Genomic DNA, 72,089 nt, shown 5'->3' with positions numbered 1-72,089 from the left:
AAAAAAAAGTGTGTTAAAGAAGAAAACACATCAAAAGAATCAATCATATAATACATCCAAGTACAAATATAACTTGAAAAATAATTAATTATTGCATGTCAATTAATTCTAAATCAATTTTATAAAAAATTTGGATCCATTTATATATTATTATAAAAATAGTTTTTTTTTAATTCATGATAATGTGATGGAAGATAATAAAAAATTAATAATAATATTATTATAAAATTAAAAGTTTTGAAACAAATATTGATCTTAGGTTATAGGTACAGAGGGTAGACAAATCATTTGACTAATACCAACTACATGTGGAGCATGCTATTGGCCAATGACATATATATCTTTTTTTTGTGTAGGATGGGACCAATGAACCTATCAAAGGTTGTGACTAGTGACCTGCAACTAAAATAATTGGACATTTTGAAATCTGAAATTCAATGTTTGAATATTAAGAGGCTATGCAAGTCTAGAAATGGTACATGAGAATTTTGACATATATTTGGTTTATGGTTCAAATCATGCATCTAGAAAAGCCACTAGTTTTTGTTATCCCAATGTGTATCTTTCTATTAAACAACTCCATGATAGTTTATGCTATTTCTAAAAGAGTTAGGCAAATTTCATTTTCGAGTCTAGGGTTCCAACATCACTAGCCCAATGAGAATAAAAGCTATTATTATGCAAAAGATTAAAAAAAAAATTAAAGTTGCTTGATTTGAATGCCAATAATTAAACTTCTTTACTTTTTCCTAACCAACTTAACATATGTGCAAGAATATTAAGGATATAAAAGCAAATAAATTATTTTATTAAGATATAAATTTGTATTTTTTGCAATTCGAACGAACTAACACAAAACCAATATGATAAAAATGGGTTGATTGAGTTTAGACTAATTAATATAAATTTGTAAAAAAAATTCAAAAATATATTTTTGAGTATTTTCAATATAATTCACAAATTTAGAAATTTTAAATTAAATTTTTATTAAAAAGTATTATATGAAGTGTTTAAAATATTTTTTATTTTTATATAAGTATTCTGTTGTTTAGAAATAATATGATTTTTACTTCTATCTTTTTATTTCCAACTCATCCATAAATACGTGTAATTCTCCTTCAATTTCCTATTATTTCTTGATTAATTTGGTCCAAAATAGAGACATAACAAGTTGACTGATAAGATAAAGACGAATAAAAAAAAATTAATGTGAATAAACAAAAATAGAAGTTACATCATCTCAATGACAAAAAATTAAATAATAAAATATTTATATAATATAAAAGAATATTTAAATATTCAATAACAATAAAAATTTAATTAAAAATTCCATACGGAACTTTATTGAGTGTGAGGAGAGTACAAAACCCCCAAAAGTTTTTGCATACATGAATTAATATATATATTTTTTAATTTGAACATATTGTATAATATTTAGTACTCCCAAAAAAATTATAATCTATTTTGATATTTTCAAAATATTTCGTGAACATCGGTGACTGTTACAAAAATATAACTTAATTGAGCATTAAATAAAAAATATTAATCTATGATGGAATTTATTCTTGATATTATTGGTGCAAATAAAGAAATGAGTGACGTAGAAGAAAGTAATAATGGAAATAGATGTGAGAATATTGTAGTAGCAGGGTGTTCCCTGGGAAGAAGCCACGTAGAGTCCGTGTTTCGATAAGTGCACAACACGAAGTTGAACCTTATTGGGCCTTACTTTTGCCGCGTAACCAATCAAAAAAACCCTCCCAGTGATTGTGGGACCCACCTCCTTCCAATTATTCAATTCAAATATTCCCCAATCATCGTTCACCACACACGTGCTGCCTTTCTATTTTTCTATACATTTTTTAAATTCAAACCATCTCGTCCCAACGGAACAAAAATATGTGAATCAATATGCTATTAAAAAACTATATATTAAAATTTGTTAAAAAAATCAATATAATAATTGATAATTAATTAAATATCAATTTAAAAAATTAATTTAATTTTTTTTATTAATAATAGAAACTATTTTAAATATTAATATTTTTGTAATGTTTAAATAGTATTTAATTTCGATAATATAATAATTAATTCTCTTTTTTCTTTAAAATCAGTTTTATTTATTTAATGGATGCAAAGTTTTTAAAATTATTGTACTTATACCTCTAGTTGTTATAGTTAGATGCTAAACTTTATTATAAATAAATTAAAAATGAATAAAAATAAATTATTTTTTATTTATTTAGGAATTTTATTTCTCTAAAACTATATTTTTTATTTATAGTTTTTAAGTTTTTACTTATTATAGGTAACAATAGATGGATTGTACTTTGAGATACTTAACCTGGTTTTTTTAGATATATTTGTAATTACATTATATGTGAACAATTTATAATGTTAAATTTGGATTATAGTGTTTAAGTACTTAGTAATCAACCATAATTTAAGAGTCAAAAACTTATAAATACATATTGACATTTTAGGGAGTACTCACTTATTTTTTTTTATTTAATACTCATACTCTTAAATTTCTCTAGTTTTTACTGACTTGGACGTTAAAGAATCTTTTGCAGATGAATCTCCACTTGGTATTTTTCAACAACTTAGTGACCATGCTTTCTCGAAGTCCCACTTGTTCCACCTAGGACAATTCACACTACTCCTTAGTAAGAACATTTGGTGTCCATCGTGAAGCATGGGTAAAACTATTCACAGGCCACAAGTCTTATGGTACTTACCAAATGTAAAACTATTGCATCAAAATCATCATATTCTCATATGGATGCATCAACCCTCGGTGCCCTCAAAGCCTACATGGAGACTCTCCTTTAGAAAAATCAAGAGAATCAACAAAATGTAATAGCTGGCATGCCAGACAGATCCACAAGGATTTGAAGCTCTTGCGGAATCAACATTGTGTCGACTTACAGGCCCTCCACGGGAAACTCACCATACTACACCATGACTAAACGATACACTAATTTGAGCAAAATTTGCAATTATATACTCACATACTAGGTAGGTCACTAAATCTCATCCAACCCTAACCGTAAAGCATGATGAAGATGGTGGTCGATCAATGCATGATACTTGGTCTCAATGGGTGATTGCTGACTCATGCACACAATAGATCAAAGTTGCCAGTAAGTCTTAGGTTACTAATCAAACAAAAACATAACACAAACTCTAGGTTGGACCTAAGGATCCTCAACATAAAAAGAATCATATGTTTCTGATCATGAGATGTTTTTTTAAAGTTGTATCAAAGCCCCTATTGAATGTGGCTATGCGAGCCAATCTCATTGGTTTTCATCCCTTCACGATAGATGTCATGAAAGTCCGACTTCCCAATAAGTGAAAAAGGTTATGTATTGAAAAATACAATCGGTAGTTTGATTCTGAAGCAAATGTCAAAGCCTATCCGGCCCAGGTCAATCTCTTTCCTAAAGACTTTGAAGTACATTACAAATTGTTCCCCACTACCCTTAAGGGGACCAACCCTGTAATGGTACTACTTTCTTCCTCCAAATTCTATAAACTCTTTTGACACCTTCTATGCAAGATTCTTAACTCAATTTGTCGATTGCAAGCCCATGGTCAAAACCTCGACTTCAATACACAACGTCAAACAAGGGCATCCCGAGCCTTTGCAACAATACATGACTTAATTTGCTAAAGTGTCTATCAACATTCCTGATTTGCATTTGGTGAGACTATGCACTCTTTCTTAGTGGGACTTCATCCAGGATAATTCATGCATACATTGTATGTTGAACTGCTCACCAATATGTTCTTTCTACAACCTTTGCCCCCAATCCACAAACTTTTAAGAAGAGGTGTGTGAGTAAATACAATAACTATACGCCCCCCCTTTGAATGTTAGTTGAGATGTCATCATCTAGGCGGTATTTAATATCAAACTAGTTCGGTTACTGATAGGGTGGATTTAAAATCTTTTTCTCGGCAAACAAACTGAGTCAACTGTAGTACAACCGAAGGTTATCGTATCCACTGAGATTAAAGATTATCAGAGTACTAATAAATTTCAAAATGAAGTGAGAAAATGATAAAATTTGATTGCATAGATGTTGTGAAATAACTATAATAATCCTAATAAACTATTTAGAGATATTGGAACTTTGACAAAAATAAAGTGGAATAATAATAATACAAAATAGGTGTTGGAATTGAAATAACTTTGTAAATCTTTTATTATTGTTACTTATAAATTCTATTTATTTAAGTTCACTGTTCTTTATGGCCAAACCAGGTCAATTCCTTGATCAAGGTTATTTAGAACCACAAACTATCACAATCAGTTTCTTGCACCACGATAGTTTGTTTCTGCAATAAGATGGAACAATTAAAGCCAAGTACTCAAATCTATTCCTGAAAATTGACATAATTGGTTGATTTTAAAGGGTTTATATACATGAACATGCCTTCCGACATGATCCATGATCCATGCTCCATGGGCATCAATGGTCGTTCCTCACCATTAAGTATTAAGTATATCAAACCAATAGAACTTGAATTTCAAAGAAAACATGCAATCATAAATAACAAAAACTCAAGAGATATTACATTACTTTACAATCCCAACCAGAAAAATTTAGCAACTCATGATACATCTTACAGTAAAACTAAAGGATAAAAAGCTAAGAACAACAAACAAGGATCCTTGAATGTTGTTGGCCAACTTAGACTTTGATCTTCTACCTTAGTGTTTGTCTCTATTTGAACCTCTAAATGAGGTGTCAGGACCTCTCTATTTATAGATTTTAGTGAGGATCTCCAAAGATCTAGTATCCGCTTAGTGCAGTGGATTGATTTTCTTCATTATGAAGAAACCTTTTGGCTTCAAACCCATTTTTGGCTTCAACAAATTTAAACGCTTTTTTAGTTCTGTAGGGATTCACTCCAAGCCAAGCTTAGCAATCCTTTTCTTAATCATGAAGACTTTTGAGGCTTGGGCTTTGTTCGAAGCCAAGCCTAGCGAATCTAAAACTTCTTTTCTTTGGTTCAGGTTAGCTCAAAGCCCTTTCCAAGCGAATTTGAGCTTTCTTCATCATGAAAGACTTTTTCGCTCATCCCTTTTGGAATCTGCTCAACCTTTTAAACTTTGTAAATCTTGATCCTTCTCTGGCCTCAATCCGCTCAACACATGCTTTTGGCGCTCAATATTTTGGAAGTTTTTAAATTCTTGTTCTCTAGAGTCAATCCGCTTAGCCTTTTTCCTTGTGCTAGATGGGTTGGTCATTTCTTATCCTTTTGCTTGTTTGCTATTTTTATTTCTTTTTTTTTTGTAAGATTAATCAATTTCTTCTTTTTCTTCTCTTCTTCTTTTGAGTCAAGCTTTACTTTGTGGGAAATTGCATGTTTTTCAAGTTGTTTTCCATGTATTCTACTCATTATACATGCCTAGTTTGCTATGAATTTTACAACAATTTGGCCTTTATTAGTTTCCTCAACATACACCTTCTCCCTCTTGCTAATCCAACCAAAAAGCGTAACTATCATTAAAACCAAGGTCACATTACATAAGAATGCTACAAAGTATGTGATTTCATTGAAGAGCTCGTCAGGTCTCGGGCCTTATGACGTTTTGTGTAGAATGGTCAAGTTAGACTAGGCCGAGGATGCGGGGGTTGGAAAGGAGGTGGTCGAGGCAGAGGAAATCACCAAGAAGACTAGGCTGTGACACCCTAGCCCGAGCATGAGTAGAGGGAGCAACCTAGCAAAATCCTAATGATGTTACATGAACCATCAACACCATTGCCATAAGATTTCTTGGAAGAGGCAGTTCGAAAGCTACAAAGAAAAGACATCTCTAAAGTATAAACTGGGTGAGTTTACTATCACCTCACTCTCTCCCATCCATCACATTCATCAACAACATTAAAGAAAATGATTCAGCCATTATCACTGCCACCATAGTCAATTGGCGGGTCAGGAAAATTCTCATCGATCAAGTAAGCATTGTCGACATACTTTATTAGTCAACATTCCAAAAGATCTCATCTAGTCTACCCGAATCCATTTTTAGGGTTCGTTGAAAAAAAATACAAACTAGAGGGTATGTTGATCTATACTACACACTCATTGGTCTTAGAACCCTTAATCAACTCAAAGCCATAATTTATACACCATATATGGCGATGCAATTCCCTATCGAAGATGGCACAATTATTATGGTGAAAACTAACTCTAAAGTAGCCAGGAAATATTATGCACAAAGTTGACAGGTCACTCATTTTTTAGAAAAAGCTCTTTCCACCAACGACACAATTCAACAATGTCATGTTAAGATACTAGATAGTTTAGTCACTTCTAAATAGTCCAATATCCCACTAAACAGTCTTAAGGGGATAAGTAAATTGATGAGATTTTGATATTTATTATTTTTATCTAACAATTTTTTATATATCAACTATGTCAAATAATTTTTGTATTTTTAATTAAGATATTTGACCGTAGTAAAAATCATATTTTAATCAGAACGAATTTTATGCCCAAATAAGTAATTTACATTTAATTCTTATACATTTATGAATTAAATTCATTACGCACTTTAATCTATTAAAATTTACTACATTTTTAAATTTACGCAGACATCTTTTACAATTATGAATATTAAAATTTTATTTTTAATTGAAACAAAAAAAATTTAATAATTTTTTATTTTTCGACAATTTTACATAATTTGTATTTTTTTTAAGTCAATCTCACACAATACTAAAAATAATATTTTAATTACAAACAATTAAAATCCAAAATAAATAAGTAAATCATATTTATTTTTCAATTATTTTTAAACATAAGGATAATTTATAATCTTACTTTTTATTAATAAAAAAATTAAAATTTTAATCACAGTCATAAACTTTTATAATTTTATTTTTTTTACTATATTATATCAATCCAAATAATATCACTTTATTCTCAAATCAATCATTTTCATTTTTTTAAATTCACTTATCAATCCAAAAAAAAAAATTGAGAGTAATCATGCTTTAAAATATCTCGAAGTTGGGTGATACAATTAAGTTGAATTGATACTAATAAGTACAAAAATAAAATTTTAACTTTTTTGAAGAATAAAAGAAGAAAGGGCAAATATAATTTTTTTAAAAATGAGGATATATAATTGTAATTAAAAACAAAAGAGGGAAGGTGTTGTCTTTTTGTCATTCCAGAAGGATCTATTCCTTTCCCTTCAGTATCCATCATGAATAGTAAGTTCACGTTAGGTTCGACAATAACAATACACGTGTTTAATAACTTTTCGCAGAGCCTCACACTATCTCGCTGGACCCACCCTTTCTTCCCTCAAACTTCTTCCACAAATTATTTCTGATGCTCGGAATCTTACACCATTATTATAATTCAAGATATTCAAAGTTTAACAAAAGATTTGCCAAAAGGGGTAATATTATTGAAAGTTGTTGATGATGATGATATATATATATATATATATATATATATATATATATATATATGACAGTAGTATCATATTCATTTTTCTCTTGTAAATTAGATTTTCTTTAATTTATAAAATAAATTATCATAGTTAATTATAATAATAAATAAAGTTATAACAATATATATTACCGTAAGATTAATAAATAAATAATAAATTTTGATTTTATGACTATCATACTTCTTTTATTATTAAGATTTTAATAATAAAGAAATTTATAACTATATATATAATTAATAAATGAAATAATAAGTTTTGATTTTATGATTATCATAATTCTTTTATTACTAATGTAGAGATAGAAAATTCTTCAAAATACAAAAAAAAAAAGTTTTTTTTCAATATATTTCTATCATAATTGTTCTGATACACTCATATCGTTTAGAAGTTGAGATCAAGGATAATTTAAATACATATTTTTTTTTAGTTCTTTGAAGTGCGGTTTAAGGATGAAACTGTGAAAGAGATCTAAGCTCCAAAGCGAACAATACCTCGGATACGGAGATTCACCTAGTGATGTCATCTCAACGGACTTGAGGTCAGAACATTGGCAATGCTTGTGAGGATCGGAATGAAGGTTCCACTCGACTAGGGTGAATCAGTTCCCCTTAGACCTCTACCAGGGGCTTGTTCCGGTAAGTCCAATAGTACCACATCACTTAGGAGTCGAGGTCAATGGCACTTTAAATACACCTTTCTCTCTTAATCCACTAAGACATCTTTTAAGGACACAACCGCGACAGAGCTTTGAGCTCCAAAGCGAACAATACCTCAGATGTGGTGATTGACCCTAGTTATGCTATCTCAACAAACTTGAGGTCGAAAAATTGGCGTCGCCTGTGAGAATTGAAACGAGGTTCCAAAGAATACCTTTTGTTCCCTTAACCCTCTACTAGGGGGAACTTGTTCCCCTTAGACCTCGACTAGGGGGCTTGTTCCAATACGCCTAATAGTCTCACATCGCTTATGAGTCAAGGTCAAAGACAATTTAAATACACCTTCCTTCCTTAACCCTTCGAAACGCCTTTTAAGGACAAAATCGTGACGGAGCTCTGAGTTCCAAAGCGGAAAATACCTCAAATATAGTGATTGACCCTAGTGATGTTATCTCAATAGACTTTAGGTCGAAACATTGACGTCGTTTGTGAGTTTCAAAATGTGGTTCCAAAGATGAACCTCCATTCCCTTAGCCCTCGATTGGGGGGCTTGTTCTAGCATCCAATAATCCAACATCGCTTAGAAGTCGAGGTCAAGGACACTTTAAATACGCCTTCCTCTCTTAATCCACTGAGGCTCCTTTTAAGGACAAAATTACGACGGAGCTCCAAGCTCCAAAGCGGACAATACCTCGAATGCGGTGATTGACCCTAGTGATGTCATCTCAACAAACTTAAGGTTTGAACAATAGATATTGCATATTTACCACTTATGGAGTACCTTACAATGAGTTTCCATTAAAATCATTAAAAAAAAGTGGAGAATGCTTATAGCACGATAAGAACTCATAAAAACATTGAGAGCACAAATGTACAAAGGACTTTATAAATCAACCCTAAAAAATAAACAAATTTGACCACATCAGGAAAGCACGTTGTATTGTCTTCATCTTTTACACAGGGACAAAATATATGTCTCATAATTGTCAAGATGCTATGAGTATATTTAGATGAATTGACTATGTAGATTTATTTATAACTTTCACATGTAATCATAAGTGATATGAAATAACGAGACCGATGACAAGTTAAGGTCAAAGAATAGGATATATATCATTTTTCGAATGTTCAATATGAAGCTAACACAATTTATGAAAGATATGAAGAAAACATAAATTTTTGCAAAGTAAAAGCAGGTAAATGAGATTATTATTAACTTTCATTTTATGTTTATTTGAATAAATTGAAATTCTTGTTGTAATCATATATATTATTGAATTTAAAAAGCGTACCTCCTGTTTATATTATGATATTCTTACATCTTGAGCATAAATATCCAATTTCAAATGATATTGATAAAATAATTTGGGTTGAAAATCCTGATGAAAATGTTGATCCATTGTTGTTCAAGATAGTCAAATCTTTAATGATACATGGACCATGTAGATTTCAATATAGAATATCTCCATGTATGAACAATGGAACTGCCCAAAATACTTTTCTAATAAGTTTTTGGATAAAACAACTATCGATCAAGATAATTATCCAATATATAAAAGAGGCGATGACAAAGTAGTTTGAAAAAAGAAAATTCTTTATTGACATTTGTAGTGACAAATAACAATCAATTTCTTAAGAGATATAGAAAATCAATTGAGGTCAATAAAGTATTTGTTCAAGTATGTGAACAAAGGCCATGAAAAACTGAAAACAATATTTTATGAATCTAGAAAGAAAAATTAGGAAGTTGATGAAATTAAGATGTACTACGATTGTAATATTTTCCTTCTAGTGAAGTGACTTAGAGAGAATCTTTTCCTTTGACATTCATTATAGGCAACCTTGGGTAGAGAATATTTTCCTTTAACATACATTATAGGAAACTTTTGGTGGAAAGATTATCCTTTCACTTGCCAAATGAGTATTTTGTTGTATTCAATGATAATATTTGCACCAATTCTTTATTTAAAAAATTGCTGGTTCATCAATCAAAAATATTTTAATGAATGAAAGCCGATATAATGTACTCTAAAGAAAAGAATCTTACTTATGTTGAATTTCCTACAAAATTTGTTTGGATTCCTAAAGAGTCATGTTAGGGTAAAAAAAACCAAGATTAAAAAAACCAAGATTCTCTATTTGAAGGTTGTATTTTGTTCACTATAGCTAAAAATCCATCATCATATTTGGAGATAAGGATTGTAAATAATGTGATATATCTTACCTTCAAATATACTTGTTATGGTATGAACCTTTTACATTATGATAAATAATATATTGATGCAGTTAAAGAAGCGAGTTGTTGAGGCTTTGCAAGATATTTGAGAAGGCTATTCACCATATTGTTGTTATCAAACAAGACTTAGAAATTTCTAAATGGTAACATTTTTCATAAATAACAATCACTTTTGCAGGGAGATGGTATGTTAGCCTTAGCTAACTCATTATTTACCTTTTAATTTATAAAATTATTTATTATAGTTGTTCCATTTTAGCTAATATTTGTAAGTGCATTAAAGATTTAGCCATTTATGAGGATGATCTAAAAAAATTGATACTTGGAGAGTTAGACAAAATTTTGTAGAATAATGATAATCCAAAATTTTGTAGAATAATGATAAGAGATTATCTTATTTTACAACAATATTATAACTAAATTTCAGTTTTTTTAATCAATCAATTAATATATTGATTTTTGACGAGTTTAACTATGTTGGACAAACATGAAATTCTAAGCATGAGAAAACATGCCATTTGTATCTCAAAACAAAGGAGGATCTTTATGGCTATAAAAGGATTGGAAAAACCTTCATTTGGAGAATTATTTCAGTAGCTATGGGATGCAAGGGAGAAACCGTGTTTAATGTTGCATCACAAAGCAAATACTTTACTAATTCCAATAGGTAGAATCGTTCATTCAAGATTTTGTATTTTGATCAATATGAATGAGAAATCTACATGCAATATAAAATAAAAAATTTAATCGGCAAAGTTCATTATTAAAGAAAAAATAATTTTTTGGGGTGATGTATAAATGACACATAAACATTATTTTGACGCTATATGTGGAAAATTTCGAGATATAATGCATTTTTTCGGCAATTATAAATTAAAAAACCTTTTAGAGGGAAAGTGAAAACATTTGGGAGAGATTTTAATTCCTAAAGGATAAAAGCAAGATGTTATTAATGCTAACACTAACGCATCATACCTTTCGAGGCATTGTCAAGTCTTGACATTAATAAAAAAATAGAATATGAGGGTTGCTTTAATTTGGATGCAAAAGAAAGTAAAAAAAGTAATAATCTCAAAATGGGTTAGTATTGAAGATAGAACCATATGGGAACCAAATGATGGAGAGCTTAGTATTAAAAAGCTAAATGATTTACTGATATTACTATTGATCCAATTGCTACAATTATGGATAGTAATTGATGCAAGCCAAGTCAACAAGAAGATGACCAAGGATGCAAATGACCATTCACATTATGAGAAGTCATCTCAACATGCAAGTGAAGATCTCACTAGAGGGAGAAATGGACAAAGACCAGAGCATTTAATGTTCTTCCTACTGGTCTTTTTAATAATTAGCATATGTTGTAAATAATTTGGGCTCACTTTGGGGGTTCAAATAACAAATATAGTCTAGAATAAGGTACCTTTAGCATAATAGGGGTGTGGGTAACATTTTAGCTTGTTCGTAGTCCTTTTGGAAGACATTTTGACCTAGTTTCTAGAAGGACAAGTCTAGGATGCGGGTTTGACTTAGTCAAACCCTAAGGCTGCCCATTTTTTCCCTTTTCCCATCCTACCTCTTTAGATTGTTCTCCAAGGCTCCTTCACCTATAAATAGGAGGCCTACCTAGTGTATTTTTCAAGTTGAAATTAATAGAAGAAGTGTTACTTTTTGTGTGAGGTGTTAGTGAGGTTTGAATTCCTCTTAGCATTTAGGTCTTATCTTGTGAGTATTGAGAGCTCTCAAGTGGCGGCTAACATCACTTATCTTGGAGGCCAAGCACACTCCAAGTGGCATGTTCCACTTCTCAAATTCATCACATAAGCTTTCTCCTTCCTTCATCTATTCTTCCATTGTCATTCCATTTTTACTCTTTGTATCATGTTCTTGTTTGATTTTCCTTGTTTTCAATCGACAATTCTATTTGGTTTCTTTTCCTTGTTCTTTAATTATGCACCTTCTAGCATCATGTTCACCATATAATTGTCTTTTCCTTTTGCTCTTGTGATGTGAACCTTCACACTTACTTAACCACTTGGTTAAGTTCGTGTCCAGTGGGGATCTTCTTAGAGTTCTCACCATATTATTTCTTAAAATCTCAATTTAAGTAAAGTGTCACACCATAAAATGAACAATCCTAAAATCAACTCACATCATGTGGTTATCAGAGCTTAGGTTCTTGAGATTATTTTGCTTTGAGTTGATTGACACTTTACATTCTTTACATTCAAGCATCTTTAATTTATTGTCTTTAAATTCAAGTACCTTTAATTTCTTGTCTTTAAATTCAAGTACCTTTAAATTCTTGTCTTTACATTCTTGCAATTTAATTTTCAGCCCTTTATTTTCCTTGCAATTTTCTTTCGGCCATTTTATTTTCCATAGCTTTGTTTTGCTTTTGGATTGTTATTTTTGGAGTCTTATTGTGTTCTTGCCTTTTTTTCTTTGAGTCATATGTTCATCAGTGTTCTAGGAGTCCTTACTTTGATTCTATTTACTTTGCTTTTAATTTTGAAAGTTTAAGAAGTAATTAGAAACTTGTTTTAGTAGAAGTAGATTTAAAGTTCTAAATAAAAGATTTCAAGTGTTCAATTATATTGAATCCTAAAACTTTTGTGAAAATTGGAGTTATTGAAAATTATATATGATTAAAACTATGGACATTATATTAACCAAGTTAGATATTATTTTATAAACTAAAAAACTATTAATATCTAAAGTAATATCTATTATTAATAAAAATTTCCAAAGTAGTTTTAAATTGGTATCTAACATTAGCTACAAAGGTTTTAATTACTAACTACTTTAGATTAGCTAGTGTTTGATATTAATTTAAAAATTACTTTATAAATTTTTATTAATAATAAAAACTACTTTATATATCAATAATTTTTTAATTTATAAAATAATATCTAACTTAGTTAATATAATGATTAATTATTTTTTATTTCTAAATTATTTATTATTTAATGATTTTCTTTAATATTATTTTATTATTTTTATTCATCAAATCATTTTCTATCTATTTCAATTTGATTAACAAATATCATATACTATTATTCTTTATGTGTGGATATCTTTTTAATATACTTATTATTAAAATGTTTCCACAATGAATTTTATTATAATAATAATAATTTAAATATTTTTATATTTTTTTATTTAATATTTATTATTATAATAACTTATACATGTTTCTTTCCTCAAATCTTTTAAGGTAGATATTATTTTTTATACCATTACAAGAAAATATGCATTTAATATGGTTTATTTTTACATTTCTACGATTTACAATTTGTTTAGATGCTAGAATTTTCATTGTCAAAACTATCAGACGGTCTAATACATGATTATTGATTACATGGTTTGATAGTTGCATTTATTTTTTATAATTCTTGAATTCATCTGTGTTTTACTTACTGTTTTAATTTTAGATTGTAGTTTTAATTCCCTCAATATTAATTATTTAGGGATAATATGAAGCAATGGATATATGTATGAGATGTGTCTTTGGGGATTCAAACTAGGATAGAGAGTTTAACCTTGTAACGTCGAAAGATGCAACCTTCTCTAGTGAGCAAACCTTGTGATTTTTTTATCACAAAGATAATTTTATTTGTCTTGAGCAATGAATGACTTGTCGAAAGAATGTTTGTGTTGAAACAAGAATGACTTGTTGGAAGAATACTCGAGTTAAACCAAGAGTGGTTTATTGAAAGAACAATTGAGTTAAGCCAAGAGTGACTTGTTGAGAGAGTATTTGGGTTGAGCCAAGAGTGGCTTATTGAAATATTACTTGAAATGTTTGTACTTCGTAGTTGTAGTTTGCTTAGCAGAACTTGACAAGTTGCTCAAGAATTGGACATAGTCTGCGCTATCAGATGAACTAGTATAAAAATACCGAGTAATTCTTCTTTCTTTAACATTTTACATTGCACGTTATTTACTCCATGCTAATTGAAAAGGGTGAAGTTTTTCAAACTAAGTTTGTAAAAATATTTTTAAGATCATCTAACCATTCTTAAACATATTGTTTGACTGCGAAGTATCAAACAATAGTTGTGAAAAACAACAATTTTTTCAAAACACAATTCACTCATTCCTTCTTGTGTTTTTCTTGTTTTTCACAAGTTACATAAGAAAATAATAAAGTTTTTCTTTGATTGTTGACCACAAAGGTGACCTTAAAGAGAAAAAATAAAACAAACCATAATTGTCCCTACCTTAGAAGATAAAAGAACTTTGAAATTATTTTGGGAATAGGTTCTTGAATAAGTGTGGGGTTTACTTCATTTTCCTTAGCTTACCTCCTCATGTTATTGAATCATTATTGAAAAGGATGGAAAAAAGAAAGAAAGAAAGGAATAAGACATAAAAAAGGAAAGAAAAAAAAACACAAGGGTAGGTCATCTAAAATAAAGGTTAGCCCGTCTAGTGCATGATAAAGCAATAAAAAATGTTGTCTTGAAAAGAGGAGTTAAATTGTAATGCTATTTACACTTATTTTTGGAGTTATTCACATTGTTTCTCTATTTTCTATGGTATTTCCCTCATTTTACCTACCTTAACCTTAGTCTCATTACATTCCATTTGAAAGTTCTTTTGATCTATGATTGCATGTTATTCAATTATTGTAGATATTAGAGTTTTACTAAGCCTATGGCCATGTTTGTTTGCATGAGTGTGTTGAGTAAAAATACTTAAGAGTTGGAGAGCGTCTACTGAAAGTTTTATCATTCTTGATTCATTCTTTGATTTAAGTTAACTACCTGTATGTTAAGATACAGTGAATTTCATGTATATTTGTCTTGATTCTTTGATTTCTTGGAGATTGTACCATGTATGATATTTGCGTTTCTAGGATCAATTGTAACTTTGTCATCTGTATTTTCACTGTATTCCTTGATGAGCTATAAGTTTATAAAGTGTTTTGCTTGAGAGTGCAAAAAATATAAGTGTGGAGATATTTGATGAGCATAATTTTATTCACACTTATAAGCTGTAATCATTGCTTTCTAAGATTGAATTTTTGAATAAATTCATTGTTTAAAATAGGATTTATCTAATTAGATTTATTTGGGTCTTAGCTATTTTTACTAATAGTCTTGTATTTTTAGTCATAACAAATAGTCTATTATTTCTCATAGTAGACAATCTGACTAAATGGTATAATGATTACATGGAGTAGATGGACCAATAACTCATGAAGAAAGCACCTTAACAACATCAAGTGTAGTGAAGACAAATGTGTACAAAGAGTCTAATGTGAATATCTTAGACTAAACAGTCTGATAGACGGTCTGAAGGAAGCGTCACTACACTGATGTGCAAATCTGATAAAGTGTTTGCGACTACGAGTGGGCTTGATGAATCAAAATTCAAGTTCCTTCTCTGAATCAAAACAAAAAATGATATTTGAGTAGAAGAATTAGAGAATAAAATATAATCTTATAAATAAAATAAGAAGCAAATCAGCTAAAAAATTAAGAATGAAAAGAATCGCGCAAAATTGGAAACAAAATCCAAAAATTCTGAAAAGTTGAAAATTGAATTTTTTTTAAAATTATCTAAACAAAAATATAATTATGAGATCTTAGGAGCAAAGAAACTTATAAAAAGATGCAAGCTTAAGGAGAAATGATTGAATCCAATGGTTTTCCACTCTGGGACATGTTCGTAAAATAGAGCATTAGCATTTTCTTAATTTTTTTATTCTTCTTTTGTAATTCTTTCGTTTTGATTTTGTATGGAAGACTAAATTCCCTTGGATTGATTGATTTCAGAATGAATTTTGATATTTTTATTCAATAAAATTTTGTTCTTAAATTTTTTTTTGCAACCGTATGAGTTTTTGAATTGTGATTTCTATTAAGAGATTTTTTTTAACGCATATCTAAAAATATATCCATGATTATCGTGTCTATTATGTCATCTAAGTCTCTCTTTACACATTATTTAATTTTAATAATAATTGATATTGATTATATTTTTTTTTTGAAGTTGGATTGAATTAGATTTAACATAGAAAAAAAATATAGAAACCCATCCACCCTCATATTTTTTTTAATGAGTTGGATAATGGGTTTTCTAAATTGTATCTAACCAAATCGAATGAATGCCCCTGATCGGAGGTTACTGATTCCTCCTTCCTCAGTAAAATAAAAATAGAAGACGGGTTATTTAAGTAAATAAAAATAAAAGCAGTATATTTAAAAAAAATCGAGAAGAATAGTGCTCTATGTATTTATTGGAAAAAGGTAATCTTAATTCCTAAGAAATAAAGTAGCAGTGCAGTAAAATATGGAGACAAAATTAATTTACTTTTGCAATTAATGCGGCTTTCCCAAATATTTCAATCTTGAAATATTTTTAAGGTCTCTATCTATTCGCAATTTTAATGTCTGTATTTTATCTTTTAGTTTTAGTCTCCTACTTTAGAAAAATGTAATTGTGATATAATCATTAATTTTGTTAATATTTTAATTCATCTATTTATTTTCAATTTAACTTTTTGACTTAAAATACCAAGGTACCATAAAAATTGTTTAATTAATTAAAATTTAAAAAATGATAAATAAACATGAGTAAAATTAAAATTTGAGTCAAAATTAAATATTTTTAAAAGGATAAGGAGTGACAAAATGAGTCAATTTGACCACTTTGATCTGATCTATTAGTGGTCCGCCAAACGTTGAGTGGACTAGGTTGACTCATCAAGGTTATTACTGGTCCGCCAAACGTTGAGTTCAAATTTGTAACATACTTCATCATAGAGGAGTAAATTCTCCCTCCACCTCCATATTAATTATGAAAAAATTGGTTTTAATCTTTTTAAAAATTTTAAGTAACACTAAATGAAACATATCCTTAGATCTTTAATATTTAAATAACCTCAACTGCACCCTTATATCTCTTTTTTAGCTCCATACCTCTCTTTTAGCTGCAACACTTTCATTAATCTCCAGTCATGGAGATTGAGAGAGCAATTCCATCATTTAAGCGTGTATGAGAGGGTTGACGAGATTCGTTGTATTCAATATTCCTCAATGCGATTTTTTTTTTTAGTTTTGTACTTCGTTTTTGCATCTCGCTAGTTTTTTTGTCTAGGTTCTGAGCTTCCAAAAAATGAAAAAAAAAATGAAAACACAACCACCACTAATAAAAACACTACAAAACTTACATCAACACCACCCCCCACCACAAGTAATCACCACTACTTGAAAATGAAAAAGAAGACACCACTCTCTCCACCATACTTAAAAAAATATTGTTGATATTAAAAAAAGAATATCAAGGTACATAAAGAATTTTGCCTTATAAAGTGGGTTGGTGATCCATCTTGTCTGTAATTCTTCGGATTGACAGGTTAGACAAACTAAATCAATATGATCAATATGGGTTGGGTTGACGGATTCAAAAGATTTACTTGTTTCACCTAAATGGTAGCGGATTGGCGGATTTACCCACAAGACCAAGTCCACTTTCCCATCCTAAAATCAAGAATCAATAATTAAAAGAATATCAAAATTTGAATTTAGTTAAAAGAAAACTACAAATAGACCTATTGTAGGGCAGTGATTAAAAATAGAAACAGGATGTTAGCAAATGTGGGAACGTTTGAGGATTGGAAAGAGAACAGAACATGTCCCTGTCGAGTGCAGTGACGCAGCAAACATATCTTAGCACAAGATACACTTAGTTGCAAACATGCAATGCATAAGACACTACGATTCGCCGTTTGGTACAACGTTAAGATTTTACAAGATTTGTGTCGCACGCGTTGTGCTCTGACTCCGAAAAGTTTATGACACTCTTTCTGTTCTTATTGGGGCGTGGAAATGACGCGCTATTACTTGAGAGTATTATAAGTAAGCTGGGGCAAGCACTTTTATGAATTGACACGTGGTTCGCCAATACAACGGAATCACGTGTCCACATTCTCCAACCTCCTCTCATCCATCACATACCTTTACTTCACATAATTTTACAATGGTAACCCCACCCAATCATGAATTTTCCATTTTGGTATTATTATTGTACAAATAAAAGAAATTATTTAATTTTATATTTTAGGATTAAATATATTTTAGATATTTAAAATGTGAGTTTCTATTTTTTCAATACACGTAATTCATCCATGTTCTAAGGTTTTGTTTTATACTAATGTGACTCTATTAAAGATAACTAAAATGTAATCAATTATTGTTTTAATTTTAGTTCCTTTGAAATTTTTATTTGTTTTTAGTGCTTTTAAATGGGAAAATCACTATTTTTTATTTAATATTATACAATATTAGTTCATTGTTAATGTATTAAATAGAAATTCCGTTGATTTTTTAAGTGATTCGTAGTCTTGTGATATATAATATAAGGTGACACTTTAAAAATCTTTAAAATCTATAACTAAATGCTGTGTATTTACCTTAAAATAAACATTGGGGGTAAAAAAATTATTTGAAACTTTTAAGATGAAAATCAAAGAAAAATATTTAATAAAAGTTAAAACTAAAATTCAAATTTTTTATATAAACTAGAAACAGTCATTTGAAATTTTGTACGGATAGAAAATGAAGAAAAAAAATATTTCATATAGATCAACATCAAAATTCACTAAAATTTATTTTAATTTATATTTTATATTCAATTATTATTATTATTTAAAAAATTCTATTTTATCATTATGTTCTTACACTTTTACAGAGTTAGATATGTGATGACATACTAAGGTGTTAAAAAATAAAAAAATAATTGAAACATTGTGGCTATATTTGTATATTTTACAAAGCAATGCCATTTTGGATAAAAAAAATTGCATGGCATTGCACTACATTTAAACGTTTTAAGGGACTAGTAACATGTTTGGAAAAAAACATCAATAGTAAAATATATAAAATTAGTAACACACTAAGTGATAAACATATTTTGGGTTAACCTATATCTTATTACTAAAATTTAATTGGGCTACTTATTTTATTTGTAGAATTTGGTTAGATAGTTTGTTTTTTAGAAATATATTTTGATTCTTTAATTTTATTTTATTTTTACTTTGAGTTAGTCTCTTCCTTTCATAAAATTTAGACTATGATATTGATAGTGATTCATACTACAATATAATTAATTTCAATGTATTCGTGGTTAAAAGTTATTACTTTTATTAATTAATTAAAATTATCCCGAGTGTAAAATGTGTCTATTTAGATTTTTTTTAACATGTAAGTGGAAGTTACTATGGAAACGGGCATTATAAAATTTTGCAAATAAATTATACTTCTTAATAATATTTCTTGGTCAAAAGTATTTACAATAATAACTATAGAGATGATAAATTTCGGTGATGATTTCTTAAGAACCGTCATAGTAGATGTCATATAACTCCAACATAAGGTCTTCTTCACATTTATGAAAGCATCCACTGCATTTTCTATTTATGCCTCTGTGTTTGTGTTTTATTGTTCACACTGTGGACCTATTGGTGGTTTCATCGTCGTTATGCTCTATTCACACCACCTCCCTACCCCCTTCCTTATTCTTGCCTCCTTCTCTATTCTTGCTTCCAAGCTTTTACAAACACACAACCAAATCAATGCAAGTAAACAACTTAAGAAACAAATCTTGAACCTTTGAATACCCACCTAGTAACACCTTGTTAATATACTAAGCATGGAAACCCTATCAAGAAAACAATCTAAAGACAAAAAAATGAATTGAGATATACAAACAATATCACTATGAACAAGATCAACACAATGAAAAGAAAAATTTGGGTCAACCTTTATGTTTTCTTCAAATCAAGATATTGATCACAAAATTTCACAAAAAAAGCTTCAACAATAGTTTTCAACTCCCTTTGGACTCTCTCATAGTAAGTAAAAAGATTTCAAGAAGAATGGTTTTCATTTTGTGTCAATTGGTATTGAAATGACATAGTTATATATATAATCCAGTCTAATAATTTTAATAGATTAAAACCGATTTAATTGATTAAAACAAATAATTCAAAGAAAGACTTTTAATGGGTTAAAACTACATTTAAATATGTTAATTTCGCTTATTAGTGATATTAATCGATTAACTCGTTGTTTTGACAAATTAAAACATAAGGGTTCAATACATTGATTAAGTTTTTTTTTTAATATATTAAAAACTTGTTTTAATATATTAAAATGGTAAGTATAAAACTATTCATGCTTTTAAATTATTATAATTGATTAAAATGTTTCATGCGATCATTATAGGCTAACAAAGAACATTTACCTATCACCAAGAAAAGCTTTAATTATGTTCATGAATTTGTGAAGGTGATAAAGGTCTCAACATATCATAGTTCCTCTGATGTGATTATGAAGATTCTACTAGGCAACAAATTCTTTTATTATGAGAATCCAATCCAGTTGATTGGTGATTAAGCCTATAGTGGGCTTGGTGGCAAGTAGTGATTCTTGCTTAAAAGATTAACCAAGGTGGAGATTTGTGAAAACTGTCTCAGTAAAATCTTGTTAAGGTTTATAGATTGTCTGATAGTTTGTTATCCTCCAATAGTTGAAGATCGTCTTGTGGTTCAAGATCATCTATTTCGACCAACTCTTTTGTCTTCATCAATGTGTTTATCTTTAGAGCATTTAATGGTATAAGATCCTCTTCCTTGTATTAGACCTTAATGGTATCATATCCTCTTCCTTGTATTAGACCTTAACTTCCTCTGACTATCATCATAGTATGCTTACATGACGTTTTGAGTTCAATAGTGGAAGCATTGTTTATGTGTTTTCTCCACTAGTTTAGGTGTGGTTTACAAAATTTGTTATGATAGTTATTCTATATAAATATAACATTGTATTTAACAATTTCGATTTAACTGAGAGTTTTAGGTTTAACTTATAATAGAAGATTGTTAGTTGAGCGAGAGTTTACTAGGAGAGGAACTTCGAGTTGTAATATTTGTTTTATACTGAATTTCTGACTGTGGATGTAGATTGAAGTTCATTAACACTTTACTTGAATCACATTAATTCTCTATGTACGTTTCTTCCTTATTATCCCTTATTATCCTTCTACTTGTTATTTGTAGGTTTACTTTGTTAGCTATTCTTCGTTTGTGTGGTAGACGGTTTGAGTGAGTTTGTTTAATATATTTCCATTACACTTATAATTAATTTATGTTATCTATTTATTGTTTTTGGTTTTATTTTAATTATTATTATTATTTTAATATTTTCTTTGTTTTTATTTATTTTTTCAAGAAAGAAGAATTATTCTCGCTCAAGTAAAGTTGTATCAGTTAAGTGAGAGAAGTTAGAGAGAGTCATGGATCACACAAGAAATCTTGCTCAAGAAAATTGTTTACTCGCATGAGCTTAAGTGAACCATGAAGACATTTAAGCGAGAGACATGTGGCTTGTACACTTCAAGTCAACTATTATTCCTACGTTTACTCTCTGTTGTTACTGAGAAAATTATCTGGAAGACACTCTCAAAATGAGTTGTGAAGAAAAATACTAACTCAAAATCTTAAAAATTTATAACTAAACTTCACACTAATGTACCTTAACAACCTTGTACATAAGGTAGTACTACTCGGACAAAAACATGTTATACTCTTCATATTTCAGTATTATTGTAATTTAAGTCATAAACAACTAAACACTTTGTTGTTAAAGATTTATCCTCTCTTATCATCATTAACCAAATCAATTTCATAATTTTAACTTGCAGTTGAGAAATTCGTTTATAAATTATGATCTAGGTATAAATTATTAGTCAACTTTTAATTATCCAACTTTAATGTGTTGGTTGCTTAACAAATTTCATCCAGAAACTGAGATATGCTATAAGTATTCTAGGTATTTTCATATAAAAAAAATCACAAGTTAACCATATTGAAATTGTTGGATTAGAGAAGAGTGAATTTTATAAGAAAGGTTAATAAAATCAACCTTTTGGTACATTGATTAAAATAAAGTTAAAAATAAATTAATAATTTTTGTTTAATATTTAATTAAATCATTTACTGTTTTTATTAAATTGATTTTAATATATATTTTCTATTTTATTATATTTTTTAATTTTTTAATCAATATATATTAAAAGGTTGTATTTAGTATTTAGTATTTAATTAAATAATTAATTTAGATTTATGAAATTTCGAAGTATTATTATTATTTAGGTCAGTAGTATTTATTCCAGATTAACTTACTAAATTAATTACCTTTAAAAGATTATTTAAATATAAAAAATTATTTAAATTAATTATTAATCATTTAATTTTAAAAAACTGTCTCTCCTAAACATAAAAAAAAAACTAATAAAAAATAAATATTTTAAATTGAAAAAAATGATAAATAAGTAGAAAAAAAAACTCATTGTGAAGTTCAACATTCAAAAAAAGTTGTTGGAAATGAGGTGTTTATGAGAGTTGAAGAAATACTGTAGGAGTGTTTATGAGGGAAGGAAGAGGATTGGTAGATGAAAAGCATGGGGTAGATTAGTTTAGTGGAATGGTCCCTTTCCCAACTCATAAATCAAAATCAACCAATCAAAACCCATTGCTGTTCCTTTCACATAACACGTGTCCTTCCTTCATGGCCCACTCCCCGAGACACACTCACTCTCATCTCATGGCTATCACTCAAGAACAATTCGTACCGTGTCTCTTCTCTGTCACTCATACATCCAATCCAATGAATCAATCACTCATTTCAATTTCAATTAAAGTCTATTTTATTTTGTACGATCACAGTGAACACCTTTTTTTTTTTTCCTTTTAATTTTACTGTTTTAGTGTTTTTTTTTTTAAATTTTTAAACTGTACTATTTTGTAACACTTCAAATCTACCTTTTAAATTTAATGAAACATATAAATTATAAATTACATATAATCTCATATAATCTAATTATTTTTCTTTTATTTGACAGTTTATTTACTCTCATAAATATAGTCATAACAAAATTAAAAAACAATATAAAGATGAGTTAAGGAAAGATATTCATTTTATCATCAATAAAGTGCAAATATAAAATTAAAAAGAGGAAGAACAAATTTAAAGGATTAAACTAACTAAATTCAGAATGTTTACTCAAGAATTAATTCTTCATGGACGAAGAAAAAAAGGAAAAAACAATTTAACAATTTCTAAAATTGAAAAATTAAACAAATGATTTTTGTCTTTTTTTTAGCACGCTATATATATGCTTTGTAATATCAAGCAAACTTAGATCTCGATGTGAACTCTAATTTGGTCCATATTTCCAATTACAAATATCTAAGGTAAAACAAGAAAAATTGATTTCACATGAATTCTTTTACAAAAATTCAACAAATTTGTCTCAACTTCAAAAAATCGTAGAAAATAAATCAACCAAATGTTCATTTTAAAGCCTCGAACATGTAGAACCCAATGAAACTAGAATGAGCCAAAAATAATATCTAAAAAAAAAGTTATGGACAAAACAGTAATAAAATGTCAAATTAGCTGAAAATACAAAATTAAAGCAAATATTTACATTGAATTCAAGTTATTACTACTAAATGAAAATCATTCAAAAATTGAAGAAAAAAAACATATTGAAAGTGTTTCCAATGTACAAAAATTATATACACGTATGCAAACAATATGTGTCATTAATGTTTCACCATATACAAATGGTTTGTTAGAATAAGATGGTGTACTAGGTTCATACGACTTATCAATGTTGTTAGTCTTCTTTTTGTTGAAAAATAGTCTAAGTACAAGAGGGTTGAATTGAACTTTTAAAAAAATTCTCAGTTTTCAAAAACTAAATTGTCATATTTTATTTCAATAAACTAATCGAATAAGTAGTTGATGGAGGATCATTTGTGAAGCAACACATGAAGCCTTTAACAAGGTCCATGACTAAGAGGATAGAAGAAGATGAAGCTTCAATAAAGATGACTTTACTATTTTGGAGAGTAGAATACTATACATTTTTTTCTATCTTCTTAGTCTTATAAAAATTGTATAGTTGTACACATTTTGGCTAGTTTTTATCTCTTATGAGATGCCCAACCCTATTAAAGTAGACATCCAAAACTTGGAAAAAAAGCTCATGGAAGGAAGTTCCACATCGCGTGTAGGATAAGCCAAAAATAGGCAAAATTGTGACGACACCTTTAGGCTTAGTATGTGACACCACCTAGCACTTGTTCTCACATCCTTTAGGCTAAGCTTGCAAAGAGAGTTATGTATCTATATATAGAACCTCATGCACTATGTATAAATCACTTTTGAAATTGAATGAGATTTAAATTTCTTTTAAGCTTTCCCTTATTCATTCAAAGGTCACAAAATGAGTAATTTTCTCTTAAGTTTTTTTTTTTCAAGGAATCTTCTTTGAAAGAGGAGCAAGCTGGGTTTGTTTTAGAAACTTGGTAATTTAAGAATTTTTCAATCTCTCTTCTCACTAAGTTCTTTTGTAGAAGCATCCATGGTACACAAGAAACAAAAATCATCATCTGTCTTCAACATAAGTGAAATGGAGCTCACCTCATTTGAGAACTCAAATCAAAGGAACAATGACAATGCTAATAGGATATCATGGATTCTTCCCTAGCAGCCAACATCAATTTTCCCTTTCGTATATAAATGGGAAGTGGTTATGAATGGCTACTACAACATTCACAAGCAATCCTTTGAAGAAGAAAAGAAGAAGCTTAAGGACAATAAGAAAATAGTTGATAATGTAAATTTTAATGCTAAATAAAAGATTGATGTTAAGGAATAAGCGAATGTTGAAACAAAAGTTAAAGTTGTAATAGAAAGCTCAAGCAAAATTTGTTATTGTTGGCAATCTAGTACATGAGCTCCAATTTATAGAATCTCCCTCTTTAAAGTCACAAGGCATTATTCCCATCCAACCATCCCCATGAAAATTTTTCTTCTAGTCATAAACGTCGTGCAATCCTTGTAGATGATAGTGAAAAAATTCATCTTTGAAGAACGCAAGGAAAGTCGTGCTCAATTGCTTGAGTTAGAACAATACCAAAATTCACAAATTGATTTGGTAGCTTCTACCTTTGGTTCTAAGATCCAAGAAATTGTGGCCCAGACCATAATTTCCCAACCTTTTAACCACTTCCCATCCAAATAGACGATAAATCATTTTCATCACACCTTGCCGCCACAACAATGATTACACACTATATTTCCAAACACTTTGTTGCTTATGACAAAAGGGGGATAAATGTTTTGATTTGGTTGTTTAAGACTTTATGTTACTTGTTGTTTTCGTATTTATATATATAATTCATCTTATGCATCTCTTGTTCATTTTTCTATCTCATACGTGTTATGTCTATGTGTTATATACATAAATAATGTACTTTCACTAATACCTATTATATGCTCAAATATTTTCTATATAATGTTAAATGTTTTGATAGTTTCCTTAACTATGTGCCTACCAAATGTAATAATCAATTCAAAATTTATAATATTATTCATCATAAAAAAGGAGATTGTTAAGACTTGAAAATCTAATGCGTGTCTAAAAAAATACTATACCATCTTTCATTGTAAATTTGTGACGCTTACAAATATAATTAAGTAATTAAATTATTAATACAATCCTTATTTTTATTATGAACATTCTACCATAGGTTATGTTTAGCAGAGTTAATGTTATATCCATCAAAACCTTCTATGTTATTATAACTATGAGTTAGATAATTCATCATTAATTAAAATAGTTAACAATAACTAGCAATGAAACTTGCACCAAATTGGTTTATATTTAAATTAATAAATATTTGAAAAACTAAGTGTTCAAATTAACACAAATACAAAAAATATTGCTTCAAACTCCATTCTATATAAGACAACAAATTATTTCAACAACATTCAGAAATGCTAAATAAGGAATCTAATGATGTTAAAATCAATTAGAAACATGAGTAAGTTAAAACCAAACATAATCAATAATCAATGTATATTTATTTGTCATATATATTTTCATTGTTTATGTTTTTTAACTTAAAAGGCATACTCAATCTTTCATGCAAAGAATAATCACATGATGAACAAAATTCAAGGATATCTTTATGTGAAGACTTAAAAAATTGTATTATCAAGCTTATAAAGATAGATATATAATCAACATTACAAAAAATGGTTATATTTCTAAACAATTGTAAAAAAACAAAGATGATATGTTTAAAAGACATAGAGATACTACAATGCATATACATTTGTATGTGATTTTGTTTTCAATGGGAGTGTGAAACATTTGTATTCATTACTCTGTTAAATTATCCACTTTTGAGTAAGCCATCCACATGTTCTCTCTTTCAGAGTTATCTTCCTTCACACAATACCTTTTATTTTGTAACCATAAACGTGATAAGAATATATGAATTAATAATCTTAAAAGAAGATTAACAAAGGATAATCATGAGTGATCTATCTTCTCATCTATAATCCAAAATTATATTTGTAAACAAAATTTTGATTAGTAAAAATTTTTAAGTGTTAACTCAAGATAATTAGATCTAACCCAAAAAATTAATGATTAACTAATATAAAATCATTGTGTGATATTACTTTTACTAAGACAATATTTATTAAACAATCTAACAATTTATAAGAAAGACTTTATTCAGTTCCTTTTTAAAGTTTATTTTCTACGGACAATCCATTAACTCATTTTAAATTCTCTAATGAACTTTACATATACCTATCCCTCTTATTAATTTAAAGACATCATAAGTAGTTCATCTTTCAATTAGTCTCACCTAACTTCTCATTCTTATTTAAAAATAAATTTTATATAACTCATTTAAAAATAAATATAATTGTGAATTCCTTTTATTTAACCTAATAATTTTCTACACCTTTCAATTTATATAACAATTCTCTTTAAGAATTTATATATTTAAAAGAATATTATTAAAACAGGTGTTTAACTCGTTATTATAAACTTAAAATTTACATTTATAATTATAAAAAAATATATTTATACCATGAAAATGTAAATAAAACTTAATCATTTTTATTATTTTTTAAAATTTATAATGAAATAGGCTAATAGAACTAGTCAAAGTTTTAAAATTATTTAAACATATTGATTTGATAAAATAATATATTAAAATATTCACTTAATGATTTTGAACTTCAGATAAGAAAATTTTAGAGCTCTGGTTGCTACATTTATCTATGGGTGAAATTGTTGATCCCTCACAAGATCTTTGTTCACCTTACCATGTTAGTTTATCAGATAATTCATCCTTGAATAGAGTTTACTCTCTCGTTACACAACAAGAGAGACAAGTTTTTGGTGATCAATCCAAGACAATGATTACTACTAGCAAAGGAGGTTATAATAACAATGCTATGATCTATGGCATGGGTGGTGGATACGGAAGAGGATATACTTCCAAAATTTGCAGTTATTGTGGAAAGACAAGGCATACCATTGATACATGCTATAAAAAGCATGGTTTTCCACCTTATTTCAAATTTAAAAATCAGAACCATCATCAAAGTCATGTAGCCTTTCACAATACAAATTTTAACAATAATGAGCAGAATCATGAAGGTTCAAAGTCAGAAGTGGAGTCTCAACAAATTGGTTTTACTCCTGAGCAGTATCAAACATTGTTAGCTCTTTTACAATAGGTCAAATCCAGTGACAATGTTTCTAGTCAAGTCTCTGTTATTCCTTCCAACATGACAACACAAACTGGTAATAATTCTATTTCTTCTTCTAGTTCTTGGATTATTGATAGTGGTGCTACTGATCACATTTGTTCATCCTTAACTTACTTCACTTCGTATCGTCAAATTGATCCTATTTATGTCAAATTACCAAATGAAAATCAAGTCATTGCCAATTATTCTGGAAGTGTTTTTCTCAATCAAAATCATGTCATAGACAATGTTTTGTATATTCCTTGCTTCACTTTTAATCTTCTTTCAGTAACAAAATTGGTTGATAGACTATCTTGTGTTCTTACCTTTGATTCTAATGGTTGTCACATTCAAGACAAAAACTCCTTGAAAATAATTGGTTCTGCTAAGATGCAAGATATACTTTATATACTCAGGATCCCATCTTACCAGAAATTTCAAATTAAACCCTTTGAATCTACACACATCATCAATACTGTTAATGTCAGTGCTAGTGATCTAGAAACCCTTTGGCATTTTCGATTAGGTCATATTTCAAATAAATGTATTGATGTTCTCAAGAATAAATTTCCTTTTGTTAAATATAACAAATCTTTTGTTTGTGATGTTTGTCATTTTGCAAAGCAAAAAAGACTTTCTTTTTCCTATTAGTACATCTAAATCGGAAAAATGTTTTGATTTGATTCATGTAGATATTTGGGGACCATACTCAATACCATTAATTCATGGCCATAAATATTTCTTGACCATAGTTGATGACTATTCGAGGTACACATGGATTTTTCTTTTGAAACAAAAATCTGAAGTTGTTAAGGTTTTAGAACATTTTGTTATTTTTGTTCAAACACAGTTTGAGACAACAATAAAAATAATAAAAAGTGATAATGGAACTGAGTTTGTCATGACTAATTTTTTTGTTAGTAAAGGAATAATACATCAAACATCATGTGTCAATACTCCACAACAAAATAGTATAGTTGAAAGGAAACATGGTCATTTATTAGATGTAGCAAGAGCTCTTATGATACAATCTCATTTACCCAAAATTTATTGGTCATATTCTGTTATACATGCTGCGCGTATTATAAACATGCTTCTCACACCTGTTTTAAACTATTCTTCCCCTCATGAAATGCTTTTCAAAACTGATGCAGATTTTAATGGATTAAAGGTGTTTGGTTCTTTATGTTATGCTAGCATTTTGTCAACAAATAGAAGAAAATTTGATCCAAGAGCATCAAAATGTGTTTTTATTGGTTGTCCAAGGTGGACAAAAGGATATATTTTGTTGAATATTCAATCAAGAGAAATTTTTGTGTCTAGGGATGTTGTCTTTTATGAACATGTTTTTCCATACCAAAGGGTTCAAGATACTAGTAATGAAACTAACAGTCCTGATATTGATGATCAAATTTTGTTTGCTGAAGATCAATCTATCTTAAGTCAGCCATCACAAGTCATTCTTGCACCTTGTGAAAATACACCTTGTGATAATGTTGAAAATAACAGTGATAATAATTGTGAGTCACAAATTGAGGTTTCAGACGTAGATTGTTCCCATATAGACCAAAACCTCAATGAAAATCATGATATAAAACAAAGTTTTGAATCAGATCCATCTGTCCGAATGAGCACAAGAATAAAAATTTCACCTGAGTATTTAAAGGATTATCATTGTAATCTTAACGTTTCTAGTACATCTTCAAGAGTTAAATACCCTTTGAATTCTGTTTTGTCTTATAGCAATTTATCACCTTCTTACAAATCTTTTGTTATGTCTCTTTCTTCACATGTTGAGCCAAACACTTATTTTGAAGTTGTGAAACATGACTGTTGGAGAAAAGCTATACAATGTGAGATATCTGCTTTAGAGTCAAATCAAACTTGGGAGATTGCTCTTCTGCCTAAGAACAAAGCTGCCATAGGTTGCAAATGGGTATTCAAAATAAAATATAAGGCTGATGGGACAATTGAAAGGTATAAAGCAAGGTTAGTGGCAAAGGGATATACACAAACAGAAGGCATTGACTACCTTGATACTTTCTCTCCAGTAGCAAAGATGACCACCATAAGGTTGCTTCTTTCTTTAGCTTCTATTTATAATTGGGAATTGAAACAATTAGACATAAATAATGCCTTTTTACATGGAGATTTGAAAGAAGATGTATACATGGTTGTTCCTCCTGGATTGACTTCTATTCCACCAGGAAAAGTTTGTAAACTAAAAAAGGCTTTATATGGTCTTAAGCAAGCTAGCAGAGAATGGTTTGCCAAACTGTCATCATTTTTGCTTTCTATGGGATATACTCAATCTATGAATGATCATTCCTTGTTCATTAATTCTTCTGAAGGATCTTTTACAGCCTTATTGGTATATGTGGATGATATAATATTGACAGGAAATGATAAAGAAGAGATTGCTCGAATCAAACAAGCCTTGAATCAGACATTCAAGATTAAAGATCTTGGGAATTTAAGATATTTTCTTGGTCTAGAAGTAGCAAGAAGTAAGACAGGAATAATGGTAAATCAAAGGAAATATGCATTGGAATTATTAACAGATGCAGGTCTTTTAGCCTGCAAACCTGCACCCACTCCTATTGATAATCATGAGAAATTTTCTTCTACTGGAAGTGTTCCTTTCACAGATATTCAAGCCTACAGAAGATTGATTGGAAGACTTATGTATCTCACTAATACTCGACCTGACATAACATTTTCTGTGCAACAACTTTCTCAATTTCTTGCTAAGCCTACAATTGCTCACTATAATGCAACAATTAGAATTCTCAGATATATCAAAGGGGCTCCAAGTCTTGATCTATTTTTCTCTTCCACTACCTCTGTTCATCTGAAAGCCTTTTGTGATAGTGATTGGGGCACCTGTAGTGATTCAAGACAATCTGTGACTGGTTTTAGTGTGTATCTTGGAAATTCTCTCATATCTTGGAAGTCAAAGAAGCAAGGAACAGTATCAAAGAGTTCTTGTGAAGCTGAATACAGGGCAATGGCCACTGTTACATGTGAAATTCAATGGCTAACTTATCTTCTTCAAGATTTCAAAGTTCCTTTTGAGCAACCATCTCTTTTATACTGTGACAATGATTCAGCAAGATACATTGCAGCAAATCCAGTGTTTCACGAGCGTACAAAACATATAGAAATAGATTGTCACGTGGTCCGGGAAAAATTAAAGAAGGGTCTCATCCATTTGCTTCCCATTTACACCACAGAGCAACTGGCTGATATTTATACCAAAGCTTTAAGTCCTCAATCTTTTAAGAATATTTGTTCCAAGCTGGATCTCATCAATATTTGCTCCCCAGCTTGTGGCGGGGTATTAAAGGATACCGATACCAGAGTTATAGAAGGATCCTAATATTAATTGGGTGTCTTTTCTAATTATCAGTTGTTTCTCTTTATAAAGGAGAATAATTTGGTGTCTTTTCTAATTATCAGTTGTTTCTCTTTATAGAGGTGAATAACCTTTATTTTGTCTTGTGTGTTATGATTCTATTATTTAATTATTGATTCTTTTCCTCTTTAGTTAAACCTAGAATGAGTGTACTACTTGTATATATTCAGACCATTTGTTTTGATTTGAATAACAAGAAAGAAGAGATATTCATTCTCATATCCTTTGTCTTCAGTTTACTCTTTTGTTCATCTCTGTTCTCTTTTGTTCATCTCTATTCTATTTTGTAATATGGTATCAGAGCCCTTTCGAGCCTATCCTAGCGAGTGTTTGTGTTGGACCTATCGTGTCACCCGCTATCGAACCACCCATAATATATAGTCCCACGCACGAGTTGGCAGTCTCGGCGTGAGGGGGGTGTGTTGGAGATCCCACATCGACTAGAGATTAGAGTCTTTCATTGTATATAAGTGGGTGCAAACCCCACCCCATTGAGCCAGTTTTATGGGGTTGAGTTGGGCTTAAAGTCCACTTCGTAATATATAAGCCCAAACAAATTAACATAGCAACTACTTATCTCGTACAAACTAAATAAAAACCAAATCATAAAAAAAAAAGTTAATAAAAATTAAAAGTTAGATAGGATTTAGATATTAAAGGTTTTTATTTTATCTTGTCAATATAACGTCATTATTATTATTATTATCAATAAAATCTTAAATTTTAAACTGATCATTTATACTAATACAAAATGAATAATGAAGGATCGATATTAAAGACTAAAATTGTTGTACAAAGACTAAAATTGTTGTACAAAGTGTTGTAACATACAGTTGTTGATGTAATTGTATACATGCTCCAACACTTTTTTTCGTTAGTTTCCTTTGTTGCAAACAACATTCAATTTAGTTATTCTATTTTTGATTTCATGTATGACCATTAGTGGTTAGTGATGTTTCCAACATACACTACAAAAAAACTTGTATATAGTGACAGTTATAATATGACGGTTATTAAAAACCACCACAATTAAATGTATAATACGACAGTTTCATAAATGTCATAATTTTTCTTCAAAATGTGGCATAAAACCACCATTATTTTCATTCGTTTTCTCCCGCCTTTCATTCCCTCCGTAGCCAATGTTTTTTTTCGTATTTAACTTTTCACTCTTTGAAATTTTTTAGCTTACCCTTAGTGTCACTTTGCTCTCTGAACCTTCTCCATTTCGTATTTCCTTTTCTCAGTGAAGCGTTCTCACCACAACCGTTCTCACCGCGTGCCTTCTCACCGCGTTCATCCAGTTTTTGAGCTTTGCGAGTTGTCATCGGAAGTAATGGAAGATGCCTTGAAACCTCTGAAGTCTGACAACTTGTCATGTAAGGTGGTTGATTTGGCTGCGGGAGAGGCACACAATCTCATTCTTACTGGTGAGTAAACCAATTCAATTTTTTGTGAAAGGAAATTGAAATCTCAAATTTCATTTTTTGGTGTGAAGTGTTGAGTTTAGGGTTGAATTGTTTGTTCCAATTTGCATGTGCAATGTAACCAAACCCATAATTGGGAGTGAGAACTTTCCCCAAACCACCGATTCAGATTTAGATTTTGTTCCAATCAAGCATTTTCCACGCAGAAACAAGGTTCCGAATGAGCCTCTAAAACCCTCTGTTATGCAGATGCAACACATAGTCAGCGTTAGAAGCTGCAGAGACATTGAACCCCTTCTTCTACCGTAGGTTCCTCTCTTCTCTCAATCTTAGCCAAATAGTGTTTGACTTGCTCTTGAAAACGTAATTGATTTTGATGAACAGAGGTTCCGATATGTGAAAGGTGATGGACTTGTTCCTAGGACAAGCCATAGAAGGAAGAGTGCAGAAGATGACGGAGACGGGAGAGTGGGTTGTCGCTAATGGCGATGCCGAAATCACTTCTTCCAGTACCTTCTCCTTTCACCAACTCCAATCTAATTTCTAATTTAACGCTAATAATCTGAACGTCATTCTTCTCTTCTTCTGTTGCAAGAAAATAATCTGTCAGTTTATGGTTCAATGGATGCTTCCAATTTGGATAACATTGTTCCTGATAGCTTATGGAGCCATCAAATTACCATTCACCAACGCCTTTCTTAACGATCTCCTGCTATGATATATCATTTGGGTAATTGAAGTTTAATATTTAATATTTCAAATCCTTTGGCTTTTTGGTTAATGTTTAAACAAATGTCTTGTTTCAAGAATTTAATGATAACAATAAGTTAAACTCTTGGAATCAATTGATCATTTCTTTGATTCAATTATGCATTCTTTTCGTTTCTTCTACACTAGATTTTGGTATGACAGGTGAGTTCAAATAAGAATTACGTGATGAATTCATGGAAGCTTGTTTACATCTTGTAAACCGTGATTTTGATGCATTGGTTAAGGACTTTGTCACTCTTGGGTATTTATATTTATTTATGTTCTCTTGAAGTTGTTAGAGTGACTATTGCTATTGAAATAAGATATCACTGCATGTAAATTTTATAGGCTTCTTCCAACAACTGTAGACAAAGAAGTTGTTACAAAGGCTTTGACAAGTTTTTACTTTATTGTGTTTAATTGAATTTTAAACAGTTGTGGTTATGTTACAGGTAGTGTTCCTCATTTTTAGAGATTGTAATTGTTAATTTTGTCACTTCTTTATAGGGGTCTTCCAAAATGTTGTTGCCAAAGGAGTTAGTAATATCATCTTTGGATATCTTGTAGGAAACTTAGGAACCACCATGTAAACTCTTTGCTAATGGTTGATGCATTAGATATAAAATTGTTGAACCTACAATATATTATATTGGAAATTTCTTTTTTGTACGGTAAGAAAAAAATGGCATATATGAAATACAATATGGAAGATTTGTATATCTTACAAGATTATAAGATTATATGCAGAATACATCAATTTTATATATCATTTTCATAACCTCTTTCTACTTTCTTTTTCGCTTCATAATTTAAGTATATATATTTTTCCTTGTGATATCACTGTACACATGTTTTATTACTATAATTGTGAAGGTGGACAATGTTTCAAACTCATGTTTTATAATTATTTTTGTTAGACTGATTTTAGCATTTTTTTTACCATAAAAATAATCTTTATGTAACTTAGTTTCGGGTGTTTCTTCTTCCATTCCCAATAATCTTTTGCAGGTCCAGGGTATAATGCAAATTATGGCAATGCTGATGCTGATATGCTGAAATCCTTACCTTGGAATTTATGGCATGAACCTAGTAAGTTTTGTTGCCTCTCAAATGTGTCTTAGTCTCAAATTTGTTTCAGCTTTACTTTTGGGTGGACTATCATTGTTTCCCTTGTATTTACAGTGCTACATTTCTAGCAATCATGGTGCTTAACTTTTTCAGATTTGATATAGTTCATCCATCTGTATAATTCCTTGCACATCTGCCTATATAATTCCCTGCATATCTGTCTTTATTATAGTATTGTTTTAATTTATTTTTTTTAAATTGAAAATTAACTTTAAATATATTTTTATTAATTCTAGGCACCAGACGTTGGAAGTGATGTTACCAAACCAAAATATTATAGGATCAAGTGGAGGCAGCAGACAAATTAGGACTTGCAATATGTTCAAATATGAAACAATTGATATTTTGACAATTTAATGTTATCATTTTGATTTACTTGTAGTCTTGATTACTTTGACATTATCAACTTTTTTCTCTCAATGAATGAATGAAGTAATTTTTTTTATTATGAATATGTTTCTATTATTAAATTATTAATATTTATCAAGTTTAATTATATTATGAAATTAATTTCTGTTATGATTTAATTATATTATGAAGTTTCAATTATATTATGAAATTAAATTGTGTTATGAAGTTTATTTATAATATAAATTTTAATTATAACATAAAATTAAATAATATTATGAAATTAAATTATAAAACAGAAATGAATAAATTATTAGAAATATTAAAAATTAAATTAAATATTTAATACTCGTATTATGATAATTATAATATAATGGTTATTATAAAAGTTAATTATGAAAATGTGGTGATTAAATTTTATAATTGTATAAAATAGATTATAAAAAAGTGGTGGTTAAATTTTATTTATTCAGAATTAAAATCATGTCAGTTAAAAACGCCACTACTTACGTATATTATGACGCTAGAATCTTCTTCAATGAATGTAAATTGCGACAGTTATAACTGACACTACTTACATATAAAAACCGCCACTACTTACACTATGTTTAAAGTGGCGGGTGTTGCAGCGGTTAGTGTAAAACCGCCACATTAAACTTTGTGGCGGCCAGTTCTATGGCGGTTTGGAAAACCGCCACAAGCGTATATTGTGGCGGTTATAAACGTCAGTTTATACGAAAATAACCGCCACAATATACACTTTTTTTTGTAGTGATAAAAGCTTTTGAAAGTGTAAGTTCTTTTTTCATTTTTTTAACAACCTACAAATACACTTCACTATATCACTAAACTAACGAGTATAAACGTTGTCTTCCTACTTTATTTCATTTAAACACACTCATGATATATAAAAATCATTATTTAAACACTATACTTTATTTTTTAATTTAATTATATATAAAAATATATTAAAAAATAAATTATGTTCATTTTCAATTACTATTTAATAATCATAAAGTAAATTAAATATAATATTTAAAATTATTATTTATTAATTTTAAATTTTACTAAATGATAAGTTTTAGAAGATATAATATTTTGGAAATAAATTAATTATATGAATACAAATATTGTGAATATAATGTAATTAACACAAATATAAGGATTGAATTTTATTTTATGTAATTTTTTAAATTTGTTCTTAAATATGATATATATAATGTGAATATATTGTATTTTTGAAAAAATTGGATAATTGTAATTTAAAAAGGAATGGATTGAATGTTTGGTACTTACAACATTGTTGTTGAAGTTTGGCACATCAAAATCTTGGACATAAATGGGGGGTCTTGTGCTGCAGGTAAATCTTATAGGAGAAACAACAGTAGTCTCATTTTGCTCAATATTAGTATCAATCTCAAGAACATTATCAAAAACATTATCAACAATATTTTTAGTTTGCATATGAATATCATCATGAGTCTGGGCATAATGTTCAGGAATAGGTAAAGAAAGACTGTTTGAGTCATTATTTTGAATATTATTTGAATGGTAAGGAAAAAAGTTTTCATAAAAAATAACATTTCTTGACAAATCTATATTATGGTTTTTAAAATTTACAAACCAAAAACCTTTTGTATTTGGTTTGAAACCAAGGAAAACACCTGGAACAACACGACTGTCCAGTTTTCTTCTATGAGCAAGAATATTTGAAGAATAACAAAGACACCCAAAAACACGAAGGGAAGAAATATCACAAAGCCTTTTATGTAGTTTTTCACAAGGAGTATCATTATTAAGCAGCAGAGTAGGCATACAATTAATAAGGAAGGTAGCATGTTGTACAACAAAGCACAAAAAAACAACAGGAAGATGAGATTGAAAAACAAGGCACATGTAACATTTAAGAGGTGTTGATGTTTTCTTTCAACAATACCATTTTGCTCAGGTGTTTCAATACAAGTGGTTTTATGATAATACCTTTTGATGCAAAAAAATCATGCATAGAAAATTTAATCCCATTATCAGTACAAATGGTTTTAACCTTAATAGAGAAATGGTTTTTAGCATAAGCAATAAAATTAACAACACTAGTCTTGACTTCAAATTTGTTATGCATGGGAAAAACCCAAGTGTATCTAATAAAATCATCAACTATAATAAGAAAGAATTGATAACCAAGCATGGAAACAACAAAACAGGGGCCCCAAATGTCAATATGCAGTAATTCAAAAGCTTGAACAATTTTAGTATTACTAAGAAAGAAAGAAAGAAAGTTTCTTTAGTTTTGCTTGGTGACGTGTATCACAAACATAGTTCTTGTCAATATGAATATTAGGATAATAGGTTTACAAAATTTTGAACCTTTCTTCTAAGGGGTGACCCATTATGAGGTGCCAAATGTTGTTCTGTTTTGCAATACAACTCAAAATTCTACTATCAGTTTTATTAGAAACATATAATCCAGCTACAAGATCAACTTTACCAATCTTGTCCTTGGTTTTGGAATTCTGTATCAGACACTCAGTGAAAGAAAAACTCAATTCACATTTAAGGGATGCAGTCAATTGAAAAATAGATATTAAATTGAAAGAAAAATCTGGTACATACAAAACATTTTCAAGAATAAAGTTTTCATTAAAGAAAATTGTGTCAGAGCAAGAAGTAATAATAGAATTTCCATTGCGAAGCTTAATAGTTATAGGTTTGATATGATTATATGATGTAAAATTTGACAAGGAAAAGAAAATATGATAAGTGGCACCAGAATCCAAGTATATTCATTAAAATTGGAATTTTTGAGATTTTGGATATTACATGTGACGCCCGAATTCTGATATCGATGATTAGCATGAGAGAACCAACTTGGTTGACTTGAACTTGACTGTTGTTGACATTCTTCAGAAGGTCTGAAAGGATTTGGTATGGATGTTGAGTGATGTGGAAATCTCCTCCGTTATTCTGCTTGTTTTGATCTTGATTACCAGAATTTTCTTCTTGTATGGTAGTGGAGATGTTGTTGGATTGAGAAAACTTACCATACTGAGATCTATACCCGACGGGGTACCCATGTTTCTTGTAGCAAACATCAATAGTATAACCAATTCTATTGCAGTATGTACAAACCTTTTTGTTAATACCAAATTTTGAGACTTTGTTGTCTTGGTTAGGAAAGTCATTTTTCTTAAAACAAACACTCTCACTATGACCCAACTTTCTACAAAAAGAATAGGAAATGGTATTGGTGTGGTTAATAGAAGTAACATGGGTAGCACTTTTGATATCAGCTACAAGAACACTATTATTGAATTGACATTCTTGTTGGACAACAAGAGAAAAGATTTTAGTAATAGCAGGGACAAGTTCCATGAGGAAAATATGTGCTTTTATATTATTGTATTGGTCATTAAGGTCACATAAAAATTTCATTGTCTGATCCTCTCTTTTTCTTTGAGCAGTAACAAAAGGCACATTGCAAGAACATACATGATCAGGCCTAAAATTATCTAACTCATCCAAAATAATCCTAAGTTTAGTGAAATAATTGGTAACAAAAAGGTCACCTTGATTGAGTGAAGAAACTTCCATTTAAAAATCATAGATACGAGATAAATCGCCTTGTGAGAAGCGGGCCTTAATCTTCAAAACTTGATTCTCATTGAGTTACTTGATATACTTAATTGAACTTTGAATGATTTTGGTATCCTTAGTCAGAAAGTGACTAAAACTTTCTTTCTCAATTCTCATAATTTCTCGGATTGGGAATGTTTGATTTGGGTGCCTTTATTTTTGTCGGCTAAAACTCTTGTTTTCTAAAAGCTATTACATAATATAATTCCCTCGAATAAGAATGTTCAATTTAGAGACATTACTATATGCTTCATGTGTTCTTTTTGTAAGGGGTCGTGACTTCAACAAGTTTGTTCAGGTGTGGTATTTTTTCCTACTAATGTTATTTTGCAATTTCTTAAATCTGCAAGTAGTCCTCTTGTGAACAAAATTTGTCTTGCAATTGTTACTTTTATATTCTTTAGACGTTGTGGAGAATGAGAAATCATAGAAGGTTTCAACAAAGTTTGAAGGTCAATACATAATATTCATCGGTACATCAATTATCAAGTATTTCTTCTATGAAAAAGTAGGAATAATGGTATTAGTGACTTTAAAAATTTGAAGTTTTTTTATATCTAACCAAGACTTCATAAAGAAACTAGACTTTTACAAATCATTTGGAAGATGCATGATGTTAAATGAATTATAATCAATACTAATGAAGTTGTTGGAAGATGTCCAGATCATGCTGCTTGTGACAACATTTTTAGAGGAAGTCGTGGTGAATACAATGACAATTTCTTCCCTTATCATGGTGTTAATAAGTCCTTTCATGCAGAGTTTACAGGTGCTATTTTGGCTATAGAGATCTCATGGGCTTGTGATTATAGACAATTGTAGTTTGTTTGTGTGTGTGGTTAGAATGTGAGTGCTAGACTTGTTCTTCTCCTTAGTTTGTTCCTTGAATGTTTGAGAAAAATGAATAAGTGCATTAAAAGAAGTTGTGATGGCATGGACTTGAAGGTTAGATTTATGGGAAAAACAATAATTGTTGTGATAATTTTACTAACTTTGGAATTGATAATATTTTAGATTTTTAGTGGTTGAATACTCTATTTTCTTAATTTTTTTAATAATAGGTATCAACTTCTTAATTTTCATTTTGTTTGATTTTTTTGGATTTTTTTTTTGTTTATGAATGTAAGTTTAGTTTGATTTATGATATTTTTGTATGTGTTTTTTTTTTTTTATGTAGATTTATATGTGATGTCATCTTATTAATGCGCTTTATAGTGTTAGTATAGTTAAAATGTCAATAAGTTCATGATGATGTAATATTGTATTTTTTTAAAAAAATATATAACATTCTTTTCAATTTATTGTAAAAATAATTTTAATCTTTTTCTCCTTTTTGTATATGAATATATTTAAAACTTAAAATAAAATGATAATTTTATAACTAAAAAATAGAAATGCACTAAATTTTGAATTTTAAAAAACTTAGAAAAAATTGAATTTAAAAAAAAAACACCCAATTTCTTACAATATTTAGATTATTCATCTTTTAATTAAAAAAATTATGTATTTATTTATTAATAAATAAATAATAAAAAAAATATTTCAAAATAATTAAATAATTTTTATTTTTAGAAAGAATGGTTATATATGTTGGAGATCTCACATCGACTAGAGATTAAAGCCTTTAATTGTATATAAGTGAGTGCAAACCTCAACCTTATGAGCCGGTTTTATGGGGTTGAGTTAGGCTTAAAGTCCACTACGTAATATGGTATTAGAGCCATTTCGAGCCTATCTTAACGAGTGTTTGTGTTGGGCCTATCGTGCCACTCATAGGATTGAGGTTTGCACCCACTTATATACAATGAAAGACTCTAATCTATAGTGGATCTCCAACAATATATATAATAATAATTTACCTTTTAATATATATAATTTATTTTTAAATAAAGAATATATTCAATTGTTGTTATAATTTAATAAATAACTTATTAACAAAAAAAATTGACTTCTTATAAATTATAGATAAATTCAAATAGATCACTAAATGCTATTTTTTTTTAATCTTTTAGTTAAAGAAGAATACAATGTTACAAGATTATAACCAGACTTTAAAATAATGTTGGAGATCCAACATCGACTAGAGATTAGAGCCTTTCATTGTATATAAGTGGGTGCAAACCTCAACCTCATGAGCCGGTTTTATGGGGTTGAGTTAGACTTAAAGTACACTTCTTAATAAATAATGTTTTTATTTCTATAATGTAACTTATTGTTACAAAATTATAAAATTATGAAGCTTCAAATTAATATTTTTGTGTTTATAATTGAAATAGAAATATATAATAAAATTTGTAATAATATCTATACATTTACATTATTTATTAATATATTTATAGTAAAAAATTTATAATAAAGAGAAGAGAATTTTTAAAAAAATTTTAAAGATATCCAAAATTTAGTGAGAAAGAGAGGGCATGATGAGGTTTGTTTGGGTAGTATATGTGAGGTAAATTAAAAATGTGTATTTGTGTGTTGTGGTTTTGCATTGGTAGCGTTTGATTTGAAATAGGAGAAGAGTGTGTTAGTTGAAGGAAAAGATAAAGTGGGAGTGAGTAATGGTTGTTGTTGGCAAATAGAAAGGGTGCACGTGTGGTGGTGATGTGACAGAAAAGTGATTTGCACATCCAAGACGAGAATATTGTGGTGTGCTGCTCCCTGCAAAGAGGCCACGTACCCCCCTCTCTTTCCAGGAGTGCTGCACACCCTCTCCTCCCTCATTGGCTCCTCCCCATCGCCCTGGGACCAATCACAACGCCAGATACGCCACTTTTCTCCACTCTCTCATTTATTCACCCTTTTCTTTTTACTCTTTACTCTCAATTTTACTACAACCTAAAACATCTTATAAAACACATCCTAATACTCTAACATTACCTTTTCTTTCAAAATATAACATTTTTTTTTCAATATACAAAATACAAGTTCCATTATTTTTGGATAATACAAGTTTCATATGTAATAATATTACAAAAATAGTGTATTATTACAAGTTTCATATGTAATATTTGTAAGATAATAGTGTATTTTTTTTTATAAACAATTAAATTAAAATTATTGGTTAATATATTTAAGGGTCTAGGTAGCATTTGTCCTTTTGAAAAGAGATAAGTAACATACTAAATTTGCTCCAATCACCTTCAGTTTCTGTTCCCCTGTTAACCTAGACACGTGGCGCTTGCTCACCCAGCCACCGTGCTGCCGTTATCATTATCGTTTCCGCTCCATCTCTCAGCACCGAACCCAAAAGAATCGCTAGAGAGAGAAACCAAGAGAGAGAGAGAGAAACAAAGATCTAACTCTCGCTTTCGCTCGCAGTTGTTGCCTCCCTCCGTGACCGTGATGGACGGTGGAGATGTCTGGAGCGTGGCTGCCTGTGCCGACGCCAACGCCGCTTCTCACGTCAACAGAATAATGCTCCGCTTCCGCCCGATCGCACCCAAGCCCGTCGCCGGAAGTTCCTCCGCCGCCGCCGCCTGCGGCGGAGGCGGAGAGGTAAGCCAGAGTAGCAACGTGTCAGTCCTCGGGAAGAGACCGAAGAGGAAGTACGTTAGGATTCGGAGGAACAGTGGATACGTGAGAAAGAATAGTAGTAGTAGCGTTAACGGTGACGGTAACGACATCGATCAGTCGTCGGAAGTGGCGGTTGTGACGTTGCAGTTGATGCCGGAGAAGGAGGCGCCGGGAGGAGACTCGGCGGCCGGAGATTCGTGGTGTAAGAACGTCGATCTTGACCTAACGGTAGAGAAGATTCAGATCGTGGAGAATCGGAAACCGAAGGCGCCGTGTGCGCCGGCGGAGGAAGGAAAAGAAGGCAAGGGTTCAGATCTTGTTGCAGCGAAGAAGGTGGCGGAGTCGTGGGTGACGGTGGAGAGCGTGATAAGCACGTGCATGGGGGATGGAGGAGGGTTAGGTTGTACGGACGCGGAGAAGGTGAGGACGCTAGGGAGCGACACGTGTCCGGGGTTTGTGTGCGACGGAAGCTTGGTGGTGCGGTGGGTGAATGAGGCGTACAAGAGGCTGTTGGCGAGCGAGGATATCGTGGTGTGGTTGAAGGTGAAGGATAGCGCTAGTGCTGCGTGGCTGTGCTACTCTCACCCGGCGTTCACCTGCGGGGTGAGATTGCAGTACACGTGGCGGAACGAGAAGTGCACGAAGATGGTGCCGTGCGATGTTTGGAGATTGGACTCTGGCGGGTTTGCATGGAGGCTAGACGTGAAAGCTGCGCTGAGTTTGGGTCTCTGAAAAAAGAAAAAAAAAAGGAAAAATCAGAGACGCAAACTCGACCTTATTTATATGTATCCTTTTATATATATATATACACACACCTTTGCATAACTCGCCACCTCCAGTTCTATGAATTGAGATGAAGACTCAAGGACCTGTTTGGTTAGGTATTATTCCAGTCAGAGTGTTTACTGCTACTAGTGTTTAAAGAAAATGTTAAAAATTTGGTAAGAAAAAGGGTTTGTAGGTATGCCCTTATTTAAAATAGTTCGTGAACGATATTTGTCCTTTCTAATGGTCTTAGTGAAGACAAGAAAGATGTTGATAGAAACTTGGAAATGGGATTGGGATACTCTTGGGTTAGTCTTCTCTTGGGAGTTGGGAGGGGCTGAAAAGTAGAAACGTATGGGAATTAAACATGCAAAGTGCTACTCAAAAGTGGTGTGCTTTGTGATATCTATGTCTTGTAGAACTAAAGCTATATTAGGTGAAGAAGTGTGTGCAAACTATGTTGTCGCTACGACACTTTCAGACCAAGAATAATCTTGGTAAATATATGCATATATTTTAGTAATGCTATGGATGTATATGTATCTATAAATGTACATGACTAACTAGCTTTTCTTGTGGATGCATTAGAGAGAATAATATGAAGAATAGGGAGTTATGTGACTGTCGTGTGTGACTTTGTTGTTTATCTTAGTGGGGGCATATGGAAGTTAGGTAAAACTCTAAAAGCAGTGGAATTTACTCTTCTATGTTTTCTTTCACATGATACCTAGATTTGTTTCCTCATTTGGTTAGTGTTTCTTATTTTTTTATTTCAGATGATATTATTATAAAATTATTAAATAAAAATATTTAAAAAATAATTAGTTATTGTATTAATTAAATTAGATATTATTTTAAATATTAAAAATATTATTAATATCTAAATTAATTTTTATTATTGATAAATAGTTTTTTTTATATCTAATTAGCTATTAAGTTTTATTTACCATACATTCTAAGGTTGAAAACTAAAATTTTACTAGCTAATTTGATACTAATTTAAAAATTATTTATCAATAATAAAAATTAATTTAGATATAAATAATTTATTTAGTTTCTAAATAGTATCTAATTTAAACAATATAACAATTAGTTATTTTTAGTCTCTAAAATTCTCTATAAGTGTAATAATGCACAAATATTATTATTATTATTATTATTATTATTATTATTATTATTTTTATTATTATTATTATTATTATTATTTTTATTATTATTATTATTATTATTATAATAGAGTAACTTATATTTAATATTTTTTACTTTAAAAATAAGTTTTATAAGAAATGAAATGCATACGTTCCAACTTAAAACATAAAAAAAAAAAATTACTTTTAATTAAATGTCATTTAAAAAACAATTTTACTTTTGATTTGTTATTATAAAAAAACATGGTTCTTATCATGTTTTTAGACTAGCTACTGGTGACTGTAAAGGGTTGGGATACCCTGAAGTATCTCCTAATTTTACTTAATTCTTTGTTAATAAAAAAAAATTATAAAAAAAGGTGATATGTTATAGTGTAAATTAAAGTAGGTTCTTCTAAACATACCATTAGAGTTGACTTATGGATGAGTTTCAGTTTACTTTCAATTTATAGAATGCCTTGATGGTTGGTATTAATAAAAGGAGATATAACAGGTTTTATTGATTTTTTTAAAATCATTAACATCAAATTTTTTATGTAATGATATATTAATTAGAATTGTGTGGGTCATTAAATAATTTAAGAGTACTAAACTATAATTAGTAGCAAAGCGTTTTAATTTAGTAGCATTCTATTTTTCTTTTTTACATCTATGAATAATTTATAATCTATAAGTTATCTGATTGTGATATGAATGTTATTTCATTGTCTCAGTCACGAGTCAACTTCAAATGCAATTTCTATTGAAACTAAAATGCTGTTATTATGTTGTTTCTTAGTACTATGTATAACTTCGTGTAAACAGTTTCAAATGCAAGTTCTTCCATTCAATAGGAACGTATTAACAACTCTTGCCGTATTAACATTTTGAATTTGATCTGTTGCAATCACCTGAACTTGTCAACTTCAAATATAGTTTATTGAAGTTCTATTAACTATTGGCAACACCTTGTCATGCCAACAAAAAAAATTATTCTTCAAAGAATATTTTGGTATTGAAGTTTAATAATCATCACTACAAGAAAATCATGAAATAGAAACCAATTTTTAGATATTAAAATAATTAGTTACAATAATAACTAAATTAGAGACCATTTTAGAAACTAAAAAAAAATTGGTTTCTAAATTTGTTTATATTATTGTTAAATAGTTTCTAAATTGGTATCTAATTAGCAAAAAGGTTTTAGAGACCAAATTTAGAAACTAAATAATTGGTAGTTAAAACCTTGGTTGTTAATTAGATACCAATTTAGAAACTATTTAACAATAATATAAACTAATTTAGAAACTAATTTTTCTTTTAGTTTCTAAAATGATCTAATTTAGTTACTATTGCAACTAATTATTTTGTTCTCTAAAAATTGGTTTCTATTTTATGATTTTCTTGTAGTGTATGCATTTGACAGTTATAATACTTTTACACTCTTATTTAATATAAAAAATCACTGTTAGTGTTGTTTTGAAAGTAATTATCATAAAAATTATTAAATTTATAGTATACAATCTTAAATTCAATAATAACAGTCTTAAATTAAAATACATTTTCATTGCCTACTATCTTTTATCTTAGTTATAGACTATTATAAAGTTCGAATTTACGCTTTCAAATTTACCTTTAAGTTCATATCATTATGTGTAAAAAAAATCTGCACGTTATATAAATTTATTTCAGGACCCATTGCGAGAATACACTATATTGTCTTCAAATTTGTATAACACTGCCAAAAAGATCTCTATAATCAAACTTCATGAAATAAATCCACTAATATCTTATATCTAAGTATTTTATATTACTATAATTTGAAATTCTCTTAAAGCATTGTTCTATCTTTGATAGTACTCCACATGTATTGAGATTGTATATATCTTGAATATTTAAAATTATTTAGGTTTATTAAGAGTCTGAGGTAAAAGTTGGAGATGTAAATTTATATTAGACAAACTATTCATTGTAAATTTACGTGAGATTATGCACTGGTCACATCGAATTTTGATAAGGTATGATGTAAATTTTTGGAGTTTTTTCTAAAAAAATGTAATTGATTTTGACTTGAAACCAAAACTTAATGATCTTATTTTGCATACATCAATCACTGAACTGAGGAGGAGTAATGATATTAAACTTATTCTATTGTCGAAATACAAGTTCCAAAATAAATCTTTATGCTACTTGAACTAGAATACAAGGTCCATAATTAAATCTAGTCTACTTCTTACAAATATTTACAAGACTAAGAAATAAAATATCTTCTATAAAGCTTTATAATATTCTCTATTCTCAGCCTGATTTGTGGTGGATAGATATGTTGGGATGATCCTCCATCATTTGGAAACTTCTTTGACACTTATTCATCCAACACATGATCATCTCCTGCCACGTTCATTTGATCATCGTCATGTATGTGTATCGCTCATGCTTTGTATGTTCATCTTAGTGTATCTTGCAGCGCATCCATCAACATCGTCTGATCTTTTAAGCTTTGAGCACATTGCATTAGTTTATGCCTAACACTAGAGTATGACACTTGGTCCATTGAGTTTTGTTGTAGACTTTGTCTGCTAACTTGCAGAATCTTTGAGTGATTGTTTTTATCATCTAACACTTTCTTTGAGAGCTTCGTTGTAAAAAATGGGAATACATTTCTTGCATATATATTTCTAATTTGCAAGTTTCATCGATTTCTTCTTGTTGACTTCATAATACCTATACCAAAGGTATGTCCTTTCCACGAAATTGTTTAATCCTTCGATCTTCAATCCTCATAGGAAACACATCATATGTAAAATTTTCTTGTATTTGTATTATATTAGTTTTTATCACATGAAGAGGGTCATGAATATATTTACGAAGTTGAGACACATGAAAGTCATTATGAAGTTTTGAAAGGTTCGGAGGTAAAGTAATTTGGTATGCAACAAAATCAATCCGTTTAAGGATTTGATAAGGACCAATAAATTTAGGTGAAAGTTTTCTAGATTTGAGAGTTCTACCAACCCTAGTTATAGGTGTAACTTTCAAGAAAACATGATCCCCTTCGTGAAATTCAAAGGGGTTTCTCGCGTTTGTAATGATAAATTTTCTATCTAGAAGAGTTTTCACCTTTTCCCTAATCATTTTAATCTTAACATTTGCTTGTTGAATTATCCTTGGACCCAAAGTTAAAGAATTTCCATTCTTATACCAACACAATGGGGTTCTACATCTTCTACCATATAGAGTCTTGTATGGAGTCATTCCTATGCTTGAGTGGAGACTATTGCTATAAGTAAACTCTATCACTAGTATAAATTTATCCTAGCTTCCAGTTTGTTCTAAGACACATGTTGTCAACAAGTCCTCTATAGATTAGATAGTTCTTTCAAAATGCCCATCAATATGAGGGTGATAAGTTAAATTAAGCCTAAAGATGAAACCAGGGTCCCCATCTGAAATTATATACTAGAAGGTACACAATGTAGATTAATAATTTCTTTTATGTACAAATGAGCTAATTTTTCTGAGGCAAATCTAATGCTGGTATGTAGAAAGTGAGCAGATTTTGTTAATCTATCCATAATTACCCAAATTGCATTATGACTAGACTACCAAAACACTTCAAGTTTGAATACTCCACTTCAGTCTCTAACAAGTTAGACAAACAAAAACATACTCAACCACTTCCTCATTTATGTTGAACCATTAAAAAAACTTCTTCAAATATTGATATATCTTTGTTATTCCTGATGCACATTAAATCATTCTTATAACTATTATACTAGACTATATTATCTAACTTCTTCATAATTCTCATTTAATTCCATCATGAAATTCTTAGTCTATTTAGTTATTGACACTTTATTAATTTGAATCCTTAACCATTACATCTGACACTTCCTTGCTCATGGCATTTTCAACCTGATTCTCCTTCCTCAGAAGATACACAAAGTCAAAATATTGATCCTGTAACAATTTCACCAATCTCTTTTGTCTCATGTCTTGTCCATTATGATCAAACAAGTACTTAAGGCTTTTATGATATTGAACATGTGATTCTAAGTACCATTAAGACAATGAATCTAAGTACCGTCAAGATAGTGCATCCAAATATTCAAAGAAACACTACTACCATGATTTCCATGTCACAAGTGATGTAATTCTTATCATGAACTTTTAGTTCCCTTCAAACATTATTTATCTCTCTCTTTTCTTACATCCACATATGACCCAACCTATGATGTGATGCCTTATACACACACAAAATTTGTATGTAAGGAATTGTTAATATTAGTAAGTAATCAACATCTACCATAACTCTAGAAAATTATGCTTTTATCTATTCATCCAATCAAAAAGCTCAATCATTGTAATTTAGTCTACATTGAGTCAAAGTTCACACCACCTTTCCTGAACATATACAATAGGAGGCCTGGACAACACTACTACCTTAGGAAACTCTTACATCAACCTATTATAATAGTCAACTAGGTCCAAATAATTCTTGGTCCCTTGACATTCTTGTGACATTCGACAGAAACATGTCCTTTACTTTGATTTAATTTACTAAATTCTCTAAGTTGATATGACATACCTTAAAATTTTTTTATTCACCAACCAAAGCTCCCACTTATACTCTTTTTCTTCAAGAATGTTGTCCTTACCCCTAAGTGCTCCTCATGCACTTCCAAAGTACATGATAGATAAACATGTTATCTATATAAACTATGATAATTTTTCTAAGAAGATATTAAAGGTTATATTCATGAAATCCATGAATATATTTTGAACGTTCATCAAACCAACACTCATAGTTGTCATATCTAGATCTATAAGTTGCCTTCTACACATCTTCACTAACTATTAGAAAATCATTAAATTGAAACCAATTTTAGAGACCAAAACTAATTAGTTGCTATATTGACTAAATTAGATATTATTTTAGACACTAAAAAATTATTGGTATCTAAATTAGTTTCTATTATTGATAAATAGTTTCTAAATTGGTATCTAATTAGCTACCAAGATTTTTGCTACCAATTGATAGCTAATTAGATACAAATTTAGAAACTATTTATTAATAATAGAAACTAATTTAGATACTAATAATTTTTTCAGTCTCTAAAATAGTATCTAATTTAGTCAATATAGCAACTAGTTATTTTTCGTCTCTAAAGTTGATTTTTATTTAATGATTTTCTTATAGTGAGTCTTTGCTTAAAGTTATGTCTATTTGAAAAATGTTGAGGCTTCATGCAACTTTATACATCAAACTATTATTCCTCAACAATTTCATTTAACTTTTAACAATCTATACGTAATTTAGGTCCCTCATCTTTCTTCTTTACCAACAACATTGATGCTCCTCATGGAAACATACTTGACTCTAGCCACTCTTGACTTAATTGATTATTCTTGACTCCAGCCACTCATGGCTTAACTAAGTATTCTTTACTCCAACCATAGTTTCCACTTAGTGACTTCTCAAATGGCTTGGTCTCATTCCTATAATGTTTATTCTGGCATGCCATTGATTGTGTCCAAAACGACTTTTTGGTGCATGTCTTAACTAATACGACTAAGTTAATTTTGTACTTTAATAAATATCCACGTGCTTATTTTTTGTTGTAGAAAATGTTAGTCTGTCAGAGAGATCCATTTTAAGATGAAATACAAATTAAAAATGAGATCTTCTGTAAAACGGGGATATTTTGTATCACCCTTCCCATGTGTAAAAGATTTGAGCTCTTCAACAAGCTTCTAATAATTGATTTTGGTCTAGACTCTAGTCGCGATTTACCTTATAGCAAGGTATCCATTTCCTAAATCGCAAGGTTGTCATCCCATTGGTTGGAGAATCATGGACCTTCTTCCTTTAGATGTCCAACCGCAATGTTTTTTTAGCTAAGATTTGTCCTTCTTCTCAACTAATACTCCTTAGAATTCATCACTCAAAAGTTATGCATTTTCCCATAACCATCTTTAGGCTTCATGGTTCCAAACCAACTTTAGGCTTCATGGTTCCAAAAGTTCCTTAAAGCAAGGAACTTTATCCATCCTACTGGAGTGAATACTTTGTCCAAAGGACACCCATTTCGTTCCATATTTGCAAAGTTGATATGTTTCCCTAGAATGAAATGTGGTTAAGGAAACATCAACATTACCTCACTAGGGTTGTGAATAGATAAAGTTTATTGGGTTAATCATTGTTTATTTAAAATACTATTCGTATAGACTCACAATTTGATAAGTACTACACATACGGGGTTATGTTTGGAAAATAACACTTTAACATATTGATAAACAAAATTAAGCATAAAGTAATGTTTTGATAATAAATTTATTTTCCTCCAAAATGTCTTCTTGCATAGACAATTTGGGTTCATCTGAGGAACTTTTGGCATATGGGCAGATCTGGCGATAGAAATCCTTTGTTCTTTGTTTGTGTACAACTTCTAAAGTTTAGACCTGAGATTCGTTTATGGTTTCTTAGTTTCTATTAATAAAACATACATTATAAATATGGATGGCAACGAATTGGGAGCAGGTGTGGGTTTGACTATCTGATCTCCATCCCTATACTCATACGTATCAAGTATGTTTTTTTTCGATCCCTATCTTCATTGGAGAACAACTATGCCCAAACTTGCGTTCGCATCCACTCTCTTACTACTCCAAATATTAATTAAATAATTATTTGATAAAATAAAATAAAAATCACAATAAAGGAAACATAATATTATGTGGTATTCAATGTTAAAAGCATACACATTTTCTTTTCTCCAATGTCAAATATAAAAAAAAGACTATAATTGTATAAGTATCAAATGAGGGTATCAAATAACATTGGATAAAGGTAAAATAGTTGTAGAAAAGAATAAAAATGATCATATCTATGATCTAGAAATAAGTTACAAAACTAAGGACCAAGGAAAAGTTAATGAGTTTTTTAGGTTATTGTTGAGCATATATTTATTCACACTCAATAGCTTTAATCATGGATTATTGGACTATAATAATAAATAAATCCATTGTTTTAATTAATATTCATATGATTGGGTTTATTTGAACCTTAAGTATTATTTTTGTTAATTTTTTGGTTTTAGAGTAAATGTCTGAAGGAAGTGTCTATCTTTGTGAATGAGTCAAATATGCAAAAGTCCAAGTTGTTTCTTGAATCAAATCAGAAAACAATATCTGAGTAGAAGAAAGAGAAAAAAAATCTACAATATCTCAGAAACAAAATTGGAAGCAAATCTTCTGTAAAATACAAGAATTATGGAAAGTTGGAAACTGTTACAAAAATCTAAACTACAATATTTTCCTAAAATCCTTGGACCAGAAAAGCCTATAAAAGGACACAAGCATCAAGGAGAAATGGGAAGCTTCATAAGGTTTTCTTAGTTTTTTTTTTCTTTGTAATTCTTTTGTTTTGCCTTCGCAAGGAAAGTTAAACCTTTTTGGTTGATTCCTTTGTAATTCCCCGTTGAGTTCTGAGGTTTAGATCAATATATGTTTCATTTTTCAATTCTTTATAGAGTTGTTTTTATTGTCTAATCTCCTGAAAAACTAGCTTTTGTGAGAGGTTGTACTTGAACACATGATTGAGAGTCTTCCTTATCTTAAACTTTGGTTTCTTAGTTAGTTCGCATTGTTCTAATTAATTTCTTGGGCACATGATTCAGAAGAGAGGAGATAAACATTCCCATGAAGTATACACATGGAACAAAGAGGGTACTGATTAAATCAGTAGATGCATACTTTACTGGTGAGCTTCAGTTGAACCAGATTCGTGCATGTTTAATCTGGTTTAGATCTGTTTGAGGTTTGAGAAAAGAATAATCTTTAGAGAACCTGTGAGGAATATTCATTGGTGGAAGAACTTGGGAGTCAACCTGCATTCTTTACCGATTTAAATCATCATTTATATTTGCCTACTTAACTATCACAACCCCTTTTGCTTTACTGTTATTGCTAATATTCAGTGCTTACAAATAGGTTTTGAATTCTATTCACTGGAATCACTATTGGATTCGTTGGGAGATGACTTGGGGTCATTTGACCACTTTTATACTATCATCTTTCTAGCATCAGACAAGTCTACGCTAGAATCATCGTAATTTCACAACAAAACGACATTTATCAGTTACCTAATAAATTAGAGATGTTTTGGTAATTTAAAATGGGGATGAGAATGAGTACGAGGACATGGTGGATATGTCAATTTAAAAAATAGGGTGATGTCTATACTCATACCCCTACCTAGTCAATGTGGGGATTCCTTGTCTCGGGATGTGTTCACACAGTATTCGCGAGATGATTTTATTTGTCATCCTTAATTATAGAAGCTTTTAATTCCTAAATTTTCTTGGGTATATTCTTGTTGATTTTTTACCACTCTTTTTTTTTCTTAGAGATTATGCTACCATGCTTATCATATCATTGTGTTAGCGGATGCAATTGTCCTTTTTCTTAAGCCTTTGATAGAATTTTTCTTCTTCTTAGAAGATGATATCCTTTTTTAGATATGCAAGAAAAAAATTGGACCTATAAGACAATGGATTTGAAACTTTAGTGCTTGTAGAAATTCTCCAAATAGATGATTATAACTCTAATGGTACAGTCTAAACTGGAATGTCCTTATCTAATGCAGTTTTTTCGTGAAAGTTTGTTGTCTTCAAGATGAATAACATGAAATTCTTAATTTAATACAATCAGAAGCTCATAAATATAATTTTACTTTATAAAAGATTCTTTATAAGAAATATTGATCTCATCCTCGTCATAATGGGTATGAGGGGTCAGATACTGAAGTAGATTCAAAGAATGACCAGGTTTTTCATCCATGTTAACCATTTGACATAGATTACACTTCTCTTTGTTTGATTTAAAGTCAAAGCTTGAGTCTAACTCATCTCTAGAATTTCCATGACAAGTTTTTAAGGAGTCACATATCTTCTTGGTTAATTTTAGCATGGATATTTTATTAATTTCTTCTTTATATAAAGCATAGAACATTGATGAACATAATTTTACTCACACTTTAAAGCTCTAATCATAAACTCTTAGGTTGAAATCCTGAATAAATCCACAATTTTTTATTGAGATTCATCTAATTGGATTAATTTGAGCCTTAATTTTTATTTGTGCTAATTTTGTGTTTTAAAACGTAACAGACAATCTAGTATTTCACAGGGTAGACGATCCAATATTTCATAGGGCAGACATTCCATAATTTTATAGAGCAGACAATTTGACCAAACAATTTAATTAAAGCATCTACCAGACGATCTTCCTTAAACACCTACTGATGGGTGCTCTATTGTGGAAAAGGAAGATATTAATTTGGTGATTTGATTACATTCTCGGAAAGCAAGAATAAAAATCAATTCAATCATATGCGAGAAGATTCTCTCAAAATCCTACAATTAAAAATCCTCTGCAAAATGAGTCAAAAAGTTAACAAGTATCATTTGAATATATTATTCAAGATAATATTTTGCAGTATCTCGACAACAACAAAAAAATCAATTACAATCAATGCGCAAATCTGCAGTAAGTTTGGAAACAATATATCTAGAAGAGAAGTGAGGATAAAATCTGGGACTAGTTGGGAATTAAGATATGTACTTAATAATTTGAAAGAGACAAAGGAAACATTTGATAGTTACAAAACAATATCATTAGGCAGATTTCAAATCCGATTTTATGCAAAGAAAAGAAGATTATAAAAGAGACTTTGGAGGAAGAATGAAAAGAGATTTTGGGATCGTATTTCATAGCCACACTACACACTTTAAACCTAGTTTTATTTTCTTTTGGTATTTTTTTTTCCTTTACATGGAAGGCTAAAATCGTTTGGATTGATTCCCTTGTTATTTTCCATTGAATTGTGAGGTTATGTTTAATAAAGTTTTGTTCTTCAATTTTTTGTAGCAGATTATGCTTTATTTTTCATCTTTTTGAAATCGAGTTTCTACCAAAGGAATTTTTTAACGCTTATTGAGAATTCATTTTTTTCTTTAATTAGATTTCTTGGTTAATTTGCTTAGTTCTAATCAATCTCTTGTTGGCTTAGTTCGAGAGGTAGAAGATAAACATCTCATGAGTATACGCTTGGAACTAGTGAGATACTAAGTACATCAGTATAAGCTTGTTTTACTGATAAGATCCTATTGAATTTGATTAACGCTTACTTGAATAAGTTTGACATATGTGTAAGAGTTAAAGGATGACAGTCTTAGGAAAGTCATATAGGAATTCATGGTGAATAAACTTGGGAATCAACCTATGTTTTGTACTATTTTTAATTATCTTTTATATTTTCCTACTGAACAATCATAACCCCCTTTCCTTTTTATGTGATAGCCAAATTTCACCTATTGTAGATAAGTTTGAATACTAATTTCACTGGCTTTGTTATTGGATTCATTGGGAGACGACTTGGGGTCATTTGGCCTTGTCAATACTATCATCTCTTTGTGTTAAACGAATTATCACCTCATTAGACAATCTACGTTGGAAGCTTTTTAGTTTGATTGTTACACGAAGGCTATGAAACATACTTGGCTTTCTCATTCAAATGCATATTGTTTGATTAAGCTTGAGTCAAATCTTCTTTGGGAGTCTTTGTCTCTATGTCTCCTTTGGTTATGATACACAATAAACTATAATGGATGGACTTGATATAGACTTCCATTATGTCCTTTCAATAGAGATAGTCCTCTCTAGTGAATATTGGAGGCCTTATGAGGGATGTTCCCTCGGTTTAAATTAGTTGTGCCATGGTGGTTGTATTGTCTCTTTTCCTCTTGACACGAGATGACGCTTAACCCTTTAAAGACTACGCTCTAATACCAACAATAAAAATAGGGGGAAACACAAGAGGGGAAGGGTTGACTTGTGTGTTACTTAATTTTAAATAATTTTGTAAATATCGTCGAACTGTGAGTGTTTAGATGATGATTTTGTTTGCTTAAGTTGTCAAATAGTTACAACAAACACATGTTTATGACTTAACTAATTACCTTGAATAAAACATTTTCAAAGCGTATTATTACAGTGGTTATCATTACTAAGTTATTATAAACAATAATTAAAGAACAATATATAAAGATAAAAGAAAGAGAAAAAACACAAGGTAATTTTTTATGTTGGAACATAGACAACATTCAATTCTCAATCAACTTAATAAGTTCTATTAAGCAGACCATTGTTGTGGTGTACAATATTAGTATTGTTTGGTGTCGTACTCCTAGATAACACCTTGAGTATTGTTTATGCTCATAGCCATTTGTGGCTAACCCCTTAAGTATTCTTGACTCCAACCACTCTTGGTTTAATAAGTATTTTATACTCTAACCACTCCTAGATTAACTGAGTATTCTTGACTCCAATAACGCTTGACTTAACTGAGTATTCTCAAGCCATTCCCAACTTAACTGAGAATTCTTTGAACGACAAACATTATTGGTTAATAGAGTATTTAACAAACAACCATTCTTGACTAAGATGGAGAATTTGTATAAACATGGTGATCAACTAATCTTGTTGGAGAGAATTTGTACAAACTCTCTTACCGATTTAGAAAAGATATAAAACTCAATTTTTCAAAATTTGTGTTAATTTATTAATAAATATTTCAATAGATTAAAATACCTTTTAATCGGTGAAAATTATCTTCTCACCAAAATAAGTTCTAAATAATCTTTTAAAAACAACTTTCTTTTAAGTGAATAAGAATCAAATAACTTGAAAAAGCAAAACCAAAACTAAAATACATTAATACATCTAAGTCTTCAAACTTCTTTGTAAAGCCCCAATTGAATTCATCAAAACATTCGCATTAGCTTCAACACTTTAATCTTTATATTTCTTTTTCTTTATGTAAGAATCTATTTAGACAATTCAAATTTAAATTTCTTTTTCTAGTGTTTTTTATTCCAAACTTAAACACAAAATAAAGATATGATTCAAGACAAGAATTGATCACTTTACTCTAATATTTGGATTCAATCAATTAATCAAACCAAGTGTAATCTCAAACTAATATTCATTTAAGAAAAACTTACTACAATTATTTAAGTAAAACAGTGAATCATATAGAAAAGAATACACATACTAACATATGATTCAAAATAAGGAAGTAGACACAACTAGTGGTAAATTTGACCAATGAACGATATTATTAAACAAAACAACATGCTTATAAGAAAACAACACCATTGATTGATCAAAATAAATGAATCTATATTAAATAAATGAACCTATATTAAACCGATTAACAATGGAATGGCCACTAAAATTATCAAACAAGGAATAAAACAAAAAGTAAGAAACAAGACTTGGAAATTAAATTTAATATGATTTTAGAGATCAAAATAACATTCATGGAAGATTCTAGAAAAAAAAAACTAATTCAACCTAACTTCCAAAGTGAAGTGATAAGTATTTTCTTATGTTTTAACTTGATTTAATGGGTGAATTTGTTTTAGTTTCTATTTTTATGTGATTAAAACAAATAATATAAAACTAAATGGTGATTATTGAACATGTATTTAATTCAATAAAAATATATAAGTGTGAAAGTTTAAATTCAATATTAGAAATAAAGAAAAAAAATAATTATAAAAAAACATAAATGTTACAAAATAAGATCACAATAGTAAAATTTATATTGGAAAAAAAATAGTAAGTCAATCCAAGATAGAAATAAGAAGAGAAAAGTTCAAAATTGGAGGAGACTAGAAGAATTGAAAAAAAGATAGCCTTGCTTGATAGTAGTGTTAGGAAAATCAGAACTATTTTTTGCTCTTTGGTGTAGATACAAAAATGGGTACTTGTGGAAGCAATAAGCAAATAATAAAAAATTGAGCAAAATAGAATAATGACAACAAGAATTTTTAACGTGGGAAAAACTTCTCAACTTGAGAAATAAAAAACCCCGGGACCTAGTCTAGAAAATGTCTCCACTATGAAATTATGATTACAATATTTGTTTCTCTCACTCTATGAGGATAACACTCAATCTCACCCAACAATGATGGAATACAATGTTTCTTTAGCATCTCACTAGGATTTCTAATCTCACACTATGGTGGATATCTATTCTCTCATTTCTCTCTATGTTGCTCTTCTCCCTTGCTTTCATGTCTCTTCCTCACAAGTTCCCTTTACATAGAGAATGAGAGGAAGACTTCTTCATAAAGAGATAGTGGATAATTAATGATTATCACATTTTCAAGATATCTTAAAAATACTATCTTCAACTTTCAAGATAGTTCCCAAACAAAGGATCTTCATTACCAAAACATAAACATCTTTTGGTAGTTCCCGTCAAATATGTCAGTATCCACTTTATTGCATTCTAATATCTCAGTTCCTTGCCTAGTTCTTCATAGCCTTCTAGCTTCTCCATATAGATTTCTTCTTTGATGTCTTCATGTAGGAAAGTTGTTTTTACATCAAGTTGTTCAACTTCTAGGCCTAGGCTAGCTTCTATACCCAATGCTACTCTTATTGAAGAGTACTTTATCACTAGTGAGAAAATCTCATCAAAATCAACTCCTTTCTTCTGATTGCACCCTTTCACAACAATTCGAGCTTCCTTCTTTAGTTTTAAGCCTATACACCGATTTGTTTTTCAGGACTTTCTTCCTTTAGGTAGCTTCACCAGATCATAAGTATGGTTCTCATGTAAAGAGTTCATCTCTTCTTTCATGACCTTAATCCACTCCCCTTTCTCAATTGACTCCATAGCCTCTGAGAAGTTTTGAGGTTCGCCATTATCTATCAAATACTATAATATTCTTTAGGATACTTTGATGATGACATTCTTCTTCTCTCATGGTGTCTCAATTCAACTTGCATTTGTTGCTCCAAAGGCTTAGGTGTTGAAGCTGGAGGAAGCTTCTTCCCTACCAAGACTTGATGTGTGTTTGATGAAGAAAATGGCTTGAGTGCTTTGAAGATTGTAATAGGTTTTTAGATTCATTTGTAATTAGGCTTGTAAGTGTGTATGATTGCCTTTTGCTGTGTAACCTATCCTAGATGCCTAACCAAGTCTAGATCAAGCACATGATGTGGTTAAATGGTTTTTGAAAAGCCTTTTGAAATGTTTTTAACAGTTTTAAAACAGTACACAAATAAATCTGTTTTATGGAAAAAGAATCTGTTTATTTCTTCTCTGTTAAAAAGGCTTTCGTTAAATAGTTTTTGAAAAGCTTTTTAAAATGGTTTTAACAGTTTTAAAACAGTACACAAATAAATCTGTTTTATGGAGAAAGAATCTGTTTATTTCTTCTCTGTTAAAAGGCTTTTCTAAATTTCTGTTAAGGCACCAAGGGAAAGCTCAGTTCGTTATTTCAGTTAAGCTGAGCTGGCCTGTGCATTATACTTTAATCTGTTTCACTGAGAAAGAACAGGTTTATTCCTTGGTGAGTTGAAAGGTTTTTCACAAGTTAGTTAGGGCTCCATAGGTACCACTCAGACAGTTATTTCTGTTAAGGTGAGTTGGCAGTTTTTACAAAATAAATCTGTTAAGTTCAAAACTGAATCTGTTGTTTTCTTAACTGCTTTTCAACTGTTTTTTGAAAAGAAGTTAGAAACTGTTTTCTATATAAAGAAAAGTCTCTCTCACATGAATAAGTGCTGAGGAATTACGCTCTTGACAGAGATCAAACAATTTCCATGTGAGAAGAAGGATTGAAAGATTTTTTGAAAGGTTTTCCAAAGAGATTTTCAAGTGTGCTTGTTCTAGGAAACCTTGAATCTTGGTGAAGGTGCTGGTGCAGTTTCTGCAGCAAATTGAACTACTGGTTTTGAGTTCTTGCATCTTCTTTTCAGGTGTAATCTTTCCTTTATTCTGTTTTGTAAAGGTGTAAGTGTTAGTCACTCCTTGATAGGGTTTCTTGGAGTGCAAGGTGTGCTGAAATAGGGTTTTTCAGCATTGTGTGTGTTGTTCTTGTAGTGTTCAAGAACTGCTGGTTTTGTAAGTGATTGGCACTGTTTTTAGTGAATTCCACCTTGGGGTAAGGTGAGACTGGATGTAGCTCTGTATGAGTGAACCAGTATAAAAACGTGTGTATCTTGCATTCTCATCCCTGCACTCTTTTCTGATCTTTTGCTTAATTCTGTCAAGAACTAAATCTGTTCTTTTTAAATTGAATCTGTTAATTCTGGGTTAAGTGAAAATTGTTCTTCCTGTCTTGTTAAAGTTTTCTGATCATAAACAAGGTTGCTGCATATAATGGCTTAAGTGAATTGTGAACAAACTGACCATTCATTAAAACCTGAGAAAGGATCATACTTCTTGAAATCTTGTGTTGTGTAATTTTGGTTGATCTCTAAGCATAGCTATATCCTTCATCCTCACAATATTAAGCTGATCTGGTTCTGTTCTAATTCTCTGCTGATCACAATTTTACAGTGAACAAAATTCAAATTGTGCCAATACTGCTCTGAAGAATCAATCTGTTTCATGTAAAAACAATCTGTTCTTTTTGCCTCTGGAATACTGAAAAATTGTGTGTTGTTGCGAAAATTTTATAAGCTCAATTCACCCCTCCCCTCTTGAACTTAGACACTAATAGACCCAACATTAGGTTCTTGTTGTATTTGAGGATCTAACATTATCTGATCATGATCTAGTTTTTCATCAGTGTGGTCAAGAACTGGGTGAGCAGGATCTATCTGTTGGTCTATTTGATTAGGATCTATCTGTTAAGGAATCTCTCCCCCTGAATCAATGCGAACATTGGACTTACACTAATTTTTCTTTTGAATATCTTTGATCGTTTGTTCCTCAAAGAACACAACATCTTTGCTTCTAACAATTTTCTTATTTATAGGATCCCATAATTTGTATCCAAATTCATCCCTCCAAGGTATATGCACTCCTTGGTTTTAGCATCTAGCTTTTTTCTTTCATCCTTAGGAATATGAACAAAGGCTTTGCATCCAAATACTCTCAAATGGTTGAAAGGTGTCATCTTCTTGTACCACACTTCCTCTTAAATCTTTCCATCTAGAGGTTTTGAAGGTGTCAGATTTATGAGATCAACTGTGGTCTTTATTAGTTCACCCTATAAAGAATTGTGGAGGTTAGCACCTTGTAACATGCATCTGACTTTCTCTTCAATAGTATGATTCATTCTTTCAGCTACTCCATTCAGTTGAGGAGTCTTTGGTGGTGTCTTCATCATTCTGATGTCATACATCTTGCAATATGCTTCAAAAGGACCATGGTACTCTTCACCATTGTTTGCTTTCAGACTTTTAAGCTTTTTCCTAATCTCACGCTCCACTAGAGCATGGAATTCTTTAAATGCTGACAATACCTAATCTTTGGTTTTTATCAAGTACACCATACTCTTCTTTAGTGATCGTCAATAAATGTTACAAAGTAGTAGGCTCCACCAAGAGATTTTTCAAATGGTGCACAGACATTTGTATGCATAAGTTCAAGTACCTCCTATCTTCGTGAGAGGCTGCATGATCTCTGAAAATTGACTCTACATTGTTTACCTTAAATGCAATCAGTACAGGATTCTAAGATTTGATCCTTTATACCTTGTAAGTGATTTTTGGCGAGCATCTAGAGTGTTTTCTCAATCATATGCCCCAATCGTCTGTGCCAAAGATCTTTGGAGTCCGTAGCAACATTTGCTTCTCCAGAACAAATTCTTCCTTGCATAATGTAAAGGAATCCTTCCTTTGAACCTATGGCAATGACTAAGTTCCCTTTTGCTAGTTTCAACTTTCCATTGCCAAAGTGGCTTAGAAAATCATCATCATCCAACTTACCTGTTGAGATAAGGTTGAGACACATTTCTAGAACATTCCTCACTTCCTTCAATACAAGCTTGTTTCTTGTGTCTTTTAGTAACATGATATAACCAATACCTACAATCTTGCTTGTAACAAGGTTTTCCATTTTCACAGTGCCATAATAACCTTTCTTATAATTTGAAAAGAAATCTTCATGTGAACTTACATGGAAAGAGGCACCAAAGTCAACAATCAAAGAGAAATCACCATATGCAACATGTAGGTAATTGTCTTCTCCAATAAGAAAAACATCATCGTCAACGACGACAGTTGTAGTTGGAGTACAGTCCTTCTTCTTTGGATCAACTAAGTTTGGATGGACAGTTTCGGCTTTCTGGTCTCTCTTCATAAATCTGCATTCAGATCTCTTATGAACTTCTTTACTACAATAATAACATATTGTTGTTCTTGTGCGAGATTGAGAACGGCCTTTGGCATTACTTTTGTTTCTTCCACGAGATTCAATTCTCCCTCGGGTTTCACCTCTTCCTCGCTTCTTAATATCATTTGTGTCAATTGACATTCCTTCCATCTTGTATCAGAACCAAGCTTTAATACCACTGTTGGGAAAATCAAAACTAATTCTCCCTCTTTGGTGTGGATACAAAAATGGACACTTGTGGGAGCAATAAGCAAATAATAAAAAATAAAGCAAAATAGAATAATGACAACGATAATTTTTAACGTGAGAAAACCTTCTCAACTTGAGAAATAAAAACCCACAAAACCTAGTCCAGAAAAATTCTCCACTATGAAAGTAAGATTACAATATTTATTTGTCTCACCCTATAAGGATAACACTCAATCTCACCCAATAAGGATGTAATACAATGTTTCTCTATCATCTCACTAGGATTTCTAATCTCACACTATGGTGGATATCTATTCTCTCATTTCTCTCTATTTTGCTCTTCTCCCTTACTTGCATTTCTCTTCCTCACAAGTTTCCTTTATATAGAAAATAAAAGAAAAATTTCTTCATAAAGAGATAGTGGATAATTAATGTTTATCACATTTTCAAGATATCTTAAAAATACTATCTTCAACTTTCAAGTTGGACTTCATAGTCTTCAAGAAAGATATAATTCCAAGACTTTAGAATAACCATCATTGAATATATTCAATGGATCAATTATCAAGATTCATTGATCATGGTATCAATTATCAAGATTTATTGATCATGGTTTCATTAAATTATAGTCTCATTAAATTAAGGAGAGATTCCCAACAAGTAGAAAGTTCCTCACCTATATGATAAACTACATGGACAACTTCATGATTTATTTTAAATGCTTATTAATGATTCCACTCATATTAGAATATATTACACTAGAAAAAATCTGACATTGTTTAATCTAATGTGAGATTATAGAGTTTATGGGAAGTGAGTTTAGCGGTTCTATAAACTGGAAACGATGGCGATCAAAATAATCGAGGGAGTCAATTTTGTAAATAACACTTTTTATTCCTTTTTTTCATACATTATTTATTAATTTATTAATATTTCATAATTATATCTGATTCCACAAACATTTTTAATTTCATAAAAAATTCTTAAAACATTATTATATAATCTAATTTTATATAAAATTCTTCCCCTAATATATATGTTTTGGATCTTGTAATTATACCAAATTTAACTTTTAATCTCTACAACTGTCTTTATAATTTTCCAACTTCTACTTCTAGCTTTTTGTGATCACTCTTAAAAAAGTTCTCAATTGAAAATGACGAAAAAGAAAAAAATTAAAAATTAGATAGAACTGTAAATTTTTCAAGAACTACAAGCAAAAAAAGATTAATATAATTAATTGAAAACAATAAAACATTTAAACAAAATATAAGATTAAAAAATTTAAAATCATATATTCATTATTCTCACAAATACTATAAAAATCATTCTGCAAAAATAATTATTATAAAAATAATATATTCAATTTTACAATTACTATACACTGAGACTACCCATAACACAAATATCAGCCAACATTAAATCAAACTCTTAAAATGAGACTCCAATAATTTGTAAGAGATCCGTTCCCAACGCTATTGATATTCTTAATAAATGTGCCAATGGTCTATTAATTTTGGCGTACACGGTTATCAAGAAAACTCCGTAAACATTCTTCTGATTATAATTTGCCTTAGAATTTCATGTATTCTTGTTTCATAGGCCATGGATTGTTGAAGATGGTAACTGTGTTGGACAGAAAATCACAAAAACGAGTAGAACAACTAAAAGTTAAATTTTATTTCTTACATACTTCGAAATGGATTATAGTTTACAAACTCTGTAGAACCACGTTGCTAAACAAACGTGTCCTTAAATACTGAACCTCAAGTATCATAAGATTGCAATGAAGTAAAATTGAAGCATGTTTCCAACTTCGAAAAGGAACATGTGGGCCTAGTCTCTGTTCAATATAAGATACCCAAAATAAACCCCAATCATAGGTCAATTACCATATGGATCCAGATTGAGAAAAAAATAGAAGTATAGGGGTTCCCTGGACAATGTAACAATACATAGGTCACAGAAGGGAGAAAAAGTGAAAGTAACTATATGTAGTACATGGAGGAGCTTTATTTCTATCTCAAACAAAAATAGAACATGCTTTAGGTTACTCCATCAACGAATTTGACATGATGAGACAACTTTAAGCATCTGACAAATTATTGCCAACAATAATCTTTCCTGATGTGAAAAAATGAAACTTGAAAGCAGCTAGTTGACAACATCAAGAACCAGCTTGCGAGACTTTAGAACTGACCACCGCAGGCGGCGGTAGTAGGCGGCTTGAAGTAATGCAAGTGATAGCACAAATATCCATTTAAATCCCATCTGCATATGGTAGCAATGTGCTTAGAAAGACAAGGTATTTTCTTTATTGATCCAAGATAAAAATGATAATACAGGCAACAAACCAGTTTTCTTTCCTCCATTTCGGGTTCGGCTGCCCAGGTCAGGAATGATACTATATCTTTACCCATCTGCAGTAAAACATAACCAAAGAAAATATTTATCTTAGTTCTTCCCATGTTCATAGATAATCTAGGTCATAAGATTTTTACTGAAACCAATCCTCAACAAACTAAAGAACCTGAGATTCTGTAGAAGGGGTACCATCTTCATATTCAACAGCACCATCATTAAGCATTTTAGGCATAGCAATGGCCCCACCGGGAAAGTAAGGATTGTAGTGCAGTCCTTCTCTAATCTACATTATTATTTAGAAAGATAATGTTATTCAAAAAAAATTCCTTTAAGAAAAAGTATAATGAAGTTCACCCATTATTAATATTGGATATAAAAGCAAGACCGGCAACTGGAGTCACATATAAATACAAAGAACATCGATGCTATATACGTATACACATGATAATCATTCTATGTTAAACATTGAGAAGAACTCTGTTTCACCAAGAGGAATGGCCTTACATTAAATTAAGCAAGAAAATTATGAGCAAAAAATTCATATACATTGTTGAAGCCTCTTTAACAACCCCCTGACCCACCATGTATGCATATTTTTATTCATTGGTTAAGAAAGGAAATTAGAGGGAAAAACAAACATTACTTTGGATTTGGACCACCAACTTCTATACTTGACAACTTCCGTAGAAGAATGAGCGAAGTTATATTAATGATCCAAATATCATAGTTTATTATTCCTTAAAAAGAAGGTTTTGAGAAGAACTTACTGAAACACCAGCAGGAGGGTCGCGATAGCCAGTCAAAAGTGAAAACACATAGTTCTGACCATTGTGTCGAGCCTAAAATACCAAAGGTAAAATTATTTCTGATATAAAAGCAATAGAAAATCTAAAGATGTTACTAACAGACTACAGTCATTACTTTGGTGACGAGACTAAGATCTGGGGGATAGGCTCCACCATTAGCAAACCTTGCGGCAGCTTCATTTGCATATGGCTGAGGAAAGCGATCACTGAGTTTACCAGGGCGCGTAAACATCTCACCCTCATCATTAGGGCCATCAACCACCTCAATCTCCGCTGCCATAGCCTTTACCTCTTCTTCTGTATAAGCGACACCAACCAAATCACGGTATGATATCAAAGACATAGAATGACATGAAGCACAGACTTCTTGATAAACCTGATGACCACGACGAATCCTACACATTCAAAAAATCAGTTAAATATAGTAATACCTCTATTAGTATAAATAGTTATATAGCATTCACGTAGAATATTGATTCCAGCAAATGATTGCATAGAGCAGAATGTAGTTCACAATATTATGAATCCTGGAACAGAAAAATGTCCTTAAATAAAACTACATTCTAACAATCATTGCATGATATTCTTAAGATAAATTAATTAATGATAACATTACTATTCAGCAAATGCACAAACAGAATTTAAACCCTGTGAGATACCTTGTTAAAGTATTAAATTCTAAAGCAAGGAGGACTGAATGACTGATCCAAGGGTGATAAAACTGAACATAAGAGCAATATGACAAAAAAGGGGAAAAAATGCACCTATAATTAACAAGTACCTATAATTCACCTTTAAAATGCAACAGGGACTAGTTTGACTGTACAAAGTCGCTAGCTAACTTGACAAATCATAATGTTGAGCAAGAAAAATAGAAAGGGAAATTTCAGGTCAGACTCACGAAGCATGATCATATGAACTGAGAATGCCCTTGTGAGGCCATGGATAGCTGGGACATGCCAGGCCATGCTCGGCTTCATCAGCTAATGCTGTTGTTGAAAAACTTAAAATCCCCGTGACACCAGCTCCTACTAATGCTAGTGCTCGTAAGGAGTTGCTGCCAGTAGAGTTGGCACCATCTTTCTTTGTGATAATGGGTGACGTAAAAGAACTCTACAATGAATGTAAATTAGCTATTAGCAAATGACACAATTGGATTGTTATATGGGATGCACAATGTTATATTGACATCAAAATATTTATGACATGCACAATGTTATATTGACATCAAAATATTTATGACATGCACAATATAAGCCACAAGCTGACATGGATGCCAATCACATCAAAAACACTTCCATGCTATACACACACACATAGACAGAGATAGAGATAAATAAAGAGATGAACCTCAATAGAGAATATTATGAGACATCATTTTACTATATACAAAACTGTCATTGCAAAATATCCCAAGATATGATGAAATTATATCTTTCAAGAAAGATATATTCACCTTTTCAAACCAACTTCCCATGTTTTACATTTTTTTCTATGATAAATAGTCTTATAAAAGAAAAACTAGGATGCATTAGTTTTAATATTTTATTAGTTCACTTTTCTATAAGAACCAAATATTTTTTAACTAGTATATGGTCCTTCATACTGAGGTATCGATTTAAGTGTCCAAACTATATGGGAGGTGTTAACTAAAGAGCCCAAGCTAACAAAAAATAGAATTTTAATTGGACTCCAATGAGAAGTGTCTGACACATGTCAAACATGAGTTAGAAAGATGTTAGTCTCATTTCAAATAGGAGAGATGTTTGCACTCCAAATTTCCACCATGCTAGTTTGCAAAATGGTCTTTCACTCTTTCTTACATGTCAAATAATGACTATAAGTCTATAATGCAAGATAGTTCCCATTAATTTGAATTGGCTATTTGGGCCCAAAGACTCAGCAGTCCTGTTAAGAGGTTTTGAACACTAACGAACAAATTAGATTTAACATAGAATTCAAGAATGTTAAGTAAAGAAAAATGGAGAATGGTATGTCAATTGGACCAACTAATATTCTTTTTGAAATTTGAAGTGTTTAGGGAGGAAGGTATAACATAGCTTAGTAAATCATTCAACAATACAATGTAATTGAAGAAAATGTTTAATAAGACAAGGAACAATTTGATACCCATTTACAAGAATAAAGGGGATGGACAAAATTGTGCAGACACAAGGATCAAGCTAATACACAACACTGTAGGACTAGGTAAAGAGAAAGGTTTTAAACTGTAATTGTAGTAATGAACTCAAGATCATATAGTGGAGTTATAGTTCCAGGGCTATCATGGTTGTGGTTTCCATCACAACTGAGATGTTGTAGACTGAGTATTAAATCCTTGGAATGGAAGAGAATATTTCAGAGAAAATCAGGTCAAGAGAGTGTGCTTGAGAACCACTTTTATGCCAATGAGGTTATACATCTGTTTCTTGATTTCATTAAAGATTCAGAAGGAAACAAATATATTTTCAGATATTCCTTTCTTTTTAGGAAAAAAGGAAAATATAGATTCATGCAAATTCACTTATAATCAAAAATAAGAAAGTGAGTCAGTGATTCTAGTAAAAAATATTATGATTTGAGTTATCATAAGTCACTACACATTACACGCAATTTTGAAGCTAAAGAAAATACAAAACATAAGATTTGGAGGGCTCCATCATACAAATTGACAGAAACTCTCTTCCTCATCTTTTTTTCAGCAAATCATTCACAGCTCAGACTCTAAACAGAGTTTTGTTTCTGTTGAGTGCAGAATTGCAAAGCCAGTATATTAAGACATAAACCCATTGCCTTATGCAGTGACAATGTCTGCGAACATAAAATTCATCAAGTTGCAACATTTGTAAAATAGACGGTTTTGCACAACAAGATAGAGAAATCAAATTCAAGTTCTGTTTAAAACTTAAGATCTGATTGTGACTGTGTTATTCTTTCATCTGCACGGCTGTTTTTCGGTTCTTTTCAATAGATGTTAAAACTTAACACACTGCATACATAAACTGAAAGCTATCGGAGGTGAGAAGACATGGACTAAGGTAATTTTAGTAACACAACCATAGTTGGTGAAATTTTTAATAAACATTATGAATATCACTTTTACCTTATTTTTATGAGGTAATACTCACCATTTTCAAGTTGAGTCACAAAACCCCATGGGTTTATGTTAACACTCAAAAAAATATAGCAATTGAAATAAATATAACTAACTAAAAAATTGTGTGACACATTCCAAAAACTCATAATCATATATGGCAGTTTGGTGACAAGAAAAGAAGGTAATAGAGGCTTAATTAAGAAAAAGAAAAGGATCAAATGGAACATAGTCAGCATTATAAAAAAAAACACTTAATTACAATGAATTAGCATTAAAATAAATTTTGATAGAATATACCAACTCTACTTGGCTTGTTCATTGTTGATGCTGCATATCATTAGCACATTGCAAGAGTTTTTTATTATTATTAAAATTTATCTTTGTCCATTTTCAAATTCCCTCAATTATAAAGATCTGCAAGTTTTTCAACAACAAACATTTTGTATGTGTAATAAAGCTAGAGTGAAGTTTATATACTATCTATGACTCTTAAAAGAAATTGATAAATCTTTTACATATTAGCAGCAATGGTATGATAATATAGATAATCATTTTTAACATTATTGTCACATTACTGAAACAGAAAACAGTATTTGTCAAATAGCAATTTTAAGTACAGATAAATTATCAGCTCTAACATCTTCCAGAAAAACTAATGTTCTCAAAGCTTCAAATTTGTTCACCAATTTTATTTTATTTATTTATGGTCTAACGGTCTGTATTTTATGTACCATGTTCAAGGTCCCGAAAAATAAATATTCCAAAACAAAATAATCTTATCAAAAAAGAGAGGGGTCATGCTTACAGAAGAACAAGATTGGAGTTTCCTCCTCCATAACTGCCGAATAACACCTCCAGCCATCTTAGTTCAGACTGCAATCCATTCATATAAAAATTACAGAAAGTAACTAAATACCTCCAACCAAGTATAATAGATAAAATTCTACAAATATGGATAAGGGTACACTGACAAAGAAAGCATCACCAAAAAGAGCAAATAAGATAAGAGTAAATGTTATCAACTGTTTCTGCAATGAAGAATAAGAAGACTAAACCTAAAAATGAAAATTTGCCAGAAAAAATGCTAGCAAATTTTATAGTTTAGATTATAGTGAGACGATCTCCCAAGAAGAACACTTTTTCTCAGTTTGGATAAACTTTAATAACATAAGAAATCAACTTCTGCAGAAGTTAAATCAGAAATCTTAGATGGGTCTGTTTTGGACAAAACTTCTCTATAAGAACTTCTACAATAGAAAAACAAGAAGAAAAAATGAAATGAACTGCTCCATAAGTTAAGACTAGCTTATAAATAGGATAATTTGTAGAAGCTATAGTTTCTCTAAATTTTTATTTTATTACTTGTGCATTAGTTAAAAACATGTGGAGAAGCTAATTTCATTTGTTTTCTTTTTATTTTAATCTTTTAGAAGTTCTTAAGGAGAAGTTTGCTCAAACAGACCCAAGGGCATATCTTAACCTTTAACATGTGATAGAAGTTTAAAGGTCTATTTGGATCATATTTTTCAAAAACTCTAGTAGAGGAAGAAAAATAAGAAGAAAAATGAAATATATATATATATATATATAGATAGATAGAGCTTCTAGGATGTAGTAGCTCATGGAGAATACTTCTTTTATTTTTTCTTCTTATTTTCTTCTACTATAAGTGTTTCTAAAGATGTTTACCAGAAAGATCCTAATTCATTTTACCTTCTTATTTTCTTAAAGTAAAACTGTCCATAGAAAAGTTTATCCAAGCAAAACCTTACCTTCTCTATACCATATAGTCTAATTCCTGATGAAAAACATTGACTACAAGATCAAGAAAGTAGAAAACAACATAAGACAAAGGACAAGTATGCACACGCCGAAAGAGAGAATAATTTTAAAACATCGTGAAGAATTAATACACAATAAGTTTTACAGTTTAATTGGCATAATCCCTCAGTGCTGATTTCAAACAACTGAAAGTATAGAGCTTTTTGTTTAAGCGGGAAAAAAAGCATTACCTAAAAAGTGCATTATTTAACTCGTGTATTTTCAGGCAATTTCAGCAACAAATATGCAAGTAAATACAAATTAAGGTCTAGAGAATAAAACAAACACAAAAATAGATAGTCACATAAGCAGAAAAAAAAGAGCAACATCATAAACCCACATGACCAACCAACACATTCAAATGAAATCTGAATAGGGCATATGATTTGTCTGCAACAACATAAAACCAGGAACCTTTGTTCAATCCAGAAAACGAAGCTTCGTGCACCCAAATGGGAAGTAATAGAAAGAAAATAGATAACAAATTGTTGCACGTGCAAATACATACACGGAGATGAAAATTGTAAAACCCGTAATTAAGAAGTGGGTCACAGATCTGAGTTCTCGGTGATTGCTGAACATTTAAAAACGAAAAAAAAATTAAGAAAAAAAAATGGGAAATGAAGAGAAAGGGACTTACGAAACAGAAGCTCTGGAATGGGAACTGAGGATCTAACGAGGAATATAGAGAAAGCGAAGAAGAAAGAAGAAGAGAAGCTTTTGAGAGACACACGCTTCTAATGTTGCAGCCACGAGAATCGCTCTGGGCTTTTGGGCCTTACTCGCATGCCTTCTTAGGTGTGGCAGTTTCTTCCTGCACCCCAACATTTTTCTTTCTGCACCCCCAAAATGTGGTGTAAAGACAAAACTGTCCCTATATAAAAATTTTACATTTATTTTTTTGTATTTCGGATTATAAAATCCGGTAAATTTTCGGATTGGCACTTCCGGTAAAATTTCGGATTGGTGCGTCCAGTAATCTCCCAGATTGGTACTTTCGATAATCTCTAAACCCTAAACCCTAAATCATAACTGAAAAAAAATCATTCTGGATCCACCAATCCGTAATAGAAATTAGGCTTCCGGATTCAGAAATCTAGAAAAATCAACAATTTATGCAAACTTTGTTTCTGGAACACCCCTCATCCAAAAAATAATATGATTCACTTCTGGATTGATGAATCCATAGCACACTCCCAAATCCCGATTTCAAATAAAAGGTGAAGGTCAATTTTGAGATTTAAAAAATTGTGGGGTGCCTTGAAGGAAAATGTAGGGGTGCAGGAAGAAACAGTCCTTAGGTTTTTGCTACCATTTTTTTTTTATTTTTGGCATATGTTAAATACACGTTTATGAAGGAAAATTCTCCCAGCACCCCAATGTCTCCTTACTGCACCTCCATTACTTAAAATGAAATTACATTTGTATCCTTTATTAAATCCTAAAATATTAAAACCCTATTTCTCTATTCCCATCCCTTCACTTCTTATTATTTTTCGAGCGTACCTCCATTCCTTCATTTCTCTCCAAATTTGGCAACACTCCGTGGTCTAAGAGAAGTTGCATTTTCGAGTGATTGTCAAGGCTTGCAAGGATGAAAAACGCGTAGTGAAGTAAGTTCTTCTGAATGTGTAGCCACCATTTTTGCATTTTCTACCTTTTTTTCGTTTGAGTGTCAGAATGTACATAATGGTGTACAAATTTTATTTATAAATCGGTTTGTACATTCGGATATTCGGATTTGGATATATATACTGGAATATACGAACTAATATATTAATATAAAGTGTATATTGATTTGTACATTCCGATATGTATATCCAAATCTGATATATATCATGAAAATGAAATAAAATAAAAGCATATAGGTACATAACTCATCATAAGCATGAAACAAACAAATTTGAACATGCACCACACAAAATGGTAAAAATACCCTAGTTTTTAAATAGGAGTGGGGTGTGCAGGTCAAGATGTATTTCAAATTTGATATTCTGGAATACCATTCTTGATTTGGGTTTCTAGAATACCTCTCCAAATTAGGCTTTCTGAAACAACATTTTGGGATATGTTTCTGGATTTTTGTTTTCTGGAATATGCTTCTGATTATTTTTTTTTTCTATAATCCCTTTTCATAATTGTGTTATTTGTGTTCTGGATTTGTCTTTCTGAAATGGGATTTTGGTTTTCCATTTCTTTTTCAGAATTTCATTTCCAAATCACACAAAAATTATTCTGGATTTTGTTTTCCATAATATATTTATCAATTCCGGATTTACAATTCAAGAATAAATAGGAATGCTGGAATTTCAAAAATTGATAGGGGTGCAAAAAGAAAAACCTATCTTTTTTTTATTTTTTTTTTCTTTTAATTACTTGTTTTAGATCCAACACGTGTAAGCCACACATCCCGTCCTTCTTACCATGAACACCTCACCACGACTACTTTTACTTTTGGTTTTTTGCTATGATGTATGTATACGAAATATATGTTT

At 30.4% G+C, this 72,089-nt stretch overlaps 2 protein-coding genes and 2 long non-coding RNA genes across 5 annotated transcripts; 3 read left to right on the top strand and 1 right to left on the bottom strand.

Annotated features, from left to right (window-relative positions):
* The first annotated feature begins 32,542 nt into the window (after positions 1-32,542).
* LOC137836409 (uncharacterized) lies at positions 32,543-35,179 on the top strand. The gene is made up of 3 exons (XR_011085257.1): positions 32,543-32,856; positions 34,612-34,692; positions 34,968-35,179. It is a non-coding gene; the product is annotated as an uncharacterized lncRNA (long non-coding RNA).
* Positions 32,867-33,583, top strand: LOC137837135 (uncharacterized). The gene is made up of 3 exons (XR_011085369.1): positions 32,867-33,158; positions 33,238-33,362; positions 33,449-33,583. It is a non-coding gene; the product is annotated as an uncharacterized lncRNA (long non-coding RNA).
* Positions 35,180-41,146: 5,967 nt separating the features above from the next.
* Positions 41,147-43,510, top strand: LOC137837134 (uncharacterized). Its single transcript, XM_068646006.1, has one exon. It carries the CDS (start codon positions 42,052-42,054, stop codon positions 42,952-42,954), a length of 903 nt encoding a protein of 300 aa, XP_068502107.1. The 5' UTR covers positions 41,147-42,051; the 3' UTR covers positions 42,955-43,510.
* Positions 43,511-63,162: 19,652 nt separating this feature from the next.
* LOC137837133 (cytochrome c1-2, heme protein, mitochondrial-like) lies at positions 63,163-70,370 on the bottom strand. Of its 2 annotated transcripts, none has more exons than XM_068646004.1 (8): positions 70,235-70,370; positions 68,579-68,646; positions 65,578-65,789; positions 64,792-65,071; positions 64,638-64,709; positions 64,037-64,153; positions 63,861-63,926; positions 63,163-63,777 (listed from the first exon to the last, which is right to left on the bottom strand). In XM_068646004.1, the coding sequence occupies exons 2-8, from the start codon at positions 68,633-68,635 to the stop codon at positions 63,661-63,663; spliced, it is 921 nt and encodes a 306-aa protein (XP_068502105.1). In that variant the 5' UTR covers positions 68,636-68,646; positions 70,235-70,370; the 3' UTR covers positions 63,163-63,660. The 2 variants fall into 2 exon arrangements, with proteins under 2 accessions (XP_068502105.1, XP_068502106.1); XM_068646005.1 differs by lacking the exon at positions 70,235-70,370 and adding an exon at positions 69,546-69,588.
* Positions 70,371-72,089: the final 1,719 nt, after the last annotated feature.

This window comes from Phaseolus vulgaris, chromosome 4 (assembly GCF_000499845.2).
Source record: "Phaseolus vulgaris cultivar G19833 chromosome 4, P. vulgaris v2.0, whole genome shotgun sequence".
Taxonomy (NCBI): Eukaryota; Viridiplantae; Streptophyta; class Magnoliopsida; order Fabales; family Fabaceae; genus Phaseolus; species Phaseolus vulgaris.
The sequence above is the reverse complement of the archived record's forward strand: the minus strand, read 5'-3'. Positions and strand labels throughout refer to the sequence as shown.

Excerpts from the sequence above, each read along its gene's own strand:
- LOC137837134 (XM_068646006.1), top strand. The coding sequence starts at position 42,052 with ATGGACGGTGGAGATGTCTGGAGCGTGGCTGCCTGTGCCGACGCCAAC.
- LOC137837133 (XM_068646004.1), bottom strand. The coding sequence starts at position 68,635 with ATGGCTGGAGGTGTTATTCGGCAGTTATGGAGGAGGAAACTCCAATCT. Across the intron at positions 65,072-65,577 it reads AGTTCATATGATCATGCTTC|GATTCGTCGTGGTCATCAGG; the intron begins GTGAGTCTGACC and ends TTGAATGTGTAG. Across the intron at positions 64,154-64,637 it reads ACCCTCCTGCTGGTGTTTCA|ATTAGAGAAGGACTGCACTA; the intron begins GTAAGTTCTTCT and ends ATAATAATGTAG.